This window comes from Saccoglossus kowalevskii, chromosome 20, assembly GCF_978046115.1.
Source record: "Saccoglossus kowalevskii chromosome 20, keSacKowa6.1, whole genome shotgun sequence".
Lineage (NCBI taxonomy): Eukaryota > Metazoa > Hemichordata > Enteropneusta > Harrimaniidae > Saccoglossus > Saccoglossus kowalevskii.
Genome location: NC_140660.1, coordinates 9480689 through 9552777, shown reverse-complemented (window position 1 = coordinate 9552777; position 72089 = coordinate 9480689). Strand labels below are relative to the sequence as shown.

General features: G+C 36.9%; 1 protein-coding gene across 1 annotated transcript; it reads right to left on the bottom strand.

Annotated features, from left to right (window-relative positions):
* Positions 1-39607: 39607 nt before the first annotated feature.
* LOC144358034 (uncharacterized) lies at positions 39608-62119 on the bottom strand. The gene is made up of 8 exons (XM_085494356.1): positions 62110-62119; positions 60907-60984; positions 59049-59290; positions 53178-53336; positions 42953-43114; positions 42277-42435; positions 39929-40087; positions 39608-39787 (listed from the first exon to the last, which is right to left on the bottom strand). The coding sequence occupies exons 1-8, from the start codon at positions 62117-62119 to the stop codon at positions 39608-39610; spliced, it is 1149 nt and encodes a 382-aa protein (XP_085350482.1).
* Positions 62120-72089: the final 9970 nt, after the last annotated feature.

Below are 72089 nucleotides of genomic sequence, written 5' to 3'. Positions count from 1 at the left end.
TTGTCTGTGTTGCGGTGTGCGACCTTCTAAAAATATTTCAGAGACAGTAGGACGGACTGCAACTCCAATCAATAGACGTAGCGGCCCGCATATGTGGTTGGCCACGTCATTTGGACTAGAAGGACCATCAGATGGCTGCCCACCTCTGGGAGCGACGCATCCTTAATGAAGTCAGCGAGGGAGTTGTCGGATCGAAATGCATACCCAGAAAAAACTAGGTTGCTGGATGGTATGGGGTTGGACTTGATAATATTATTTAAAAAAAAAAAAACTTGTGGAGAAGCAGTGGCGTTAATCACACGTGCTCCGCTAACACCTCTCAGTTGTGCCTTAAGCTGTCCCTGAGGTATGGGTTCAGATAAACCGACGACTGGAGGAGCAGCTGGGTCACCTGTCTAAACACACCCTGATGAAGACGTACGGTGCCGTGCACAAACCAAAAGGGCAGGCAGTATACTCTTAAACTTGCCCACTAAGGGGAATCAGATATACCGACTGCATAAGTGACGAATGGGGATGTGGAAATGCATCGCTCAACTCCCCCGAAGCTAGCCAATCGCCCAAGTGCAGAGACACAACAGAGATACGGAAATAGGTGTTTCCATCTGGAAGCGATTGAGCTCCACACCCGTTCAGTCGCCTGAGGACTAGGAAAGGATGCTAACCCCCCAACTTTTGGAAACGAGGAGGATGTGGGTATAGAACCCTTTAAATGGGGTTCTCCACTAGGTGTACTGCCCTTCTCTCCAGAAGGCCTGGCTACTTCCTGCCGGGTCGTCTCCACCTTGACCTCGTCCCTCAGTAGAAGACCGGAGGGGAATGAGGCGTCAGAAGAGAAGGAGACCAAAGAGGGCCCTGAGACCCCCAAGACTCTACTGCGAGCGTCCAGAGGTCAGAAACTCTCCTGCACCAAGCTGGTGTGTGCTGCTGAGGTGCAATCCAAAGGAAAGGAATGGTTTGCATAGCTCTGATGGGGTATCATCCACCCAATGGGAGGCATGGGACAAGACCCATCCAATCCAGAATTAGTCTTTTCATCCTTCTTTCTCAATGGGTACCAGTCACCCCTCCATCTCCCTCTGAGCCAACTTCAAAACCTGGGTCACACAAGGTGCTCAGGGGAGTTGGGCAACATGCATGGACTCCACATCAGCAGTGGGAGGGTGTGCCAATGAAAGCAAAAAAGTCCAAAGGTAACTCCTCCAGCCGGGGAGGTGGGATTACCATTAGCCCTGCACGGAAACAAAGTCTTGCGCCAAACACTGCCCGGTTCACAAGCTAATGGTATAATGGTAAGGGTCAGCGAGGCTACGGTTGGTAATCTGTGCTTGTCCCAACAAGGAAGGGGCGAGAGACGAGGCACTCGCCCCTCTCCCTTGCTGAGGAAGGGGTAGTTGCACCCCGAGGTGGGGTGCGTACCACCCTGCACAGGAGTATCAACACTGAAGGCCACCCTCGAAGAGTAACAAATAGGGGCTTGGTAAAGTCCTTGGGTAAAGAGGCCTGCTTAAGAGAGGTATAGGGAAAAAATGATGGAGGGCGCCCTCGTCCAGAGAGGGGTTCCCCCTCTTAGGAGAAGTGGATGCTCCCTTTCCCTTTTATCAGTCCGCGATAGGAGACAAGCCTCGTCTTGCTTGCTACCAAGAGAAAAGTGAGAGACTGTTATCACTCATGACACATCGCTAGCTTCGGCTGGGGATTCCCCTCTATCATACCAGCGTTTTTGGAGATCGCTTGCCCTCAGCTTCAACCCCACCTCAAAGTCGAGGCAAAATCCCGAGACCCGTTTGCAAATATAACAAAAATGACAACACATATGTTTGGGTCCCTAACTGGCAGCTCTAAGAGGCAAGATGAACGTATCTAATGTGCTGAATTTAGTCGGCACGATCTTAGTCTTTTTAATGATTAAAGCATTATGCAATCGCAGAAAAGACATGAAAAGTGATTATGAAAAAACAAGAAAATTCACCGTGCCAAAAATAGGTAGTTGATTGTCTGAGTCAATCGCCACTAGATTTCTAGAGATTCTCAGTCAGAAAAGTGCAATCTGTATCTTTTTGTACGGATAAATACCGCAGCTGAAAAATTGGCCAATGGAACAAAAAGACAATTGGAACTGACAGGCCTTGGGTGATTGACCCCTTAGGTGAAGCTTTTTTTAAAAAAAAATGCTATCCTAGGGTGTTCCTTTTAGACCTGGGTATATTCTCTTGTAGTTCCGTTTGGTGCTGTAATATGTAATTAAAGTGTAACTGAATTGGGACAATTGACTTTTTTATGTGCAAAATTTATTTATAAACAATATTATGAAAAAAAATCAAGTGAAAAATTTACATAAATCAAATAAACGATCAATAATAATGTTCTGGATAAGGAAACATCCACGTTCAACTTCTTGGCCGAGGCTTCAGCTAGAGAACCTAATTAGCATACAAGGGTGATTTGTGACGTCACGGGGAACTTCTCACCGTTTCACAATGGCCGCTATACGCATACAGTGTTCGGAAAATGACACTGAATCTATCCTATCATCGTCTGACGAGAGTTATGAGATCGAAGAATATGATGACAACGAGAGATGTCACGATTTTGTTTTAGAGTGCAAGGGACAAAGTGGCCCATACAGGTTTGAACCTGCGTGAAAAGTACGTGATGTGGGTGACCGTGTACCTCTCCAAAATGACCATGACGATTCAGGCACCCGGTTAAGGCACAGGCACAGAGTTTTAACATCGTGACCAAAATCTTAAAGGGGAACCGCTCAATCCCACAAAACAACATCTGATAAAAACATCCTAAGAACGGATTACAATTTGCTTGTTTAAATATAACATAGCAATTGAATTTCAAACAAATACAAAGCAGTCTTCATGTGCCATGATTTGAAACATCGCGTGCTCGGTAATTTATACATCGTCGGAAAAATATGACGCAGAACTAGTTCAAGTTGATGATGGCCAACAAGGAAAGTCGGCAGACCACCGGATACACACGGCCAGAGTGTTGCTAAACGGTCGCGAAGAAAATACGCCAACTCAAGTTTATTTACCTGTTTCCGTTGCATCGGTCTATTGACGGTACTCATCTCGTATACAGTAAACCTGAGAACGAAACTTCCTATGCACATTCTGTATACATACTACTCCTCCAGACTGCTAATATAACAAGTCAATGACTTCGGTTTTCATATTTCCGTCACAAATTGACAAACAGTTCTGTATTTACTATTGCCCTCAAATTTCCATATAATATTGACTAATTGGTAGAGGCGACAATGAAAAGGTCTACTATATATTATAAGTACAGGTTATTACACGGAAATTCTCGCGATAAAATATCAAAATCATTAGTAAAAAAAGTCGCCGCGATATCACGGGCTTATCTTGTAACCTTTTTACGACGGACACTCGTGTGGAAAATCAAAATGTACAGCCTTGTCTTCCGTGAAGCCTAGCCCGTGTGTACACGGTTGTCGAAGTATTTCGCGAAAAATAAAACAAAGGGTAACACCATACGAAGCAGTCAGGCCAATGTCTTGTTGATATCCGAAACTTGGAACCTCTAACATAACGGTTATTTCCTGCACGCCTACCAGTATTACACAACTACCATTTGCAGCTCATTGCAGTCTGACACTCATTCACTGTACCCCTTCCTTTTTCCAGACTGTCTAGAAAGTTATGCAAAAAGTTTCATCCCTTAGGAAACACAAGTCTTTGCCGTACGATCAAAGCAAAAATGTTCACATAGTAGTAACCAACATCGTTCTGGCGTTCCTAAAAAACACTGCATTGCTTAGTAGCAAATAATCACGGTAGCGCAATCCGACCATGCTACGTTTCACAATTATTATTATTACTTGGTAGTGATTATTAATAAAGTACAAAAAGTAAACTCGTTGAACTGTTCTGAAATGCAAGTAAATTTCAATTTAGTTTCATCGATTCCGGTCGCATGCAAATGCTCGACACCTTATAGGTCAAATCGCTAATCAGCCAGTCAAAATACTCGGTGATGCCAACGTGTTCAAATTACCAAAACGGAGGAGATTTGCCGATGTTCCAGCTCGATATTTTACCTCTGGTTTTGATGGGAAGACGGCACGTTTTTTTTTTTGAAATCAAAACATTAGTTGTTTTCGATGATAGACTGGCCATTTGAAGACTATTTTTACGATGATAACAGCTCATTGTCGAATCGAAGCTTTACCCATTCACGCTAACCACAATAAACGTCATACTCTTGAATAGGCGTCAATGACTACGGTAAAATTTGTAAGATTGTGGGTCAGGAGTGAGTGTTGTTTTGACTTGGTTTTACATTCCAACAGGAAATTCTTGCGTGGTTTTATTTTCGCGCTTTTGGACTCACCGCGAAATTCAAACCACGCGAATGATTTCTACTTCTACATTTAATTTATTGCAATGGATATCCGAAAGCCTGTAACCTAATGTTATTGACATTGCTTACTGTCTTACATCGTCATGTCCCAGTGTTACCGATTGTTAGACCATGGAGGTGGTTAGACATAGACAAACTACTTAACGATAGTGCTGTTTGTAAACCAACAAGCTTTGTAGATTGAATAAACATCTAGGGGATTTACATTTTCGTTTACTCAAACTGTGATTGACAAAAAATTTGCATACATTAGCCACCATTTTAAACTCGTGATTTTCACTGGTCGCGGCACGTTTCGACCGAAAATAACAACATTTATACATCAAAAGCCCAACCAGACGAGTGTAATCGCTAGCGTACATATTCATGTCTCCGTGGATATGTATTTGGAACTACAGCTTGATCTCCAAACATCGTAAATGGCATATTTCACGGAGCTCCCGCCACGATGTTAGCTGCTTGGTTCGGATGAGCATACTAATACGGTGGACATCTTGACCTTTATTTATAGTATCGGTTCCCCTTTAACGTTGTTATTTTTATTAAACTCCACCTGAACAATGTATCGGTAATGTTAGAAAATCTGCACTCTGAAATGTAAATTTGTGTGCGTCCGATAGAACGCGTGTTCTATTTCCAGTAGGACGAATACCTACAACTGCAAGTTCGAAACAAATGAAATTGTACTGATAAATGATTCGGGCGTAAAATCGGCACTGCAGATAACGTTATAAGGAGAAGGTTCGTTCCAATATTTCCTGGTGTTCTTGACGGCTTTGGTAAATTGGGCTTTGGTAAATTCGAATTATTTTTGTTTCCCCCCAAGGAGAAGACAAGCCGAAGGAACATGAAGCTAAATAGAAGTCTCACGCATGGACTGAGTGAAAGAAAATATTAAATAAACGCTAAAATAAAACCTAATATTACACCTCTTTGTGTATTTCTCATTTTTGCCTATATTTGGTATATATTTGTTCGTAAATATCTAGAATATCTTTCGTTAATAATTTCATTTGTTTGATAGGTCCACCGACCATGTCCCAATAATTTGTTTGGAATATCGATCCCCGTTGGTTCTACAAACGGTCCCGACGTCCGTCATTCAACATAATCAGCATTTATTTGTAGCAATTCACCAGGATCATGTCCCTTAATTTGCGGGCTGTAAAACCAAATAATAAAACAAGTACTATTTATTATATATTGTTTTACCTCGTGAAATCACAACAGTGCGTAGAGTTATCGCAGTGGAACAGTCGCCTTGAAATCGATGGAATTTCAACTATCCATTTCTCACCTTGAAATAAAAAAAATTCGAAGAGCATCGGGGGATATATTATTAACCAGTCATACTAGTCGCTAGCTTTATTTTATTTGAATTCATAAAATTCACGAGTTTTTCGACATTTGTTGGCTACTTCCGCGCTAAAAATGGATGAAAATCTGGATGTAGTTCTCTCGCAAAGTTCTGTTGATAATACGGACAAATATGGTTCTGTGGCCCAGGTCGTGCCCCAATCAGGTGACTCTCAAGCAATCAATGATGTTGTAACAATGCATATTTGATGCAAATTGAAGGGTCGTCGTACCATTCAATCTCCGGCATTGATTCACTTAGTTTTTTGTACTGTGACAGGCATCACAATTATTGACTGAAAAACATCGGCATAATTTGACAAACGGATTTTACCTCAGTTCAAAAAAAAAGACAGGGCTGAGATACAAATCAGTTTTGCAAGTTGGGAAATAAGGTAAACCAGAACAGTTTCATTTTGTATATATTTTGTTGTATCCGAACGACGATTGAATCGTGTGATTTAAATTTATTACAATTTCTCTTGCAGACAATACGACACTCGTCACCTTGCCGATTGTAATGTACTTCACAAAGTTTTTGGTGCCCAATACTCGCAACACTAAAAAAAAATCAACAAGAAATCTTTTTAAAATGTCATTTTACTCATATTATTTTATTCCCCTTACCGCCTTGAATTTCAAATGGATTATATATTGAAATTATGTACATGTGTTTTCCTCTACTGTGTGCAAATAATGAGGTCATACTCATGTCACAATACTTTGAAGCTGATGCCATGAGACTACAAAGCTAAGACCACGATGGTGCCACAAAATAAGCGAGGCGAGCACAGGTTCAATTTTCAATGACGTGAAGCTGATGCCACAATGATGCGATGCTGGGGCGACAATGATGCCACAAAAGCCAAAGTTTTCGCAAGAACTGTACTGTATGCTGGTTTACTAAACGCTTGCGTATGGAAAATGGTAAACAATCTTGTCTGCTAGCAATCTCCTGCTTTATGGACCCGTTGGTGGCGCCATTTCGGCAACACTCGTAATGCCGAAAAAACTCGAAGGTGACGGGAGAGGGGGGGGTGGCCCGGTTTTGGAATATCATTGACTGTTTACCCAATTTATATACCCTTTTCACTTGATTTTTTTTCATAATGTTGTTTATAAATAAATTTTGCACACAAAAAAGTCAATTGGCCCAATCCAGTTACACTTTAAGCCCAAGTAATAAATGAAATTTATTATTTCCATGGATTTTCTGGTAGGTGATGTAATAAACTAATTATAAGTATGCATTAGTGTTGATTAATAACAAAGGGCGTTGTATATATATATACGCTTAAGTTATGGCTTTGTCGAAAACAGTGAGCCATTACAAAATACATATATGACACCTCATAAATAAACACATCAAAAATGTTATTATCACCTTTGACATTTATTTGGCGAAAACAAAGTATAATGAAACAATAAGTAAAATGAACAATGATTTATATAGTAAAGATAGAAAAGGGTACAATGCCGCACATTTGTTGATTCTAAGAATGATGACAGCTTTGATTTTGTTCCCCATTTGGAATAATTTTTAAACATAATATTTTATTCAGTTCATTCAGATCTGGCTAATGATGAATTACAATGTAGAGAATGTCAAGGGCATAGTGAAAAGTATCACCCTTAGATTCAAACAAGTAGCGACATTGTGGCCTAATAATATATTTAAATAATGTAAATATATTACATGAAGACATTTAAATTACATTTCATTCTAAGATACAATATATATAATGACAATAGCTAACGTCTTGGTGATGTCCCAGTGGATCAGTTTGTATATCCGCCTCATATATACAAATGATTATTTCATGGTGTCCGAAAAGTGAGTCAAGTTTTATTCTATATATGCCCAAATAACACTTGTTGGAGAAATATTGTCACAAGTTGACGGGAAGTTGACAGTCAGAGGTGATGTCATGGATAACGTCATCACCAGTCTCAAAACGGTGACCACACAAGTGGGACTTCAGTTTAGAAAACAGGTAGAAGTCTGACGGAAAGAGTTCAAAGCCACATATGGTTGCTGCTGCCACTGCCACCTGTGCTGCGTGAACAGGTCCTGGAGCAACAGCAAACTAGATCGAAGCTTTCCTCTCCTTTGATTGCTGCTCTTAATTGTCGCAGTCCTGAAGCATAGTACTCACCATTGACTGTTTGACATTTTTGCAAGTAGTCAATCATGATGACTCCCTAGCTGTCCAAGAACACAGAAGCCATCACATTGCCGACTGGTGCCACTTGCTTGAACTTCTTGGGCGGCTGAGAACCCTTGTGTATCCTTTGATAATAGATTGAAAAAGGTAGTTGAGAGGGAAATATAGTCATAGAAGAAATATGTCACTAGTTATAATTGATAAAGTTGATAGAAAAACAACAGATGAAACTGATGGGGAACAACTATCACTAGTTATTGGTAGGTTAACACTAGTTTACAGAGGAAGTTGTCACTGATTGGTGGTAGAAATCTGCCGATGAGTGGTGGTGGTGGTAGGCAACGTCTGTTTGCTTCTTGTATATTTTGATGATTAGCCAGGGATTTGCAACTGCCAGTCCAAAACAATTCAACTTCATGAAAATGTAGATGGTTTTTAATATATTTTGGTAAAATTATCAAAGAACAATAGGAAAAAACAAAAACAAAATGAGAAAAAGTTGCCAGTCTATAATCAAAATTGCCAGTCTGTTTGGTGGGTGGACTGGTGGTTTGCTAACACCCTGGTCACATGGTGCATGGTTCTACTAATAATAATGTGAATAATTCACACATTGTGCCAGAAAGAACATATTCTGGAAACTGTTCAATAAATTGTGTAATGTTTTTAATAAGGATAAATATAACAATTGAATATTGATGCTATTAACTAACAAATGTTTTAAGTATTCTTATTCCAAGAATTAACCATGAAAGTAAGATGTACCATATGGATGTGCACATTGTGCAATGCATGACAAATATTGATTTGATTTAGATTACGTAAATTATTATCTATAATGTCAATAATTATTCTGAATCAGCAGAAACAATGAAGTGTTTAAATAGGATAGACAATTAATCCTTATATGACAAGGGTGCAGATATTATTGATCACGAAACCTAATTATCTGCTGAGTAGACATAGTCCTGCATCTTTTGAAAAAAAAGCAAAACGTTACTCAAAATAATCTTTATCAACTTTTCCTTGTGGTTATACTCCAAGCTGTTTAAACATATCGTGTATTGCTTCAGGTACATCTAATCTGTCTCCAAGATACTTCTTGCTGATGAGTAACAGGTTTTTTATGCTGCTCTCATTGTAGTATATGTCATGATTAGGTGGTCCGTAATTTCCAGTCTTCTCTGCATTTGGCCCATCTCTATGTGTTTTCTCTGCCCATCTTGAAGACCATTTCTCAAAAAGCTGCTCTGTAACCTTTTGTTCAGGATTCTCCGCCATAGCTAGTAGTTCATCTTTAGGTATACCCATGTAGCGTGACATCATTCTGTGGTCATGCAAGTCTTCACGTTTAATTTCAAGCATATTGATTAACTCCTCCTTGGTGTCATGGAGTAACCATTTGATGTCACTCTGGTACTGCAACTCTTTCAGGAATAGAGGATCAAACCCAGGACATAACAAATCGTCAACCCTTTCTACTCTTCCAACCTGCTCATCATAGACAACAGTGTTTGTACTTTCTGCTTGGCGAATGGCATCCATTGAATATGACCTTACTTTATCAAGGTCTTTATCAAGGTCTTCATACATCTTCATTGATAGTTGACTAATTATATGTTCCTCAACATTGCATCCTGGAAAGATTTCATTACGGACATCATAAATACAATGAGTAACAATCTCCATCAGCTCGTAACACGCACCCATGCCTTTATCTGTCTCGCTTCTCACAAAGATGTTTATTGCTGTTTTGTCTGATGTTAGATGGACCAATCCCTCAACACCATGGAACACCATGATGCCATTTTTCCATATACCACTTGGCTTTTGTCCAAGATTGCTGAATTTATGATGAAGACGTATCTGTACTTGGTGAAATCGTTGTGAGAGTAACATGTCGATTTTCTCTTGACATTCAATCCTGCGTCCCCTGCGTATTCTGTATGGACCTGTACTCCATTGGTCTTGTGGCACATCGCAGGGCAAAAGGGATGGGATGACGTACACATCATTCATGAATACTCCTTTAGGATCACGTGTTAAAAGATATAGCAACTCTAGTCTTTCCAAAAGTTGCAGTAGTAACGGCATATTAGTGGATTCATCAAATACTTCTGCAATTTCAGAGACTGTGTATGTCTCCTTGTTTGGTAATCTCTTGCTGAACTGGATAGACTCCTCAGATGCCAGCAGTGGAACAATTATTCTATAGTATAACCAACGCGGAATCCATACAATGATATCATCGTACTGTACTACATCTTTGAAATACACAATCTAAAATGAAAATAAATGTATTAACTTTAATAAAAATGCACTTAAATGAAATAGATAATAGATTGGTCTTCTCTTGCATTATCCTGTAACAATTTCGAAAAATTATTTTTCGACTGAATGCATAATTTCTAATGCAGTCAGTAATTGAGGCTGAATAGACGAATCTGTTATCATCAAACATTTGATTTATTAAATGATTCTCATATTTATGCAATGTTAGATTTCAAACTCAATTAAAATGCATGTCTCCAGTATTGTTTGTTATGGTGCTACCCAATGACACTCTTTCTTACATTATTTTATGGTGCAAAATTAGGGCTTAATTCAATGAGAATGAAGCATAAGTCAAACGTGAATTTGAAGTGACTAACATGGAGAATATACAACTTAATAATATACGTCTCATGGGGAAGTCTTGCAATTCATGAATTAAAATTGCAACCGGATTCACTCATGTTATCCTCACTGATCTATGTACATTATTTTTTTATATTAATTTTGTATTTTGATTTGATTATTCACCATGAACATTTAATGCAACCCTTGTAAGATATTCCTGCAAATGAACAAATGTGTGTATTATGACATAAGTGACACAAATATAATATACAATACAAAAATAATATATTTTGAAGAAAAACGATGGCTGCCAATCATGCCAATCGGCCATGTTGATCTGACTGCATGGACATCATCACAATATTTGAATATTTGCCTTTTTGGAAAGAATCACTAAACTATTCATGTGCATATGTCCTACATAAAGTACTAGGCACATGCAAAGAATGACCAAATTTCATATTTGTTTATAAGAACAATTATAATCTATGGAACACACAGACTGTTATTCAGAATGGCTTCCCCTGATCAATGTTGATTAACAATCAACTCACCTCACCACTCTTATGAAGATAGTTGGTTGCTTTCTTTAAAAAGTCTTCTTTCACTAAGGCATCTACCTTCTTCTTTATGAATGACAGATAACTAGTCCAATCCATAACTGGGAACTCTGCATTCACTGCTACCCACTCATGTTTACACTCTAGTATTCTAGTACATATTCTTGGCATTGGTAGTTCATTCTAAAAGAAAAAACAAATATATAAACAAAAATATAATCGAGTGCTTGTGCAGCTGATTGATAGGAACTGACAATAATACAATACACATGGATATCAACCAGCTATATGAATAAGTGATAACCTTTTTTGAATTATATCATTATTATGAATTATAATAATTTAAATATTGCTAGTAGTTTTAAATATCTGCTAAAACGTTTGCATGATATACAAGAGCTCATTTCAAATAAGTTTGTTTTATCCATGTCTAGTGGCGATTGTGAAACAACCAAGCTTTGAATCGACTTGAAAATTAGTAATTATACTACCAAGGCTGTTATAATTTCTCACTAACTTCATCTACCGGTAAATGTTTTCAACAAATATGGAAACATTATGCAGGTTTTATTTCGTAAAAGGGATAAAAGGAGGCTTTGCTATCAAATGGTTGAAATAAGATTGTGTTTTTTACCATTTATCCTTCTTTTGGTTACAAACAATTTTCAGAAATATCTATATTTTTCACAAGCCTTCCAGGATATTTAAAGCCTCACAGTTATTGTACAAGCCTAAATAATCAAAAACATTCACACTGAATATGAACATCATGTGTCGAATATGAGACCCTGCCACACCAAACATGTACATTTTATCTTATGGGATACAGAAACATGTACATTGGATAACACATGGTACCTGGCCACACCAAGCATGTACATTGTATGTGACATGGGATCTGCATTCACATAAAGCATGTACATTGTATGTCACATGAGCCCCAGCCACACCAAGCATGTACATTGTATGTCACAAGGGACCCAACCGTTCCAAGAATGTACCATGGATGTTTAAAGGGACCCAGCCACAGCAAACATGTACATTGTATGTCACATGGGATCCATATTCACACCAAACATGTCTATTGTATGTCACATGAAACCCCGCCACACCAAGTATGTACATTGTATGTCACATGGGATCCGCATTCACACCAAACATGTACATTGTATGTCACATAAAACCCAGCCACACCAAGCATATCCATTGTATGTCACAAGGGATCCAGCCACATCAAGAATGTACATTGTATGTCACAAGGGACCCAGCCATACCAAGAATGTACATTGTCTGTTTACAGGGTCCCAGCCACAACAAACATGTACATTGTATGTCACATTGGACCATGCCATACCAAACATGCAAATATATTGTGTGTCACATGGGACCCAGCCACACCAATCATGTACATTGTATGTCACATGGGACCCAACAACACCAAACATGTACACTGTATGTCACATGGGACCAAGCCACACCAAACATGTACACTGTATGTCACATGAGACCATGCTATAATGAACATGTACATTGTATGTCACATGGAACCCAGCCACACCAAACATGTACACTGTATGTCACATGGGACCAAGCCACACCAAACATGTACACTGTATGTCACATGAGACCATGCTATAACGAACATGTACATTGTATGTCACATGGGACCCAACAACACCAAGCATGTACATTGTATGTCACATGGAACCCATCCACACCAAACATGTACACTGTATGTCACATGAGACCATGCTATAACGAACATGTACATTGTATGTCACATGGAACCCAGCCACACCAAACATGTACACTGTATGTCACATGGGACCAAGCCACACCAAACATGTACACTGTATGTCACATGAGACCATGCTATAACGAACATGTACATTGTATGTCACATGGGACCGAGCCAAATCAAACATGTACATTGTATGTTACATGGAACCCATTCACACCAAACATGTACATTGTATGTCACATAAAACCCAGCCACACAAAGCATATCCATTGTATGTCACATAAAACCCAGCCACACCAAGAATGTACATTGTATGTCACAAGGGACCCAGCCATAAAAGAATGTACATTGTCTATTTACAGGGTCCCAGCCACAACAAACATGTACATTGTATGTCACATTGGACCATGCCATACCAAACATGCAAATATATTTTGTGTTACATGGGACCCAGCCACACCAATCATGTACACTGTATGTCACATGGGACCCAACAACACAAAGCATGTACATTGTATGTCACATGGGACCCAGCCACACCAAACATGTACACTGTATGTCACATGGGACCAAGCCACACCAAACATGTACACTGTATGTCACATGGGACCAAGCCACACCAAACATGTACACTGTATGTCACATGAGACCATGCTATAACGAACATGTACATTGTATGTCACATGGGACCAAGCCACACCAAACATGTACACTGTATGTCACATGAGACCATGCTATAACGAACATGAATATTGTATGTCACATGGGACCGAGCCAAACCAAACATGTACACTGTATGTCACATGTGACCCGTGGTCACACCAAACCAAACCAAAAATGCACAGTGTATGTCGCATGGAACCATGCCACACCATTACAGATATGTCAATTTCTGGTGTATGTGTTGACAATGACAACGAGAATCAGCTCAGGCATGTTGAGGAGAACACTATTTTCCGCCTTGGAACAAAAGAAGCTCATGGAACAGTTTAACTCATTTGTTGAGCTTACTACCTAAGGTGCGTAACATATGTTCTATTGTGGAATCATTTAGTGATTCTATTTACGTTCTTACGTTCCTATTTTCGACCTGTACGTTTAAACATTATTTCTATGCTATCAATAAAGAGCCATTGCTCGAAATGTCTAGCTATTTTTAATAGTTACTTAGGACTACGATTACCGAATATTATCTTCTATACATGACACACCAGACATATACACTGTATGTCACATGGGTGACAGTCACATTGAACACATACATAAGTATGTCATATGGGACCTGGCTTCATGAGACATGTACATTGTATGTCACATGGGACACAGTCACATTAAACACACATAAGTATGTCATATGGGACCTGGCTTCACGAAACATATATATTGTATGTCGCATGGAACACATTCACACTAAGCACATACATGAGTATATCATATGTGACCTGGCTTCACCAAACATGGACATTGTATGTCGCATGGGACAGTCACATGAAACACATATTTAAGTATGTCATATGGGACCTGCTCACACCAAACATGTACTTTGTATGTCATATGGGACCTGCTCACACCAAACATGTACATTGTATGTCATATGGGACCTGCTCACACCAAACATGTACATTGTATGTCATATGGGACCTGCTCACACCAAACATGCACATTGTATGTCGCATCGACACAGTCACATTAAACACATACATAAGTATGTCATATGGGACCTGGCTTCATGAGACATGTACATTGTAGGTCGCATGGGATACAGTCACATTAAACACACACATAAGTATGTCATATGGGACCTGGCTTCACAGAACATGTACATTGTTTGTCGCATAGAACACAGTCACATTAAACACATAAGTATGTCATATGGGACCTTGCAGTACCAACTACATATGTACAAACGTTAAAGTGAATATGGCCATATCTTTCAGAGGAATTAGAACAGGAAAGGAACAAAAACAAAATGGTTGCCATTCGGCCATCTTGGACCGAATTTCGAAAAAAAGTGGAGTGCACCTATAACCCAATATGCATGATTACCATACAATGTTTGATTGAAATCAACGTTTAGCTCCAGAAAAGAGTTCCGAATACATTTGAATATCAGAATTTAGCAGATTTGGCTGCCAGTCAGCCATATTTAATCGAATCATAACAAACATTGGCATGCATATGTTACCTAAATGCATATGCGCATGCATATGTAGGTAATCATACATTGTCTGGATGACAAGTTTGAACAAGACTGGTCAAAGGGCGTCCGAGAAATGGCTCCGGACAGAAACACGAACGGACGGACAGAATCCAAATTAATAGTTCCTGTTTTTGGACTTTTTTCGAACAAGGACTAAATAGCTCCTTTGTCCTACAAGAATATTGTAGCAGCCAAGTTGAGTACAAATTGTAAAAAAATAATGTACACATCAAATATCAAAACAACCAGGGTGGGAGTGTTCAAGAAGAAAAAAATACTAAAAAAGTGCCAAAAATAGACAATTGATCATATATATCTAATGTCATCTAATCGACTCGTTTACAAAGCCTATAGAGTCTGAAAAAATGGCACAGATAGGAAAACCATGTTTTGCTTTAGCTATCAAGAAATTATTAATTAAACACAATATGCATACTGTTTGGGAGAATAGGTTTATCTCCCAAATTACCGATGAAACAACGTTGTTAATTGGAAAGATTTTTATTTCAAAAGTTGGAAAGATGCTTTATTTGACGATGTTCGTAGATCCCCAAACAGTAGAAATAAGTTACGAACGTTTCGCCAATTTAAAACAAATATTTTTTACGAGAATTATTTGGATATCGTTCGTGTTCCCCTGTACAGACAAGCTTTAACTAAACTCCGGTGCTCTAATCATAAGTTACACATTGAGACCGGTAGATATTATGGAACTCCAGTGGAAAATAGAACCTGCCAAATATGTGTGGATGCTGTTGAGGATGAAACTCATTTTCTGGTAGTTTGTCCAGCATATAACCATATTCAAAAACCGCTTTTTGATCGAATTAACCGCATTGAACCACAATTCGAGTTCCTTTCGCCTATCCGTAAACTTACATATATTTTTTCTCAGGATAACCATGAAATCATCCAAAGTATTGCAAGATTTGTATACACAGCTTTTCAGATATAATTTGTTAGTGTGAGTTCTCCAATAGATGAGTTGTATATGTGTGTGTATGTGTATATATATATAATACTTTATTTTATTGAGGCGATTAAAGTCACGCCTGTAACTTTTGCATTGTAACCTGTTCCCCCAGGTTAGTGGGGTATATTTCTTTAGAGAAATGGAAATAAAATAATAATAATAATATATATCAGCACAAAATACACAAACTTATCAAAGTGTGTAGTTTTCAAGAAGAAATTGTAACTATAATTTTCTACTAAAAATGACAAAAGTATCCACCAAGAAGTGTCAATACAAAATGAACAAGAGGTCCACCCAAGCTACCCACATTGAAGTAATTGAGCTGGTAGTTTTCAAGAAGAGGTCAAAAATGGAATTGTTGATAAAAGACGCACAGATGATGATGGACAATCATCTATGAATAGTTCTGGTCTGTCATCTATGACGGTTAACAGATATCCAAAAATGTTATAGCAGAATAATTAATTATCAAATATTTAACCAATGTTCCCATGCAGTAGGTCTAGATCTAGTGACTGCATCAAAGGTTGAGGAACTAGTGTAGAAGAATATTTTTTATGTAACATTTCCAATTATGTTTGAAATGCATTGAATTAAAATATATGTATAACACTATCATTACCTGGAGTACATAGGTTCGTCTTGTACACAATGCTGCCCTCAACTGTTGCACATCAGAACATAATCCATCATTATCGTTAATTAGAAAACACTGATTTAAGATCTTCAGCTCTCCTTCCATTATCTCTATACACTCTTTCAGAATCTCACTGACAACAATCTCAGCTGTACGAAACAAATACGGATAATCAATAATGGCTAATCATATTCATAAAATAATTAATAAAAGTGATCGATTCAAAATGAAAAAAAAAATGTTCATGATTGTTGTACCTTCCTTTCTATATTGGCCAAGCCAATCAGCTCTAGTGGCTACAAGAAGAACCAATGGTAGGTCAAGCTCATCAAATGTAGAATGTTTATATAACTGTCGTATAAACTTCAGCCAAAATGTCGCCTACAAGTAAGCAGTATGTACAAAATACATTATTAATGGTTTGATAAACAGAGACTTTGAAATCTTAAAAACAAATTCTTTTACATTGTATCTTGTTAAATAGTGAGCAGTTCTTCTATAATTTGATAAGCATATTGTTGAGACGCACAGTAATGTGATGATTAATCTTGATGACAATAGACGAGGTTGTGAGTGATGGCAGTACTTGAAAACTTGACAGTACTTGGTATTTGAAAACCTTGTATATGGAAAGACTGAGTAATCATAAGGTTGTAAGGTATATGTCAAAACTTTATGTTTTGTAACTATGTCTATAAATTAACCCACTAGTGACATCATAATTACTAACATGCCTCAATCAATTGATCTAAATTCACAATTCTAAATATTCCTATGTTCCAAAATATTATTTAAAAATAAAGTATTTACAATTTGTTTTGATACCATTTCGTTGGAAATTTCATAAAGTAGGTACACTGTGTCAGAAAGTCATTGAAATTAACTAGGAACAAATATTACACATGTCCTGAAGCATCAAATGTAATAAAATATAATCTAATATCATAAACATAATACTGTTAGACGACAATACGAGGAACCCGATAAGCAAGTCTTGTAATAATTTTAAATATTACGACTTATTTTGACCATTTTTGGACAAACGTAATTAATGTATAGTCGGTGCATTGCACTAGGTGTAGCAAATTCATGTTGTAGGACTCACCAGTGTAAAACATCAAACAGATAACAACTTGATGGATATTAAAAAAACAATAGGGGTATTTTGAATGGAAATCAAACCACATTCAGGTAATTACACTTTCTTGTTTGATAACAATTTTAGGGTAGGCAGTGAATGTTAAAAACGCCCAGTGAGTATTGCTGTGTGCCAAAAACAGAAATAAGGATGTGCACACGGGACATATTATTGGTAGAAAAGATGTGTTTGATTGCTTAGCCAATTACAGATCTGAGTCTCAACTGGGATTGACGGCAAAAAGTCACCAAGGAATGTTAGAGCAAAAGTTGCTATCAATCTTATATACTAGGACACAATTGTTCCATATGCATTATCATCACTTGTACTTTAAATTAGATTGCTAATCTGGAAAAAGTTATCACATGGTGGCGCTATAATCACTATGACAAAATTGTCCGGCAAATGCCGGCAAAAAGGCATAAAGTGTTCTCTTATAAAATCTGCACTAATTAAATAGGTTACTAAAATCGCTTTATTAAAAAAGAAAATTACCTGTTCCATGGCTACTTGCTTCATATCCATTGGTCGTATCAGTTTATATCCATCACTTGTTTTCTTGTAACCAACAATTTCGTACACAACAATAAATGTGGCTTTACCAGGGTAAAAGAATATGGAATACGACATGAAATATTGAGATTGACCTGCTATGTCCCAAAGGCTGCATTTGCCTATTCCTGGTAGTTCCACATTTTCAACTGATATTCCAGGAGTCGGAATATGATCATCTTTGCCAATTTCAGAAGCAGGCTGAACATTTTGAGATGCCAACTATTGATAAAACAAGACATGAATGTCACAGTCCCCGTTATTTGATTATAAAGTAGTACAAGGAACATCTGCAAACAGGTGAATGAATATTACTCTATGTTGGTACAACTCATCATGAAGTGGTTTTCCATAATCAAGTACTGACAACTAAAAACTTCCACTGACCCATGTTCAGAATCTCAGAGTACACAAGTGCAACAAAACTATATGTCATACATGTATACTTTCTCAAAAAAACTACATTCATAAATCAGAGTTAACCTTGATGTACATGACTTCTTTGTTAATTTAGGTCGTAGTATAATAATAATAATAATCTTTATTGCATAATCGTATCCTTATTTGGACTCAGAAAAGGTGAATTACCATAAAGATGAAAAACTGATGAAGTAACAAACTGGAAGCGCTAACAATTTTTTTTTTATCTAGGGGCAGCTGGTTGGTTTTTAAAATGATTTTCTCTGGTACTGAAATAGTTATAGATGTAGCTTGCTAGTTTTGTTATTTTTTGGCTGTTATTGCTTGTTAGCATTGTAATCAATTTATTGTTATTTGTGTTGTTGCAATGTATTAAATTTATTTCCTTCAACATTTCCGTTTTCTCATTTTCATATAGCTTGCACTCAAGTAAGAAATGCATTTTGTCTTCAATCTCATTTTGGTCGCAAGCAGTGCACTTTCTACCACTGCGAGGAAATGTTTAGTATCGTCCTTTCTCTATTTCTAAATTATGGGCACTAATTCTCAATTTTGTCAATGCTGCTCTGTTTTGCATTTGTTACTGTTGTTAGCTAATTTTCATATTACCAGGACCTTGGTTCGTGTCAACATCACCACTTGGCATCAGAATCATTCTCATCTTGTCAAATACAATTTGTTATGTTTTCAGAGCAAGTACATGTAATAATTAAGAAAGCCAGTAGCGATAAAGGTTGGTCTGCTCATAACCTTCAATAATTGTTTAAAGTCTTCCTAGTGCAGTGATATTACTGTATTTCAATCATTATTAATGGGTATAAAATACTGTAAACCATTTAATTTTCACTGCTAGATATATTCAGGATGTTATGGAATTTGTGTACAACATATTTCAATAAAGTCCTTGACACTTCATGTTGTAGGAACCCAGAAAAAATGCCTTGCACAATTGAAGTAGTTCACAGCAACACTGTAAACAAATAGATAGTTTAAAATGAGTATAGTCAAAGATATTTTTGAAAGAACACATGTGGTTTCATAAGACATGTGCACCAATCTGAGTAGTTCTAGAGATTAGTATCATTACCGGATTCGGCTGATACCCCGCCCATCCTAAACCCCGCCCATGGGCGATGTTTCAAATAGTGGGCGATGTTTTGGTCCACACATTGCCTGACTGAACCAACAAACATTTTTACAGACCCCAATTTTCCCGGCCAACATCTTGTATCGAGTGCGCTATTTCAAATATGACGCTAAAATAATTCACTGTGAAGTCGAAAAGCATTAAAACTTCAATAAAAACAATGCTGTATACGAATTGTTATCGCGTATTATGACTCGTTAAAATACATTTCACTTACGTTTATTACACTCGAATAAAGTCTACGCTTGAAAAGAATGTTATTTACGAAGTTTAAAATATCCAAGCTTTCCTGATTCGAGCCTCTTGATTGTTATCAGCAATGTTTAATCTTTGTCTGTATCGCATTCCAGACAAAAAGTCGGTAAACAAGAAATGGGCGAACAAAAATGTCTCCTGCGTTTCACATGCGACATGATTATTAAAACAGCGAGTTAAGCGGTCATGTACGTTCTATAAATCTAACCTTGTACACATAATCTTGTACTGATGTGTTTTTTCTCCAAAAAAGACGTTCTCTTTCAGTTAACCCCCAGTTAGCTCTTCGCGTTCATGGTATTTGTGAGAGTTTAAAGATTTTTTGAACACATGACAAGTAACTATATTGATTTGCGTCAAACTGGATGGCCCGAATTTAAAAATCAGTGCGTGAACTTACGAGGTCTTTGCCCAATACCGCACGTAATTCAAACGCGTGGTTATTAGAGTTCAGTCGAAATGTTCGTGAATATTGCGATCGAAGTGCGCTGTCCAGAGTTTATTATATTATAGTAAAATTTAACTTGACACATGGTATGGTCTATATTACATGTTCACTTCATTTCAAATAAAAAAATAACCATTGGAACATCGATGAAGTATTTAAAATATTTTCTCGACCCGACTACGATAATTTTTAATGATTTAAATGCGCCCATGTTTATGTTTGCGTAATTATTGCGAATGCAACGCATTATCAAGTCGGTAATATTGAAATATTCACAGACCCAATACCCCGGGTCAGCATCCTAACAATAGTAAAAATTAACTTGAGTTTGCGTAATTATCATGAAAGCAATACATTACAAAGTTGAAATATTAAGAGCTGGTACAATATTGTAAACAAATTTGCGTAATTAGAAAAGCAATGCACTAAGTAAACGACGTTGATATATTCAAAGCCAGTACAGAGTTGCATACAAGTTGCGTAATTACAGTACCGTCAGATATAATAACAATTTTACTAGATCGACGCGCGGACCACAAAAGAAATCAAAGAAAGCTTAGAAAGAACTCCCATGTGCTGAGAGTATTGGAGACACATTAAATATAATTCGAAATTACTTAGCTGAAAACTAATTATGCAAATCAGAAAATTAATATGACCAGATTTGAGTGTAAAACTAATGAGGTCTGCGCAATGTAACAGAAAATCTATGTCTCCAAGTTTAATTGAAATGTGATTAGAACCAAACAATTATGAATTATTATGCTTATTAGGGAATTAATATGAACAGATTTTTACCCCAAACTAATTAGGTTTGTACATTGTCCTAGAGCATCTTTGTACTAAGTTTCATTGAAATGGAATAATTAGTACCGTGAAAACTCCAAAATTTCGACCCCTCTAAAAATTCGATTGGCTATTTATTTGCCGGGTTTCGGTGTTTTATTTACCTCCAAATTTTCGACTCCACTAAAAATTGCCGACTCATTCTTATTCGAAAATTGCGACCAGTTTTAGTTTTCCCCCAAACGAAAAAAAAAACCGATGTGAGCGTTCAAACGGGACCTTCCTCGAAGGCATGAATCCGGGTTTCTGATTGACTGAGAGATTTTTATTTTATTGGTAACGAAAATATATTCTAAATAAACGAAGTTTCAAATAAAAACGAACACAAAAATCTCGGCATGCTGCGTTTCTGAATTGTTGATTATTACTGTACTCAGTAGTGATTATAATAATGTACACAAAATAAATTTGTTGAATGGTTATGAAATACAAATAAAAGTCAACTAAGTTTCATCGTAAGCGAATGATTCCGGTCTCGTATAAACGTTTGATGCTGTAGGATATCCGCCATGTTCTCTTAGGTCAAATAGGTCAAATCGCTAATTAACCAATCAAAAAGCTGGATGATGCCAACGTGTTCAAATTACCATAGCTTATTTAAATATGTTAGTGTTATTGAACGCAATGCGAAGAGATTGATGTTGTAGTACGATATTTTGGCTTGGATTTTGATGCGAAAACGGCATGATTTTTTTTTAAATAAAAAAATTAGTTGTTTTTAAAAAATAAACTGGTCATCTGAAGAATAATTTAACATTGTTCACAGTGATAACAGCTCATTCTCGAAAGGAAGCTTACCCGCTCACGCTAGTCACGATAAAAATCATACACGTGTACTCTTGAATAGACAGACGTCAATGACTACGGTAAAACTTAGACTCTATTTTAGCCGGCAGGATTGATTGAAATGTCCGAAAAATGACGCCAAAATACACCTTAAAAGTCCCATTTTATTTTCTTAAATCCCATTTTATTTTTTAATCCAAGGGCGAATTTACGGCAGAATTTGGTCCCTCAAATAAGGGACACGTGAGCTTTGATTCTAACCGGATACATTGCACTGGGTCGGGGAGATAGTTTGCTAAACTTCCATGTATCTTTTGTCCAATGGGTACCTGTACTTCGAACATTCGAAAGTTTTCCTAGGTAGTGCGAGACAGCTTTGTCTTTTGACCTATTAGTTTTGTGCTGACCTCTTCTGCGCGTCTTGATGTTTTGTTTTGCTTGTCATAATACTCACTGATTGATGACTTTGTTTAGATTTTGAGTTACAACTCGGCCACGACTCTAAAAACATGTCACATTTCTAACGCCAATTATTTAAAACCGGTCGAAATTTTGGAGTTTTTACGGTACTTTAGATATCAGTGTGAAAGCTTAAAATTGGTTAATTATGCAAATTAGGTAATTAATATGTACAGATTGTAACCCACAATTATTCAGGTCTGTCTATTGTCCTACAGCATCCATGTACATTCATTGATATGTGATGTATAGTACCTGAGATATCAGTGTGAAAGTTGGTTAATTATGCAAATTAGGTGATTAATATGCACAAATATTTACCGGAAACTAATTGGGTCTGCATAATTCTAGATTCATTGAAATGTAAATGATTAGTACTTTAGATATCAGTAGAAAAGCTGAAAATTAATTATGCAAATTAGGTAATTAATATGCACAATTATTTACCCTAAAACTAATCAGGTCTCTGCATAGTCCTAAAGGATCTATGTACCAAGTTTCATTGAAATGCGATGATTAGTACTTGAGATACCCATGGAAAAGCTGAAAATTAACTAATTATGCAAATTAGGTGATTAATATGCACAAATATTTATCGAAAACAATCAATCTCTGCATAGGACTTGAGTATGTAAGTACCAAGTTTCATTGAAATGTAATGCTAACTACTTATATCAAATGCTGAAAATTAATTAATTATGCAAATTAGGTAATTAATATGTACTGATATTACCATAAAAACTATCAGGTCTGTGCAGTGTCGTATGACATCTATGTACCAAGTTTCATTTGAAATGTGATGATTAGTACTTGAGATATCAGTGGAAAAACCGAAAATTGACTAATCATTATGCAAATTAGGTAATTAGTATCCACGGATTATTACCAAAAACTAATCAAAACCTAGCATTAGTTCAGAGCATCTATGTACCAAGTTTCATCAAAATCCAATGAGTGGTTGTTTAGATATCAGTGGAACAGTCATGGAACCACTTAAAAATAGCTAATTATCATGTAAATTAGGTAATTAATATGCACGGATTTTTACCAAAAATTAATCAAATCTGCGCATATGTTCAGAGCATCTATGTACCAAGTTTCATCAAAATCCAATGAGTGGTTCTTTAGATATCAGTGGAACAGTCATAGAACAGCTAAAAATTAGCTAATTATCATGCAAATTAGGTAATTAACGAGCATGGATTTTTACCAAAACCTAATCAAATCTGCGCATTGGCCCAGAGCATCTATGCACCAAGTTTCATCAAAAACCGATGTATGGTTCTTGAGATAGCAGTGGAACAGTCGGACACACATACACACACACATACACACATACACACATACGCACATACACACATACACACATACAGACACACTAACTGCAAAGACTCCCATTTTGTGCTTCGCACATGGGAGTCAAAAAGGTTGCTAAGGTAACGCGCCAGTTCAGTGCGTGACTTGGGGTCAAACTTCGGTCAACACACACTTGATGCTAGCATCGCCGCGCAGCAAGTTTCGCAAAGTACTTGAAGTTCAATTGCGTCCCAAAATGATGTCGCTGATCACCCAGTTGTCGCAGCGTGTGTTGTGTCCATGATGCACCCCGTTTCGACTTTGACTTGCTTTTCCTTCTTAGTGCATGTTCTTGTTCACGTAAAATGCGACCTCTCATCAATGTATTAAAATACTTTGAATTTATACTTTGCATGATTATATTTGGTCAACGCGAAACATTATTTTTTCTAGACCATTTTTATCAACGCAGGGTTATTTTTTCCAGGCAAGATGGGCCTCGTAATATCTGCCAAAAGATCGCCCGGGCGATCTTTTGGTCCACATTTTTCTAAAAAAAAATCGAATCCTCCATGAGATCGCCCAGGGCGGGGTATCAGCCGAATCCGGTAGTATGTCCGTGATTCAATATCAGCGTTATGTATAACGCTGTGTTGATCAGGCGAACTAATGGACGATGGCCCTACATGTATCGCTATGCAATCACAGTAGTTTTGTATTCTTCTAGCATTCAACCATGTAAAAATAATTGTTTTGGGGGTGGCCGAATTATTAGAAGAAAAAACAGAATTTGTTTTCAGTGGACAAACTATCAGAGGCTATTCTAGTTACTGATTGAAAAAGAACAAGACAATAAGCTAGATTGATAAACCTTCAGAGAGCACTCCTGAAATTTCAGATCACTGGTACCATGTTTTTGGATACATTCAATGACCTGATACATAAAACCACATATTTTATTGGTCAATCGCTTGACCATGTATGGCAAGAGATTGCAAGATTCTATCACAAAATTGGGTTTTTCATTTGATGCAACGAAACATGCATTCACAGCAGACAGAAATTCGTTTGAGATGTTACTGGATTTTTGTATTCAGTTTTCGATTTCAACCACCATCACCACTGAGATCATGTTAGTAATCGTGCATTGGGATATTGACTGTACATAAATGCACAGTGTAGTGCCACCAGAAGACCAATTGCTTGAGGATATTTTGCAACATTACACCATTTCAAATGTTATATTAATTAAATAAAGATTAAAAACAAGTTTTCCACAGTTGATGGTTGTATGGCACTTACATGGCTTCGCCAGTTTTACTTTAAAAAAGTTGGAAACAAATGACAGGACATGGCTACATCTTTTTTTCCAATTTTAATCAAGCATGCTTTTTTAATTTTTTTTTTTACAAATGTCTATTTTAGGGCAACAGAAACAAAAACAATAATTGTGTAGGTAGGCATTTTAACAATTGCACAATTAATATTGGATGAAAACATTACCGATATAAATCATAATTCTGTTCGAACAATTAAAAAATGAGATCACATTTAATTTAGTCAGTTTTTATAATGAATTACATAATAACATATACTTATAAAATCTCTGGTTTAGGTGTCACACTCAGAGAAGAGTGAAAGGCCTTAATTTGGTTCTAAAATAGGCATCACGAAATGTTGGAATTGTAAAAAATGTAATATACATTATTTTTTTTTCTAATTTTGTTGATAACAGAAAGTGTGTTCTAAAAGAAGTTTTGAATAAATACCAACACGAATACATTGCTTAGTGGTTAGTACCGGTAGCAAATGATCACGGTAGCACAATCCTGTCATTCTGTGTTTCGCAAGTGAACTTACTTGTTTTCAAAGTATTGCAATTGTTGATTATTATTCATTAATGATTATAATAACGTACAAAAAATAAATTTGTTGAATCTTTATGAATTGAAAGTAAAATTCAACTTAGTTTCATCACAAACGAATGATTTCGGTCAAATGTAAATGCTCGATGCAATACAATATCCGCCATGTTTTTCATTACACGTGGCTCATTTAAATATGTTAATGACGGTTCAGTGACCTCGTGGTGAACGCAACACGATGTTGTAGCAAGATCTTTATGCTTTGATTTTGAAGGGGAAAATAGCATGATATTTTTAAATAAAAAAAATTTGTTGTTTTCAAAAAAATAAACTGAGCATTTGATGAATAATTTAACGGCTCATTGTCAAAACGAAGCTTACCCATTCACGCTAGACACAAGAAACATAACACTCTTGAATAGGTTTCAACATGGACGTACTAGAGATGGACGCTGCACGGTGATTCACACCTAATAAGACGCATTGTCTTTCTATTGTACTTATCTTAAATGTATGAATAGGCAGACGTACTGAGATGCCGCCCGATCTTAGTTTTGATTTTTCACGACAAGATTCGAATCTTAAATTTTATATTATATTGGGTAAAACAAAATACAGACCTTGCCCGTGAGCTGGTGCAATGTTAAGTTGTAAATCAAGGGTTTAACGCAGATCCGTATGTTCTAGGCAAGTTTACGAGCATGTTTGTACCGATCTTCTGCGTTTGTTAACAATTTTAATTTAATATTGCCAGTAAACCCGGTGTGAGCGGATGACGATTTTTTTATCCGATGTTCAATTCGAGTGAAATTTCCAGATGGCACAAAGCTCAAAATATTCGAAAAAGTTTGGCCGCCGTAATTCGATGTTAAAAATGGACTTCTTTAACATTAGCTTTCACGTTCATGGTGGGGTCTCGCGAGAAACAATACTGCTGTTCGTCCTCTTCAGGGACGGCTGAGTCAACAGTTTCAATGTCTTCAATATCAAAATCATTATCGCCTAGTTCAAAAATGTCGGGATCAACAAAATCCGAACCGAAACCAAACTTTCTTTGTTGCCTATTCGTTGCCATTTTGTTTTCTCTTGACGATCGTAAACAGATCGTCGGGGGCGTTCGGAACAAAACGATGAAGATGAACCGAGCTAAAATCGGGCGTGTTCGTGATCGTTTCCCGTGGACAGGAAATTATGCAGACACGATCTGGATTAACAGTAATCTGGTGGCGGCAACGCACATACATCAAAGCGAGTAAACACCGTGCAGCGTCCATCTCTAGTACGTCTATGTAAGTCCATGTGTCAATGACTACGGTAAAATATATTTTAGGTGTCAGGGATGAATGAAATATTCAAAATAAACTGCCGACAAAAACGCTGGGCGATTTCATGATCCGTTGCAGACTGTACTCTACAAACTGTCCATACACGTGTTGTCACTGTACATCCGCCATGTTGAATCGCACGAGATCGGCAAAATCTTCATTACAGCTAACAGTTTAATGCTCACAACATAAAAAATACGAATATAATCATAGGCAACCTGCTATCATATAATGAATAAATTGATCGACACAGGGACATTCTTTTCTCCCCAAGTTGTGGATATTTTGGAAATCGCAACACAAGCAAAAGACCGGAAAACGATTCACTTGAAAACTATGTCCTCATGAATTAATCGTTCATGTGCAATAATTGGACAGGGTATACAATTTACAAACTCGTTTTGTAGATTGGAGACAATTGTTTGCTTTTTTGGTTTTTCACACGCTGGCAATCGTCATAATATTCACATCCGTACGTCACGGATTGTACACCAATCGTACCCCAATACATTCAATTTTACTGAAACTGGAGAACTAACCTTTGCAAACACGTCTCATATGCCGACTTCTTGAAATCAAATAAGGTTACTAGTTCTTCTAGTAACTAGTAAATGAGACCACTGAGCCGAACAGATTACATGTATATACAGTACTATAATAAATTGCATGCAATGGGGAAATCATGTGCCGTAAAACAGCAGCATTACTCACAGATCTAATCTACTGTAAAATACTTTATTTCAGCTGGAATTATCATTCGCTGAAAAGACTTTTTCTGGGTGTTTTGTAGTGAATTTATTGTCATTGATTTTTGACAAGTTGAATGTAAATATAGGAAAAAGGGTATATTCGCTGGCTTTTATTTTAACTGAAACATTCCTTCAGCGAAAATAGCGAAAAAAGTTGCAAGCGAAAATAAAGTATTTTACAGTAAATAATTTATTCTGAGCATGCGCAGTCGTTCTGTCAATGTTGCCGGGAGAGGTAATTTTTGATGAAAATCATGAAAAAGACCCACTTTTCAGATCTAGAAAGACAAAGACTAGTTATCAAATTTAAGATATACAGTTTTGTTTATAGTAATATAGCTGGAATATAAACATGTCAAGAATATGATTGTTTAACATTTAAATGATTGACATTTGTATCTGATTGTCAAACGAGTATTGAGAGATATTGCTCTGGAACAGCATTAATTAAAACAAAATCAGCCATTTTGAGTATGTGTATAATGAAAATATAAAATTTGAACATAGTCAGTCAAAGCATGTCAGAAATATAAATCTAGAAGCCCATTCATTGAAACAAAATGGCCACTAGTCAGCCATTCTGAATCCGATCTAAAAAATCTATCCATAAATGCCAGAAATGCTTGATATTTGATGATTTTTAGCACAAAAATGGCCGCCATTCGGCCATCTTGAATCAGATCGTGAAACAAATTGACGTACATATGTATAATATCATGTATGATGCATGTGTAAAGTTTGATTATGATTGGTCCAGGCATTTCTAAGATACAGGTCCGGACGCATGGACGGACGGACGCACGGACACACGGAAGTCAAAACATAAGTCCCCGTTTTCGGACATCGTTTTCTGAACGGGGACTAAAAATTACGTACATAATTGTTCATCAACCTGCCAAGTTTCACTGATATCCACTGTACTATTTCTGAAAGAATGTTGGAGACGGAAAGCAGGAAATGGAATATAGAAAATGGACATTTGACAAAACCTGAATTATAAAGTCCCCTTTTCAGGCTGCGCCTGAACAGGGACTTATAACACATAGTGTTAGGTGTAGCATAAACATACATAGTGTCTAGTAGTGAATCCATGAATATGTTACAATAGCAAAGCATACTTCCAAACTGCCAATAAACTGGAGACATATAAACTGTTGTCAATTGTCGTTTTCCAATTGCCATAAATTTAGTGCATGTAAATCGTGTTAATTATTTCATCCATCAATAATAAGTTATTAATTGTTGTTGTTGTTGTTGTTGTTGTAACGATGACTCATAGTCAACTCTCTTCAAAACATTTCATCTCGATCAGACAGGGCCATCTAATGCGAATTTCCCCATGTAGGAGATTACCAAAATGTGGACATTGAAACATGTCCTGTTTATGTTTCTATGAGCAGACATGTTTTAGACATCATGTCTGAGACACTGTGCACTCCTGCTGAGATAATGTTTGAAACACTACTTTCCTGTTAAAATCATTATTAAAGATATGTTTGGCAGTGAATTTTCAAACCTTGCTGTTCATGGTATAGTATTTAAACACCATAATTGGATATGGACACTTCAAGCATATCCCCAAAGAAAAAATATTTTTCATAAAATCTCACAATATCTCACTGACAAACCATGGCGATAAAGGATGACGTCATATCGGCATTAAAACCTTTCCTTCTTTCATGACATAAACCATGGTGAGGACTAATGATGTAAGGGATTACAATATCACCTTCTTCCAGGACACAAACCATGGTGATAACTGATGATGTCATGTCAGGAATTACAACCTTACCTTCTTCCATGACACAAACCATGGTGATAACTGATGATGTCATGTCACGATTACAACCTTACTTTCTTCCATGAAAAATAATCATGGTGATGACTGATGGTGTCATGTCAGGGATTACAACCTTACCTTCTTCCATGACATAAACCATGGTAATGACATGTCAGGGATTACAACCTTACCTTCATCCATGACATAAACCATGGTGATGACTGATGATGTCATGTCAGGGATTACAACCTTACCTTCTTCCATGACACAAACCATGGTGATAACTGATGATGTCATGTCAGCAATTACAACCTTACCTTCTTCCATGACACAAACCATGGTGATAACTGATGATGTCATGTCAGGAATTACAACCTTACCTTCTTCCATGACACAAACCATGGTGATAACTGATGATGTCATGTCAAAAATTACAACCTTACCTTCTTCAATGACATAAACCATGGTGATGACGGACGATGTCATGTCAAGATTACAACCTTACTTTCTTCCATGACAAATAATCATGGTAATGACTGATGATGTCATGTCAGGGATTGCAGCCTTACCTTCTTCCATGACATAAACCATGGTGTGGACTGATGTCATGTCAGGGATTACAACCTTACCTTCTTCCATGACATAAACCATGATGATGACGGACGATGTCATGTCAAAACTACAACCTTACTTTCTTCCATGACAAATAATCATGGTAATGACTGATGATGTCATGTCAGGGATTGCAGCCTTACCTTCTTCCATGACATAAACCTTGGTAGTGACTGATGACATCATGTCTGGGATTACGACCTTACTTTCTATGACATAAATCATGGTAATGACTGATGACATCATGTCAGGGATTACAACCTTACTTTCTTCCATGACAAATAATCATGGTAATGACTGATGATGTCATGTCAGGGATTGCAGCCTTACCTTCTTCCATGACATAAACCATGGTAATGACTGATGACATCATGTCTGGGATTACAACCTTACTTTCTATGACATAAATCATGGTAATAAATGAGGACATCATGTCTGGGATTACAACCTTACTTTCTATGACATAAATCATGGTAATGACTGAGGACATCATGTTTGGGATTACAACCTTACTTTCTATGACATAAATCATGGTAATGAATGAGGACATCGTGTCTGGGATTACAACCTTACTTTCTATGACATAAATCATGGTAATGACTGAGGACATCATGTCTGGGATTACAACCTTACTTTCTATGACATAAATCATGGTAATGACTGAGGACATCATGTCTGGGATTACAACCTTACTTTCTTCCATGACAAATAATCATGGCAATGACTGATGATGTCATGTCAGGGATTGCAGCCTTACTTTCTATGACATAAATCATGGTAATGACTGATGACATCATGTCAGGAATTACAACCTTACTTTCTTCCATGACAAATAATCATGGTAATGACTGATGATGTCATGTCAGGGATTGCAGCCTTACCTTCTTCCATGACATAAACCTTGGTAGTGACTGATGACATCATGTCTGGGATTACGACCTTACTTTCTATGACATAAATCATGGTAATGACTGATGACATCATGTCAGGGATTACAACCTTACTTTCTTCCATGACAAATAATCATGGTAATGACTGATGATGTCATGTCAGGGATTGCAGCCTTACCTTCTTCCATGACATAAACCATGGTAATGACTGATGACATCATGTCTGGGATTACAACCTTACTTTCTATGACATAAATCATGGTAATAAATGAGGACATCATGTCTGGGATTACAACCTTACTTTCTATGACATAAATCATGGTAATGACTGAGGACATCATGTCTGGGATTACAACCTTACTTTCTATGACATAAATCATGGTAATGAATGAGGACATCATGTCTGGGATTACAACCTTACTTTCTATGACATAAATCATGGTAATGACTGAGGACATCATGTCTGGGATTACAACCTTACTTTCTATGACATAAATCATGGTAATGACTGAGGACATCATGTCTGGGATTACAACCTTACTTTCTATGACATAAATCATGGTAATGACTGATGACATCATGTCAGGGTTTACAACCTTACTTTTTTCCATGACAAATAATCATGGTAATGACTGATGATGTCATGTCAGGGATTGCAGCCTTACTTTCTATGACATAAATCATGGTAATGACTGATGACATCATGTCAGGGATTACAACCTTACTTTCTTCCATGACAAATAATCATGGTAATGACTGATGATGTCATGTCAGGGATTGCAGCCTTACCTTCTTCCATGACATAAACCATGGTATGAACTGATGATGTCATGTCAGGGATTACAACCTTACCTTCTTCCATGACATTAACTATGGTGATGACTGATGATGCCATGTCAGGATTACAACCTTGCCTTCTTCAATGACATAAACCATGGTGTGGACTGATGATGTCATGTCAAGAATTACAACCTTACCTTCTTCTATGACATAAATCATGGTAATGACTGAGGACATCATGTCAAGAATTACAACCTTACTTTCTTCTATGACATAAATCATGGTAATGAGTGAGGACATCATGTCTGGGATTACAACCTTACTTTCTATGACATAAATCATGGTAATGACTGATGACATCATGTCAGGGATTACAATCTCACCTTCTTCTATGATTTAAACCATGGTGATGACTGATCACGTCATGTCAGAGAATGCAACTTTACCTTCTTTAGTGTTTCCTTGAGTGTTGTCTTTCCAACACCACCATGACCACAAAAAAACAATTTCATGGTATCAACTTTATCTTCATCCTGTGTCATCCATTCACTGTTTTCTCGTTCCTATAAGAAATACGAATATAGTTAAGTAATGCATTCTAGCAGAGAGTGTGTCTCATCAGACCTAGAACTTTTGCGCCTTCAGACAACATAGACTCTCACATTTTTCTTCTGCATGGTGAAGTGGAGTCTCGTTGTCCTGAAATAATATGGTGTTAAATGGCATAAATAAAGTGTAGAGTAAACTGTCAGAATATACAACTTATCTAACATCAACATTACTAAACTACAGCACTAATTTTGCCCAACCTTTCCCTTTTTTTCGCTCGCTTTTGCGGCCACATGTTGTTTTCGACTGGATAATTTCCGTCCTGGCAGAAAATGTATGGGTTTAAATCAAATAGTGCACACACACACACACATTTTCACTTGCCGGAAAAATTGTCAAAGAGTAGCATTTCTCCAAGGCAGATATTTATACTGTTATGTAACAAAGCTATTGGACAAGAGAAGTGACAAAGTTATCAAATGTGACCTCACGGTGAAGTGGAATTTCGGTGTCCTGTAACAAATATAATATGGAGTTAAATGGCACAAATACAGCGACGAGTAAATTTTCAGACCATACAAGCAGGCCTAACATAATGCATATTGTTGATTCATTTTAACAATATGCAATTGGATATCGTTGTCCTGAAACAAATATAATAATACCATGTTTAATGCCATAAATACAGTGTAGTGTAAACTTTGAGACTACATAATGTACAGTGCAGCACATTTATCGTCCAGACTGAGGTACAATATATTATGTCAACCAACCAGTAAGTAAAAGCAAAAATCTGCTAAATTAAATGCACATACATATGCAAAATCAAAGAAAGCTTGGAAAGGTATGGGAGAGATGAATAGTGATCATAAATGATGACTTGATATTTTGGCCTATATCTTGTCAGACAAAATTATAGCACAAGTTGCATGACATTGTCCCTATCAGCAACAGTACTTATATCACATTTATTTCAACCTTAAACAAATCAGGTTTGCACATTATCCCAGGGCATCTATGTACCATTTTTCACCAAAATCTGTTGGATGGTATTTGAGAAACAAATGAAAATGCCTAAAATGTGCTAATCAATATGTAAATTAGATTCTTAATGTGCATAGATTTTTAACCCAAAATTAATTTGAAAATGAAATGTTAAGATTAGTACGTGAAATATCAGAAAAGCTGAAAATTTACTAATTATACAAATTAATTAATATGCACGAGTATTAATCCTATCCTTATCAGAGCTGTGTATTTTGTCCTATGACATCTACATGTATGTACCAAGTTTCATTGTCATTTGATGATTAGTACTTTTACTAATCATTATGCAAATGAAGTACTTATTTTGTACAGATTTTTAATCTCAACTAATCAGGTCTGTGAATAGTCATAGAGCATCTATGTACCAAGTTTTACTGAAATGTAATGATTAGTACTCCAAAACAAGCAAAACTACCATTTCGTCCACTCATGTGCCAGTGATCAGTTGGAAACAAACAGCCTGTCGGCTGAGATAGCTCCGCTGTTAGCAATGCACATTTCAAATAAAGATATCATTAGAAAATGAACAATATGTATAGTATCAGAGCAATGGGACTTCAACAAGAATTCAAAAATATCACTTTTCACCAAAAATTACAAAAACAATCATCAAAAATAGATAATTGAAGATATCACCACAAAATTAACAAATCTGAAAGAGGTCCACATATATACCTATATATGTAATATAAAAGCAATCGGACTTGTGGTTTTCTGCAAGAAGTCAAAAATATCACTTTTTACTAAAAATGACAAAAATATTCACCAAAATTAGAGAACTGAATATATCATTACAAAATTAACAAATCTGAGAGAGGTCCACATGTAGTACCTATATATGTAATATAGAAGCAATTGGACTCGCGGTTTTTAACAAGAAGTCGAAAATATCACTTTTACAAAAAATGACAAAAATATTCACAAAAATTAGAGGAATGAATATATCATCATGAAATGAACAAACCTACGAGAGGTCTGCCCAAGGTACATATACGCCAAGTATCAAAGCATTCAGGCTTGTAGTTTTCAAGAAGAAGTCGAAAAAGTAAAACATTGACACGGACGATGACAACGGCGAACAATATCAGCAATGTTTAATCTTTGTCTGTATCGCATTCCAGACAAAAAGTCGGTAAACAAGAAATGGGCGAACAAAAATGTCTCCTGCGTTTCACATGCGACATGATTATTAAAACAGCGAGTTAAGCGGTCATGTACGTTCTATAAATCTAACCTTGTACACATAATCTTGTACTGATGTGTTTTTTCTCCAAAAAAGACGTTCTCTTTCAGTTAACCCCCAGTTAGCTCTTCGCGTTCATGGTATTTGTGAGAGTTTAAAGATTTTTTGAACACATGACAAGTAACTATATTGATTTGCGTCAAACTGGATGGCCCGAATTTAAAAATCAGTGCGTGAACTTACGAGGTCTTTGCCCAATACCGCACGTAATTCAAACGCGTGGTTATTAGAGTTCAGTCGAAATGTTTGTGAATATTGCGATCGAAGTGCGCTGTCCAGAGTTTATTATATTATAGTAAAATTTAACTTGACACATGGTATGGTCTATATTACATGTTCACTTCATTTCAAATAAAAAAATAACCATTGGAACATCGATGAAGTATTTAAAATATTTTCTCGACCCGACTACGATAATTTTTAATGATTTAAATGCGCCCATGTTTATGTTTGCGTAATTATTGCGAATGCAACGCATTATCAAGTCGGTAATATTGAAATATTCACAGACCCAATACCCCGGGTCAGCATCCTAACAATAGTAAAAATTAACTTGAGTTTGCGTAATTATCATGAAAGCAATACATTACAAAGTTGAAATATTAAGAGCTGGTACAATATTGTAAACAAATTTGCGTAATTAGAAAAGCAATGCACTAAGTAAACGACGTTGATATATTCAAAGCCAGTACAGAGTTGCATACAAGTTGCGTAATTACAGTACCGTCAGATATAATAACAATTTTACTAGATCGACGCGCGGACCACAAAAGAAATCAAAGAAAGCTTAGAAAGAACTCCCATGTGCTGAGAGTATTGGAGACACATTAAATATAATTCGAAATTACTTAGCTGAAAACTAATTATGCAAATCAGAAAATTAATATGACCAGATTTGAGTGTAAAACTAATGAGGTCTGCGCAATGTAACAGAAAATCTATGTCTCCAAGTTTAATTGAAATGTGATTAGAACCAAAAAATTATGAATTATTATGCTTATTAGGGAATTAATATGAACAGATTTTTACCCCAAACTAATTAGGTTTGTACATTGTCCTAGAGCATCTTTGTACTAAGTTTCATTGAAATGGAATAATTAGTACTTTAGATATCAGTGTAAAAGCTTAAATTTGGTTAATTATGCAAATTAGGTAATTACTATGTACAGATTTTTGCACACAATTATCCAGGTCTGTCTATTGTCCTACAGCATCCATGTACATTCATTGATATGTGATGTTTAGTACCTGAGATATCAGTGTGAAAGTTGGTTAATAATGCAAATCAGGTGATTAATATGCACAAATATTTACCGGAAACTAATTGGGTCTGCATAATTCTAGATTCATTGAAATGTGATGATTAGTACTTTAGATATCAGTAGAAAAGCTTAAAATTAATTATGCAAATTAGTTAATTAATATGCACAATTATTTGCCCTAAAACTAATCAGGTCTCTGCATAGTCCTAAAGGATCTATGTACCAAGTGTCATTGAAATGCGATGATTAGTACTTGAGATACCCGTGGAAAAGCTGAAAATTAACTAATTATGCAAATTAGGTCATTAATATGCACAAATATTTATTGGAAACAATCAATCTCTGCACAGTCCTTGAGTATGTAAGTACCAAGTTTCATTGAAATGTAATGCTCATTACTTATATCAAATGCTGAAAATTAATTAATTATGCAAATTAGGTAATTAATATGTACTGATATTACCATAAAAACTATCAGGTCTGTACAGTGTCATATGACATCTATATACCAGGTTTCAATGAAATGTGATGATTAGTACTTATATCAAATGCTGAAAATTAATTAATTATGCAAATTAGGTAATTAATATGTACTGATATTACCATAAAAACTATCAGGTCTGTGCAGTGTCATATGACATCTATGTACCAAGTTTCATTGAAATGTGATGATTAGTACTTGAGATATCAGTGGAAAAACTGAAAATTGACTAATCATTATGCAAATTAGGTAATTAATATGCACAAATATTTATCAGAAACAATCAATCTCTGCATAGTCCTTGAGTATGTAAGTACCAAGTTTCATTGAAATGTAATGCTCACTACTTATATCAAATGCTGAAAATTAATTAATTATGCAAATTAGGTAATAAATATGTACTGATATTACCATAAAAACTATCAGGTCTGTGCAGTGTCATATGACATCTATGTACCAAGTTTCATTGAAATGTGATGATTAGTACTTGAGATATCAGTGGAAAAACCGAAAATTGACTAATCATTATGCAAATTAGGTAATTAGTATCCAAGTATTATTACCAAAAACTAATCAAAACCTAGCATTAGTTCAGAGCATGTATGTACAAAGTTTCATCAAAATCCAATGAGTGGTTGTTTAGATATCAGTGGAACAATCATGGAACAGCTAAAAATCAGCTAATTATCATGCAAATTAGGTAATTAATATGCACGCATTTTTACCAAAAACTAATCAAATCTGCGCATATGTTCAGAGCATCTATGTACCAAGTTTCATCAAAATCCAATGAGTGGTTCTTTAGATATCAGTGGAACAGTCATAGAACAGCTAAAAATCAGCTAATTATCATGCAAATTAGGTAATTAACGAGCATGGATTTTTACCAAAACCTAATCAAATCTGCGCATTGGCCCAGAGCATCTATGCACCAAGTTTCATCAAAAACCGATGTATGGTTCTTGAGATAGCAGTGGAACAGTCGGACACACATACACACATACACACACACAGACACACTAACTGCAAAGACTCCCATTATGTGCTTAGCACATGGGAGTCAAAAACTATCATCAAAATTAGATAATTGAAGATACCACCACGAAATTAACAAATCTGAAAGAGGTCCACATGTAGTACCTATACATGTAATATAAAAGCAATCGGACTTGCAGTTTACAACAAGAAGTAGAAAATATCACTTTTTACCAAAAATTACAAAAATATTCACTAAAATTAGATAATTATAGATATCATCACGAAATGAACAAATCTGGGAAAGGTCCACATGTAGTACCTATATGTGTAATATCAAAGCTATTCAACTTGTGGTTTTCTACAAGAAGTCAAAAATATCACTTTTTACCAAAAATGACAAAAATATTCATAAAAATTAGAGAATTTAAGATATCATCATGAAATGAACAAATCTGAGAGAGAACCACATTTAGTACTATATATGTAATATCAAAGCAATTGGACTTGCGGTTTTTAACAAGAAGTCGAAAATATCACTTTTTACTAAAAATGACAAAAATATTCACCAAAATTAGAGAATTGAAGATATCATTACAAAATGAACAAATCTGAGAGAGGTCCACATGTAGTACTTATATATGTAATACCAAAGCAATTCGACTTGCGGTTTTCTACAAGAAGTAAAAAATATCACTTTTTACCAAAAATGACAAAAATATTCATAAAAATTAGAGAATTGAAGATATCATCATGAAATGAACAAATCTGAGAGGGGATCACATGTAGTACCTATATATGTAATATCAAAGCAATTTGGTCTTGCGTTTTTTAACAAGAAGTCGAAAATATCACTTTTTACTAAAAATGACAAAAATATTCACCAAAATTAGAGAACTGAATATATCATTAGAAAATTAACAAATCTGAGAGAGGTCCACATGTAGTACCCAAATATGTAATATAGAAGCAATTGGACTTGCGGTTTTTAACAAGAAGTCGAAAATATCACTTTTTACAAAAAATGACAAAAATATTCACAAAAATTAGAAAAATGAAGATATCATCATGGAATGAACAAACCTAAGAGAGGTACATATACACCAAGTATCAAAGCATTCAGGCTTGTAGTTTTCAAGAAGAAGTCGAAAAAGTAAAACATTGACACGGACGACGGCCGATGATGACGGCGGACAATCACTCATATGATAAGCTCCGCTCAACAAATTCGACAGCGGAGCTAAAAATCACTAATTATTTGAATTTTGAAATTAATATGCATGGATATTTACTCAAAGCTAATCAGATCTCTGCATTGTCTTATGACATCTGTGTATTAAGTTTCATTGTAATGTGATGATTCGTACTTGAGATATCAGTAGAAAAGTTGAAACTTGACAAATCATTTAGCAAATTAGGTTTTTAATATGCATGGGATTTGTACCAAAACTAATTAGGTCTGCACATTGTCTCTGAGCATTTGTGTATTAAGTTTCATCAAAATGCTACTGCAAAGACTCCCATTGTGTGCTTAATACACACATGGAAGATATGCAAATATAACAATATAACTCACTGTTGCCCTTACAATTTTTGTGAATTTTGAGTCGCACAAAGTTCTTCAAAATATCAAACTAGTGCAAATAATCATTACTTAACCTAAATGAAACAGAACTGAACAGTACATTGAGAAAACTAAAACCTTTGATCGACTAGCAGCTAGGTGGAGGTCAATGGCTTACTTTAAGGGTCGATACTGTCGGAAAGGAGACACATGTGTGGTGTTCATGTGTGGTGTCATATGTGTAAGATTGTATGGTTTTCATTCTTGTTTCCATTTAGGTAAATAATTGTATTGAACTACATTAGTGCCCACTACTTTCAATTATCCTTGTATTACACGGATTGTGTAAGTTTACAAAGTTAAGAAGCTGCACATGAGGTGGTAAAAATATTGCATGTTATTTGGTGTTTTGGGTTGATATTTGACCTTATTACCATGTGACATCAAAATTGGAAACAAGATAAATAGAGACGGTGAATTTCACATAGTAGCATTGTTTACCTTTTCTTCCAGATGTCGCAGACTTGACATTTGTGGTTTAACATCTTGTTCTTCCTCTTCATGATTCTTTTTTGCGTCAAGTTTATCTTCCTGATCCTCACAATTCTTCTGTTCATGCTTCAGTTCATCAGTGATGTTTTGTATTTCTATTTGCTTTAACTATGTTTGGAAAAAAATACAATTGTAAAAACAATCTTTTGATTTTTGGTTAATGTTCGACCTGACCCTGTGACCTTGTGACAATGTAATTGGGGAAGACATAAACAGACAGAGGACATTTTACATTGTAGCACTGTTTACCTTTTCATCCAATGTATGTTGCAGGTTTGATATTTGTTGCTTAAGGTCTTGTACTTTCTTCTCAAGATTTCTTTTTTCTGCAGCTAGTACTGTTGTCTGACCATACAATTGTTGCTGTTTAAGCTTCAGTTCTTTAGTGGTATTTTGTATTTTGGTTTCCTTTAATTATGTTTGGAAAAAAAATACAATTGGAAAAAAAAATGTTTGTAAAATAAAGTCACATATGTATCATATAGAGATTCTAGAAAATATATATACCGGTACCATAGATGCTTACTGAAGCACACATGCTGTATTATCAAAAATATGACTTGAAAGACAAACATACCATTTAAAAGTGCATTGCACTACTAATAGAGCAAATGCAGTACTGTCCTTTTTGTATTTCACACTTGGTTAACATGGGTGTTTTGAACATTCACAATTATTATTAATTTTTAGACTGGTGTGTTTTTATGTAACAAGACCAAAAAATATGTAAAAACTTGCAAATGATCCAATAAATACTGAACTAGGTATGACTTTTACTAAATGGAGAGCAAGAAATCAAAAGGGTGAGGTATGTGTAGAACTCAAGATCGGTACTCTGCGTCGCCAGAATGAGCCATCGAATTATCCCAAAATGAGCATTGTGCGCCCACTAGATGCGCCATCATTTTGCGCCGTATTCTGCATGCACTAGATGTGCCATCATTCTGCGCCGTATTCTGCGCGCCTCATTTTGCCCCATCGAGGAAGAAATTCATACTGTGCCCTATTCTGGGTTCAAAATGAAGTTACGGCAATGATTTTCAAACCTGTTTATCAACGCAATTAATCAGGATATTTTTATGTCAAATACTGTTATAATATTTGTAGAGACATCGAAAAGTAGAAAACTATTGGAAACGAAAAATTATTCTGCAATCTTTATTCGCATACGAACCAGTTTTGTTTTCAAGGACGCAATCTAGGTCAATTGTTACAAAGTTTAAAAAACATTTCCATTCTTGATCTATTGAGTTTACAGCTCTTTTTTTATCGAAATTGCCCACTAGTTGGGCTATCATTCTGCGCCATCGAAAAGCATTGCAATGTTGTTTTATATGATGCAATATAGGTCTCCTGTTACATAATCAAAAAATGTTTCAATTCATTGTACTAATTCTCCCGGCCACTTTTGTATTTTATCATGCGATTTTCATGCGAAAAATCCAACTTCACACTTGCATGTTTTTGCAGTCTAGTAGTTAAACAAGCAGCCTGTCGGCTGAGATAGCTCCGCTGTTAGCAATGCACATTGCAATTAAAAAACATTAGAAAATGAACAATATGTATAATATCAAAAGAACAGGTTTTCAACAAAAAGTCACTTTTTACTAAAAATTAAAAAAATATTCACTAAAATTAGAGAATTAAAGATATCATCATGAAATGAACAAATCTAAGAGAGGACCACATGTAGTACCTATATATGTAACATCAAAGCAACTGAACTTGCGGTTTTTAACAAGAAGTCGAAAATATCACTTTTTACCAAAAATGACAAAATTATTCACCAAAATTAGAGTATTAAAGAAATGATCATGAAATGAACAAATCTGAGAGAGGTCTACCCAAAGTACATATACACCAAGTATCAAAGCATTCAGGCTTGTAGTTTGTAGTCGAAAAAGTAAAACATTGACACGGACGGCGACGGACAATCACTCATATGATAAGCTCCACTCGACAAAGTTGGCAGGGGAGCTAAAAAAACAGACGTGCTTATGGCTTTACACACAACTGTAATTCGAACAGCTTCATACATCTTACTTACTTTTGTTTTTATTAATATTATCACACAGTATCGAATTATTTTTGTTTTACTTCTAATGTTGCATATTGTTAATTTATTTTTGTTGCATGTTTTCATTTGCCGTTCTATTCCCTGCCACAGTTTCATCTGCATGAATTTTCTTTTTTTTTAAGAGATGTCCACCCCAATTTTTTGGCAACTCTATGTTCAGAATCCTGGGCTCCGGATGAATATGATAATATATGGTATGTATGGAATATGGCAATACGTTAAATACCTCACCACTGCTGCGGCGTGAATTATGATTTTTGAGTGGCCAAATGTATTTTGACAATCTGGAAACATTGATTTTTAGTACCACGAATTTGACAATGCTCAAACTGCGAAATAAACACAGAATTCTATCACGACCACCAAATCCTAAATAAGATAAACCGTACCACAAGAGAATGATTGGGCAAGTGTGTATTTTTCAGACAGGCAGTCTGAACCTGTGACCTTGTGACATTGTAATTGGGGACGACATACACGTAAACAGTCAATGATAATTTCACATCATAGAACTGTTTACCTTTTCTTCCAGTGTATGTTGCAGGCTTGAAATTTGTTGTTTATATCCTTGTACTTTCTTCTCATGATTCATCATTTCTGTAGCCAATACTGTTGCCTGATATTCACATTTCTTTTTTTCACAGTTCAGTTCATCAGTTATTATTTGTATTCCAGTTGCCTGTTATGTTGCCAAAAAAATAGAATTAGAAAAAAAAAGTAAAGCCACAGATGTACTGTATAGAGAATCTATAAAATATGCACACCATATTATGCTCCATTAGACAGAGTCACACACACTGGATTATCAACAATATGACTTGTTGGTAATCCTTTTTTTAAACTGTCTTCCCTCATAATAAAGCACTGGTAAATAAATTTACTTAACTCTTTTAATATTTGTTTATCTTTTAGTTTTAGTATGCTTATACAATTTTCATTGTCAGAGTAATTGTCCTGGAGTATGTTGTGTTTGTTGAAGAGGTCATCGCTATCTGTTTTGTAGTAATTGCATTGTATAAGGAAGTGTGTAATTTTAAACTGGTTGAGAGCCCACATACTAAGTAATAAGAAATTAATATTAATAGGTGATCTTTGGTTAATATTTGACCTAACTCTGCCTGTTTTTGCCCTTATGACAATGTAATTGGGAACGACATAAACAGACACAGGAAATTTTACATTGTACAATTGTTTACCTTTTCATCCAGCGTACACTGCAAACTTGACATTTGTTGCCTAAGGTCTTGTATTTCATTTTCATGACTCCTCTTTTCTGCAGCCAGTACTTTTGTCAGATCATCATCACATTCCTTTTGTACGCGCTTCAGTTCGTCAGTAATACTTTGTATTTCAGTTTCCTTTAATTATGTTTAGAAAAAATACAATTGGAAAAACAATTGATTTGTAAAGTAATGTCACAGATGTACCACATATTACATGTATGCTCTATTAGACACACAAGGTATATTATCAGAAATATGACTTGATAGATGCACGTCATTTACAATGTGCATTGCACTAGTAATAACTAACATTGACCTTTTGAACATTCATTTTTAGACTAGTGTAATATAATACAGGAAAATATTTTTTAAAAACAATCTAATAAAAGATAATACTGAACTAGCTATTACTCTTCCTAATAACCAGGTATGCGTTGCATGGTGAGTGGTTAATACCAAATTTAATGCAATACCTCTGTAGAAGAGAACCATACTAAGCATAATTTAGTTATGTGTGTATGATATGTATAAAGATTGATCGATGTGTATTCTTGTCTATTTACATATGCATATAAAAGTGCTAAAACTATTGAATATTAATTAGAGGGTTTTCAACTCGCCTATTCTACAGTTCATACCCACCATAGACTCCGGTCAGTCAAAATGACTAAATTAATTAATCTGCGATTCAGCCAATGAGAGAGAAATCTAAGTCAGGGTAAGCCACATGACCTCATAGATTTTCTTTCACATCATAAAACCATGTGACCGAGGCAAGACTGGAGACACCATCTTGCCTTATGATCACTTCTGCTTTATTTTTCATAAACGAGGACAAAGCCAATCGCTACAGAAAAGTGGGGTGGTCAGGAGGGACCTGGAGTCTATGGTGGAATGAACTATGTGAATAGCCAAGTTGAAAAGCCTCTGCCTAAATTCACTACCCACTATATACTCCGGTCAGTCAAAATGACTATTTTGAACTGTAGGCAGAAAGGTGGCGGGTTTTCCGAGCAAAAACAGAAACAATAAAGGGTGTCCCAGCCTGGGACGATATTCCCTACTTATGACTACCACCTAGTTAAGATCAGTGATTTACAGAGTCTTACCTTGCCAGTGTCATCCCCATAACAAAGCAGTTGCTGATAGGGTGACATGCCCGAGGACGCTAGACCCAGAGCCCAATTCGTGGGTGGCTAGCATTCCAAAGAAAAAGAGGCCAAAACAGTTCCTCATGAGGGCATAGATCGAAAGCGAGACCTGGGCACGTCCAATGAGTGCTGATGAGAGAAACTTTTCTGTACAAATTTGTAGCGGAGACTACTCTAACGCCTATGCGTAGGGATCCCTGCAGTCGTCTGGGCGGGTCTACAATGGGGGCCACCCCAAAATGACCCTCTTCAACTGTTTTAGTGTATCTTAGGTAGTAACTGGTAAAGACGTTTGCGTTCTCCAAAAGCCCATCATCAGTATATGCTCGAGGGAGGCACTTGATGCAAAAGCCAAGAGTTAGCGATCACACAAACTTCATGCACTCGTACTTGGTATCTCTGTAGACCCTGTGTCGAGGATGCCAGATGGTCATAAACCTCACACACTGTCATTGTCATCCACCTGAAAATGGAAGTCAGGGAGGCTGGTCTGTCCTGCTAACCATGGCTATAACACATAAACATGTGCTTGCTGCATTGCCTCAACACCCTAGTACCGTTCTCATAGTAACTCAATACTCGAACTGGACAAAGAAGCAACTCCTCTTGATCCTTCAAGTTGACAGTATTGGCCAGACAGGAAATGATGATCGGCTAAAGATTGTGTCCTTGGATTTGGATCTTGGCAAGAAACCTGATTCGTGTCTTCAGCAGGGCTTGATTGTTCATAAAGACTGCACAAATGTTCGAGAAGGACTAGGCCCCTACCTCAAAAACACGCCTACCCGAGAAAGACTGTTTTTGACGTCAAATATTTTAGTGGTGCTGAACCCAGAGGCTGCAAGGGTGGTCTGCTTAAAGCTGAAAAAACAACCGACAAGTCCCAATTGGGTGATTCCCTCGTTCAGGGTCTAGGTCTCTGATGGAAAGCAGGAAACCGTCTCTTAATAATAGGACAATCGGCTAGTCTTGTTCCCAAAGAATTTATGAAATGGTCGAAACGATCAGCTACCTGGCCAACAGAGGAATGGCATGGATCAAACTCCCTTCCACTACTTCCATCAACGTACATCCACCATTTTGGGATGTAGGCTTCGTTGGTGGAATCCCTATTCACCCTGGCCAGGTCATTTGATAAACCTGAGCAAGTCAACTGTAAGCCTTGATGTGTGTAAGTGGTACAATGCTGGGCACATCGGCAGTGCGTAGTTCGGTTGGAACAGCAGATACGGTAAGGAAGCACCACTGGTGTTTCGATTAACATTTCCAACAGCAGTGGAAACTAGGCCTTGCTTGGCCAGCTGGCCGCCACCAGCGTCAAAGTGCAGGTGCGCGATAGTGAAAAAGGAGGAAAGGCGTACATGTCCATTTTGGTCCACAGGATTGACAAAGTGTCCCTGGTCCGGGATCCTGGATGTACGTTGGGAGCTTGGCATTCTGGGGTGTGGTGAATAGGTCTAACTTCGGACGGTCCCACAGCCGAAACAGTCTGGAGGCTACCCCTTGGAGTATCTGCCACTCTGTGTTTTGGAAATGGAATCGCCATGAGAGAGCGTCCACTTGACTGTTTTGCACCTCTGGAAGGTGATGTGCAGCTAGCTCCACAATGAATTCCAGGTACCAAATTTGCTATGCCAGAACTGATGGTGATGGGAATCTGGTCCCCTCTCCTTGTTGATATAGGAGACCACAGTTGTGTTGTCCGTGCGAGCAAGGCTCTAAAAGTGTATCAGTGCTAAGTGCACTGCTTTCAGTTCGAGCCAATTGAAATGGTGGCCCTGAACCCAATGCAGGGGCCATATTACTTGGGCTTGTTCATCCAATAGATGCGCTCCCCAACCTGTGAGGAAGGCATCTGTTATCAGAGTCATAACCCTGCATGAGGTTGGCAATTGTCGTCTACCAGGGCATCCCTCACTTGGTTCGAGAAAGTTATTCGCTTCTCCAGTTCCTGTAGGTGCGCCTGGTGCTGTAACAAAGTGTGCTGTACTGGGTGGCTGCGTAGGCAGCTTGGGGAACTACCCTGCAAAATGAGGTCATCATTCCAAATATACACATCAGCTCTTGGAGAGACACAAGGGGAATGTTGACTAATCGTTCGGCTAGGCTGCTTAGTGCTAGGCAACAAGACTGCAATGGTCGTACCAAGCCCACCTCTGTGTTGACTCCATGTCCAGAAACCCAAACGCTGTGCTGGGTGTGGATGGGACTTTTTTTTAATTAACTAGGAAGCCCAACTGATGTAGTAAATCCTGTGTTAGCCTTACTTGTTCAGCCAACAACCCCTTGTTTTGGTTGTGTAGCAACCAGTCGTCTAGGTGCAGGTTGATGTGTATTGACACCCAGTGCAGCAGCAGCACCATCTGTTTCAATAGTCTGGTGAACACGTATGGAGCCGTGCATAACCCGAAGGAGAGCACCCTGAACTTGACTACTTGGCCCAAATAGGCGAATCGAAGGAGTACAGTACAGTTCTCGCGGAAGCTTTGGCTTCACTTCAGCTTCACCTTCGCTTCAGCATCGCATCATTATGGCATTGTTATGGCTTCAGCATGGCTTCAATGTCGCGACATTAAAAAGTTAGGCGGTTATCGCTTCGCTTCATTGTGGCCTCATTATGGCGACAATGTGGCATCAGCATCGCTTCATCAAACAAAGAAGTACTCTACTCATTTCCCCCAAACCTCTTGACCACTTCCGCTTTTGACCGGTCAATTTCCGTTTTATTTTCGACCGTGCAACAATTCGGACTACTAAAAATTTTCTGGTTTTCATAGATCACGGTTACTAGTTTAGTAACCGTGCATAGATGTTGAACAACCGTCAAAAGTTCAAATACTTTTTGTTTTAACTATCTATAATTATATGCACGCAATCTGACCCTTTGACCTAGATTAGGCTGGGATTGAATATTTTATTTTAGACAATATTCCGACGTGACGCACTGCTACAAAATGTATTCAACAGAAGTACAACATGGTTGTCTGGGTTTCTTTTCCTGATTGTGTTGAGTTTACGATTTGTATAATTATTGTTGTTTCCCCCCAAGCAGAAGACAAGCCGAAGGACCATGAAGCTAAATAGAATTCCCACGCATGGACGTGGACTGAGTGAAAGAAAATATTTCTAAGGCTAAAATAAAAATGACCTACTATTACATCTCTTTGTGTATTTGTCAATTTTGTATATATTTGGTATGATCGTAAATACCTAGAAAAATCTCGTCTTTCGTTAATAATTTCATTTGTTTGAAATGTCTACCGACCGTAATTTGTTTCTCCAAACGGTCCCGACGTCCGTCATTCAACACAATCAGCATTTATTTATCGCAATTCATGGGGATCATGTCCCGTAATTTGCGGGCTGTAAAACCAAATAATTAAACAAGTACTATTTATTGTATTTTTGTTTTACCTCGCGAAACTACAACAGAGCGTAGAGTTGTCGCGGTTAAATAGTCGCCTTGAAATCGATGGAACTTCAACTACTAGTATCCATTTCTCACCTTGATATAAAAAAATCGAAGAGCATCGGGGGATATATTATTAACCAGTCTTACGAATCGCTAGCTTTATTTTATTCGAATTTATAAAATTCATGAGTTTTCGACATTTGTTGGCAACTTCCGCGCTAAAATGGTTGAAAATGTGGGTGTGTTTCCTCGCAAAGTCCTGTTGATAATACGGACTAATATGGTTCTGTGACCCAGGTCGTGCTCCGATCAGGTGACTATCAGCCAATCAATGATGTTGTAACAAAACATATTTAACGCAAATTGAAGGGTCGTCGTACCATTTTTTTTTTGTGCTGTGACAGGCTTCGCAATTATTCACTGGAAAACATCGGTTTATTTTGACAAATGGATGGGATTTTACCTCAGTTCAAAAAAAAGAAAAAAAAACAGGGCTGAGATACAAATCAGTTTTGCAAGTTGGGAAATAAGGTAAACCAGACTGGGGTCGATGATTTTCAGTATCGAAGGACTTCCGTGTGAATCATGATTTTCAAATTGTTCATCGGCTGGGGACCAAATATTTACGCCACACGAAATGAACACGTTTTTTTTTTTTTTCTGAAGCCCAATAAATTATTTCTGCATGTCAAGTGCTATTCGATTTTTTACAGGGCATGTGGCTCGTTTTCATTCGAAAATATGTTTGTGAGAATACTTTTAAAGTACGTATAGATCGAGCTCAGATCACTGATCGTGACTCAATTTTGAGAATTGGTTGTCAAGTTTTACCAGACTGACGCCACCACAACCATCCAATCATATGTTGGAAATGTACGCACTTGTTTTGGAACTTTGTATCAAGATGACTGGCGACGACGCCGACGCACCAGGCGGCGTACGTGTGTGTTGCATGTTTTAGTAGTTGGGGCATGGGGTAGGACTCGGCTAAAACTAAACGAAACACAGAAAAATACCACCGAAATGAGGAATCTGAATCTGCTCTTCTAGCAGCAAATAAAATGAGCGAAAAACGGTAAATTTTATAACAAGAACAGTTTCACTTCGTATACAGCAAATTGTGTTGTATCAGAACGACGATTGCATCGTGTGATTTGAATTTATCACGATTTTCCTTCCAGTCAATATGAAACTCGTCACCTTGCCGATTGTAATGTACTTCGCAAAGTTTTTGGTGCCCAATACTCGCAACACTAAAATAATTAAACAAGATATCATTTTAAAATGTCATAAATACTCTTGATCATATTATTTTATTCGCCTTGAATTTCAAATCGATTACATATCGAACTTCTGTACATGTTTTTGTCTACTGCCCTTCTGCGTGCAAATAATGAGGTCCAACTCATGTCACAATAAGTTGAAGCTGATGCCATGTTGATGCCATGAGACTGCGAAGCTGAGGCCACGATGATGCCACAAAATAGCGAGGCGAACACAGCTTCAATTTTCAATGACGCAAAGCTGATGCCACAATGATGTGATGCTGAGGCGACAATGAAGCCATGCGTAGGCGACAATGATGCCACAAAAGCCAAAGCTTCCGCGAGAACTGTACTGTAGCTGACTCGCTGGATGCATCAGTATGTACAGGAAAGTACTGCTCAAGCCTAACGAGGCTAACCAGCAGAAACAGAGCTAGAGAGTGAAACAGTGCTTGGTGTTTCCAAAAAGCACATACTGATTTAGTCTGCATCCACCAGTAGTCTTTGGAACCACCAACACTAGCAAGCAGAAGCGTGCTGGGCCCTCTATACTGTGTATAGTGCCCTTTGTAAGCAAACTGTCTAACTCATGTCGGATTGCTTCTGATGACTTCAACGGGGGCTGTTGACAGGGGAGGTGGAGATTGCAGCGGGATCTTGTAACCGTGCATCTTCCACCCGGAGAGTCCAGGGATCTGTTACGCAGTGTCTCCAAGCCAGATCACACCATAATCTATGTGGGTTTGGCGGTGATCTCTCCTCCGTGGGAAAAGCCGAGACTCTTGTATCCTGGTTACTCCTGGTCAGTGGGTGCCAACTTTAGTCTTTACATTTTCTCAGCTTGGGGTCCTTTCAACTTGCTCTTCACAGAAGCCAAACTGGCCTGAGGGTCTCACCTGTTCCAACTGGTCAGTGGGATTTCAAAGTATCGAGACTGCTCTTTCCATCCTCAAATGAAAGCGTATGAGGCAGGTCCACTCTGCGTAAGTGAGGCGGTAATGCACCCTGTGATTCAGTTCGTCTACGAAAACAACCAAAACAGCATCCCACTCTACAGAGGCAGCCTCTGGCGCGTGAGCTAGATGACACTGCAGGATATCCTGCATAGTCGTCATAGATGAGTATGCTGGTCTATGAGGCTGGTGTGTTCCGCCTTTGAGACTTCAGAGTGCTTGAGGCGCAAAACAATGAGTTCCAGTGGGCCGGTCGAAAACTCGAAAATTGAGGGTCGCAACTCTACTCTCAGGGCGGGGATTGACTTAACTGCCGAAATATTCCATGAACGCAGCCATCCCCCTTTGCTTATTCTACTGAACCAAAATATTGTGGTACCAGGTTCAGGGGAAGGAACTTGGGGATCCGGTCGTGCATGAGATTTGGCTCCAGACTCTGCTGGCTCTGGAATCAAACACTGCCTTGATTGGGTAGCACTTGGTCCAGCGGAAAGGGTTAAGAATGAGATTGTTTCACCCTTGGGACTTAGGGCTCTATTCCACAGGGTTCGCCCATCAACACCATCTGTGTGTTTCCACCAGGACATGGTCGGACCAGGAGTCATGCAGTTTGTTTTGTTTTGAATCCCACCGTCTGGATCCCTGAAGTGACAGCACTACCGAGTGACTGCTTCAGGATGGAGGATGGGAATAGGATCACTAAGATTGATGTTACATACATCACCCCCACAGCGTGGCTCACATAGTCGTTATGAAGAACAGTCTCTGAAGGACCACCCGAGGTTGCACACGCCAAATCAGATATCGCCTAATCAAGGGCATGCCTGAGACACATCTGATGGCCAGGCCAGTCCCCTCATGGATCGTCAGCGGGTCTGAGTGACAGTAATGGTGGCAGGACTCAGGAAAATCAAAGAAATCTCAGAAAGGACTCCTGTGTGCTAAAAGTATTGAAGACACATTTTTTAACAATTAATTCAAAATTACTTGTATTTGAGATATTAATGGAAAAGCTGAAAACTAATTATGTAAATCAGGTAACTAATATGAACAGATTTGAGTGTAAAACTAATAAGGTCTGCGTAATGTAATATCTATGTACCAAGTTTCATTGAAATGTGATTAGAACAAAAAAACTATGAATTATTATTAGAGAATTAATATGAACAAATTTCAACCAAAAATTAATCAGGCCTGTCTATTGTCCTAGAGCATTTATGTACCAAATTTTATTCAAATGTGATGATCATTAATTGAGATATCAGCGTTAATTAATTATGTTAATTAGGTGATTAATAAGCATATATATTTACCAAAAACTAATTAGGTCTCTGCATAGTCCTAGGATCATTGAAATGTGATGATGAGTACTCTTTAAAAGTTTCATTAAAAATCCAATTGGTGGTTCTTTATATATCAGTGGAACATTCATGGACAAAATTAACTAATTATGCAAATTAGGTAATTAATATCCACATTTACCCTAAAACTAATCAGGTCTCTGTATAGTCCTAGAAGATCTATGTAGCAAGTCTCATTGAAATATAATGATTAGTACTTGAGATATCAGGCGAAAAGCTGAAAATTAACTAATTATGCTAATAAGTTAATTAATATGCACAAATATTTACCCCAAGACTAATCAGATCTCTGCAGTCCTTGAGTAACTATGTACCAAGTTTCATTGAAATGTGAGGATTACTTCTTGAAATATCAAAAGCTGAAAATTAATTAATCATGCAAATTAGATAATTAATACGTAATGATATTACCCTAAAAACTATCAGGTCTGTGAAGTGCCTTATGACACCTATGTACCAAGTTTTATTAAAATGTGATGATTACTACTTGAAATATCAACAGTTGAAAATTAATTAATTATGAAAATTAGGTAATTAATATGTCCTGATATTACCCTAAAAACTATCAGGTCTGTGCAGTGTCCTATGACATCTATGTACCAAGTTCTATTAAAATGTGATGATTACTACTTGAAATATCAAAACCTGAAAATTAATTAATTATGCAAATTAGGTAATTAATATGTACTGATATTACCCTAAAAACTATCAGGTCTGTGCAGTGTCCTATGACATCTCTGTACCAAGTTTTATTGAATTGTGATGATTAGTACTTCAGATATCAGTGGAAAAGCCAAAAATCGATTAATCATTATGCAAATTAGGTAATTAATATTGCACAGATTTTTACCTAAAACTGATCAAATCTGTGCATTAGATAAGAGCATCTATGTGCCAAGTTTTATTAAAATCCAATGAGTGGTTCTTTAGATATCAGTGGAACAGTCATGTAACAGCTAAAAATCAGTTAATTATCATGCAAATTAGGTAAAAATCGGAGGCTGCGAGCAGGAATCGACAAAAGGACTTGCAACAGGTCCCATAGGAGCAGACTGCGCGGATGTCCTCTGATTTGCAGTGGGGCAGGGAAACCTTGAATCCACTGCTGTAACACCTACCACTCGAAGCAGTATGAAGGTACCGATAGACAAACAGGAGTACTTTCACTCATTCTAGCACTCACTTACGCCCACAGGGCCCCCTGAATGTGTGATCAACGTGATCAGTCTCTGCAACAATCACACGGCCCTGAAAACAAATCTCAGACCTCAGAACCCCAGTTGGCATATATGATCTTGTGGTAAAACTTTGCTATGGGGGTTACCAACCCAGGAGCTCCAGAGGCAATTGCCGCAAGACCGAATCGGTTCTGGGTGAGCAACCTAGGAGGCAAGAAGATCAACGGACTGCTCTCTTTTTTCCTGTTCATTTTGAAAACTCACAGAATGATGTTTGAAGCCTGTATCACTTGATTCACAATATCGCAGTAGCTACACAGAGGCATGCATGAGTAAAACAAACTTACAGTTTTTTAAAAGCTGGCACAAATATACCCGAAAACGTGGCCGAATGCGTCATCTGAGTTTTTTGCATACAAAAAAAAAGACAGAGGCTCCAAAATAAGGAAAACTTATCCAACTAGCCACTACATCTACTGTTACCAATGGTTCACAGCTTCTTCAGAAAACTCAGTCGAAAAACTGGAGACAGAATTGCACTGTTTTTGCTACAATGCATACTCGATGCTGAGAAAAAACAGAAGTGATCACAAGGCAAGATGGCGTCGCTCGCCTTGCCTCTGTCACATGGTTTGTGATATGGAAGAAAATGTATGAGGTCGTGGGCCTTCCCCTGACCCAGATTTCTCTCTCAGTCGTTGGCTGAATCGCAGATTAATACATACAGTTCAAAATAGTCATTTTAACTGACCAGAGTCTATGGTGGATAATTGAACGTAGTGAATTGGGTGATTTTGGGTTAAGATTTGACCTAAATCTGTGACTTTGTGGTATTGTAATTGGGGACACAGTAAATGTTACATCATAGCACTGTTTACCTTTTCTTCCAGTGTATGTTGTAGGCTTGAAATTCGTTCCTTAAGGTCTTGTACTTCCCTCTCGTGATTCCTAATTTCTGCAGCCAGTACTCTTAACTGGCCAACACATTTGTTCTTTTCACTCTTCAGTTCATCAGTGATATCTTGTATTTCGATTTCCTTTATGTTATGTTTGGAAAAAACAATAGATTTGTAAAGTTATGCTCTATTAGACAAAAGCACACACATTAAATTATCAGAAATATGACTTGATAGACATACATGTCATTTAAAAAGTGCATTGCACTATTGGTCTTTCGAACATTGGTCTTTTGAACATTAATTTTTTAGATTAGTGTGTTAGACCAGACTTTTTTTATTCCTTGTTTCTCGAGTTTTTATAAGGCAATTTTTTTGAGGGCGGAAAAAAATAAAATTAATTCTTTTTTTCCATTAGATTTGTGTGATTCTCAAAAAGTTGTAAGAGAGATCATTGATCGGAGAGAAGAATTGAAATAAAATTTTATTCCATGTATAACCTTGTTTCTCATCTGCGCGAGACTTCGGTAATTTGATAATGATACTCTCACGAAAATGCAACTTGGGTTTGTTATATGCCGGGCGAGAAAAAAATTGAAGATAAAAATAAGTTTTTTTTAGCAATTCTTTGCACTTACAAGTCGGCGGGCGCAAGAAATTACGCTGAAATAAAATTTTAACTTTATTTCATTTTCGACTCCTGTTCATTCCGCGGGTTTGCGAAACAAGGGATAATAAAAGTATGGCCTTATATAATACAGGATTTTTTTTTTATTTTTGAAAACCCGCATTTCACAGATCGTGAAGCAAATTGTAATATGTGCATATGTACTTCGACGAATATAAGCCCAGGGCCCTGAAAAATTGGGGGTGGGCTTATACTCGAGGACCATCTCAGAAAAGATAATTTTTGGGGAGGTTCAAAATTGAACCATCTTCCCAACCATGAAAAATTATCCAAATTACATTTTTTGTTCACAGCGCCGGTCTTGGAGAAAAATTACGTCTTTTTGTGGAAACAAATGTGAAACAAGTTGTCATTGATTTCCACGACAATTTTTACAATGAAGTAATAAACATGTTCATAAAAATACACACATTTTATTACAATACGGTTTACATACCATCTGAATTTATGGTGCAAAAATGGGTAGGGTCTGTGGAATGTTTTCGATCGTATGGAAACTCTCGATACAAAGCAATTCCCGCCATGGTGTTTTTCATAATGATTTGACCTGAACAACTTCTTTTGACCTAACAGGTTACGTTTTTCATTAACCAATCAAAATGCTGTATTGTACAGATGAAGTTTTCCGATCATTAATGAAGTAATTTTTTTTTTCAAGTGAAGAACCACGATGTTAAAATGCAATCTGTTAACACTGGTTTCGACAAAAGATGATGATCTTTTTCCCTAAAAGCTGTTGATTCGCAGAAGGTGGAGGAAGTATTTAAATCTTTCACAGTTGCCAACAAGTCATGTCGAAGAATAGTTTGCTCATTCACACTCCATACAAGATAGTCTCAATAGACTATAATGTTCAATGACCAGGTTTTATGATTTGATGATCATGTTTTTGGCATTTCGAAAACTACTACTCAAAAGAAATATGGATTACTTCAGTATTGCAACATCGGGGTTCATCTTGAGTGAATACCAGTATAGAAAAGGGGCCAACCATGTTCTGTACGTTCACCCGCCATGCACTTTGAAATTAATGCGAGTTGTCTGTAAAAGCAGGAAGCAAACTACCGTACCAATCACGATTATTATGCAATGAAACTCTTTTACATGCTAATTTTAATAAATGTCATCGACGCTCGAAAGAATATCCTGAGCCTATACTTGGAGATGTCCTCAGATGCAGCACCATCTCTGTAACATGGCTGACCCTACGGTCTGTTGAGCTGAAAAAAATGGCGTGCATGAGGATCTAGTGTTTTCAATGGATATTCTTGAGATTAAAGACAATATGTCCATGCACGTCCTAGATCCTGTTCCACAATGCTTCATTTTGATCAATTTTTAGCATTTATACAAATGCAAGTGCTTACGTGTGATGTATTTACACTTGTATTCTCAAGGGAGAGCAGGGGCACTTGCCTCCTGGCTGCTTCTGGCCAGGGCGTGCTGATTTCGGCTATTGCGTTTTCTCCGCTTGGGGTCCAGTCTGCTTGCCATTGGTATCAGCCAACTGGCCCGCAGATTCCACCTATACCATCTGGTTGGTGGCTTCCCAAAGCTCTGAGACTGCACCCTCCATCTCCCCATCATTAAGAGTAGAAGAGGTCCCGTGACTCACTTTGCTGGCGAAAACACAAGCTCCCAAAACGGCATCCTGCGTTTCACAGAGCTAGACCATGCCAAGCGAGCCAGATGACACTGTATGATATCACACATACATCACATCATGTGCGATGTCCCGCCAACAAATGTGTCTGCTGGTCTAGGAAGCTGATGTCATTTTGACTGACTGGTGTCTATGGTGGGTAATGGAACGTAGTGAATATATCCAAGCAGGACCAAGATCCAGTTTCAGAATGGCAGAATAGATTGAATCAACACAAGAGTTAAACGAACAGCATGCATATATTACCTAAAAATTATGTGTGAAATTGGAATGTGATCAACCTAGACACCAAGATACTGGTAGGGCCGCACAGACAAGACACTGTTTCCTCGTCTGCATCCAAACAGGGACTAATAAAAGCCCACACATAAATGGTTAAAACCATTTTGATAGTTCATGGTTTTCTGTTATTTAAATGCAAATTGACATTTTTTATTTATTTATTGCAACCCTTTTCTGATCAGGGGCTCACTATAATGAATAAAATAAATAAGAGTTGTATAAATTGCAAAATCAATTGTTGCATACATAAAAGTGAAATATCTTTTACTAACTCCGTAAAAACTCGGCCTGTAAAATTTCGGCCCCTTTAAGAATTCGTTCGCCTAGTTATTTGCCGGGTTTCAGTATTTTATTTGCCTCCAAATTTTTGACTCCACTAAAAATTGACGACTTATTCGAAAATTGCGACCAGTTTTAGTTTTCCCCCAAACGAGTTTCTGGTTGTCTGAGAGATTTTTATTTTATTGGTAACGAAAGTATATTCTAAACGAAGTTTCAATAAAAACGAACACAACTGCATTGCGTAGCAGCAAATGATCATGGTTGCGAAAACCGGTCATGCTGCGTTTCACAATTGTTGATTATTACTCAGTAGTGATTATAATAATGTACACAAAATAAATTTGTTGAATTGTTATGAAATACAGATAAAATTTAACTTAGTTTCATCGTAAGCAAATGATTCTGTTCTCATATAAACGCTCGATGCTGTAGGATATCCGCCATGTTCTCTTAGGTCAAATAGGTCAAAACAATAATTAACCATTCAAAAAGCTGCATGATGTCAATGTGTTAACATTACCTTAGCTTATTTAAATATGTTAATGTTATTGAACGCAACACAGAAGAGACTTGCTGATGTTGTAGTCTGATTTTTTGGCTTGGATTTCGATGGGAAAATGGCATGATTTTTTTTAAATCAAAAAATTAGTTATTTTCAAAAAAATAAACTGAGCATTTGAAGAATAATTTAACATTGTTTACAGTGATAACAGCTCAATGTCGAAGCTTACTCATTCACGCTAGTCACAACAAGCAGCCTGTCGGCTGAGATAGCTCCGCTGTTAGCAATGCACATGGCAATTAAAGAACAGAAGATATCATTAGAAAATGAACAAATCTGAGAGAGGTCCACATGTAGTACCTATATGTATAATATATCAAAGCAATTGGATTTGCGGTTTTCAACAAGAAGTCGAAAATATCACTTTTTACCAAAAATTACAAAAATATTCATCAAAATTAGAGAATTAAAGATATCATTATGAAATGAACAAATCTGAGAGAGGTCCACATGTAGTACCTATATATGTAATATCAAAGCAATTGGACTTGCGGTTTTCAACAAGAAGTCGAAAATATCACTTTTTACCAAAAATTACAAAAATATTCACCGAAATTAGAGAATTAAAGATATCATTACAAAATGAACAAATCTGAGAGAGGTCCACATGTAGTACCTATATATGTAATATCAAAGCAATTGGACTTGCGGTTTTCAACAAGAAGTCGAAAATATCACTTTTTACCAAAAATTACAAAAATATTCACCAAAATTAGAGAATTAAAGATATCATTACAAAATGAAGAAATCTGAGAGAGGTCGACATGTAGTACCTATATATACGTAATATCAAAGCAATTGGACTTGCGGTTTTCAACAAGAAGTCGAAAATATCACTTTTTACCAAAAATTACAAAAATATTCACCAAAATTAGAGAATTAAAGATATCATTACAAAATGAACAAATCTGAGAGAGGTCCACATGTAGTACCTATATATGTAATATCAAAGCAATTGGACTTGCGGTTTTCAACAAGAAGTCGAAAATATCACTTTTTACCAAAAATTACAAAAATATTCACCAAAATTAGAGAATTGAAGATATCATTACAAAATGAACAAATCTGAGAGAGGTCGACATGTAGTACCTATATATATAATATCAAAGCAATTGGACTTGCGGTTTTCAACAAGAAGTCGAAAATATCACTTTTTACCAAAAATGACAAAAATATTCACCAAAATTAGAGAATTAAAGATATCATTACAAAATGAACAAATCTGAGAGAGGTCCACATGTAGTACCTATATATGTAATATCAAAGCAATTGCACTTGCGGTTTTCAACAAGAAGTCGAAAATATCACTTTTTACTAAAAATGACAAAAATATTCACCAAAATTAGAGAATTGAAGATATCATCATGAAATGAACAAATCTGAGAGAGGTCTACCCAAGGTACATATACACCAAGTATCAAAGCATTCAGGCTTGTAGTTTTCAAGAAGAAGTCGAAAAAGTAAAACATTGACACGGACGACGACGACGGAGACGGACAATCACTCATATGATAAGCTCCGCTCGACAAAGTCGACAGCGGAGCTAATAAACATCATACTCTTGAATAGGTGTCAATGACTATGGTAAAACATAGACTCTATTTTAGGCGTCGGGAATGATTTAAAAATCCGAAAAATTACGCCAAAATACACCTTAAAAGTCCCATTTTATTTTTTGAAATCCCATTTTATTTGTTTAATCCAAACTGCCTTTCAACGGCTCAGGGCGAATTTGCGGCAGAATCTGGTTCCTCAAATATGGGACACGTGAGCTTTGATTCTAACCGGATATATTGCACTGGGTTGGTGAGATACAAACTGTCCCAGTTGCTAAACTTCCATGTATCTTTTGTCCAAAGGGTACCTGTACTTCATTCGTAAGTTTTCCTAGGTAGTGCGAGACAGCTTTGTCTTTTGACCTATAATTTTTGTTCTGACCTGCGTCTTGATGTTTTGTTTTTCTTGTCATAGTAATCACTGATTGGTGACTTTTTTTTTGATTTTGAGTTGTTTAGGCTACAACTCGGCCACGACCTTTGCTTTTACCGTGAAACATGGGGAAGTTCATGTCAATTTGACGCTCACTGTCTATCATCCTCATTGTTTTCATTTGCTGATTTCTATTCTGAAAGATTCGACCGTCCAAAAATGCACCTTAACTTTGTCTGTAAAAACACGTCAGATTACCAACATAGATTATTTAAAAACCGGTCGAAATTTTAGAGTTTTTTTCGGTTCTTTACCATGGAACACACACACACTCACCAATACACACATATCTACTCTCTATACCCAATCTCTTCAACACAAAATATGGAACTAACAATGAGCAATTCAGTTTTCTGACATGATATTGTTTTAAAACTTAAGTATTACCTTTTTCTTAATGGAACTTATCATATCATTGAAAAGATCTCTTTCAGTCGGCGAAGGGCATCTACCAATCGGCATAAGATTAAGATATTCAATATGTCTTGGGCTTTCTGTTGTAATGGAGGACTTTGAAGGCAATCCAATCATGGGGTTAAGATATTCAATGGCATGATGGGTTGTGCTTCCAGTTCTAATAAATGCCTTGGTAACATTGACAGCTCTTACAACATCAAATATCCCAGAGTCTGTATCAGGTTAAATAACAAAAAAATAATCCCTAATGAGTTCCATGCTCACTAAACAAAATACACCCCAACGTAATAGAAGATTATGTATAAAAAAATATGTGTGAATATTCAATTATTGAAGTCATGATCAAAATATGATTTTTGATACTTGTGTATATCTAAATAGTTCATTACTCTGTTTTGTCATTCCAAATTAAGACTAGAGTGTTCACAACCATGGGGCTATTTGCTCGGTCAGACCTTTAGCTGGGGAACGTAGACCCAAGATAAAAAAGCTAAACATTTTTCAATAATTTGTACAAGCTCTTCATAGTTTTGATGAAGAATAACAGGTTTTCATCTAAATTAATTATTAAAGCCTTAAAGGTTGGACCTCATGGATAAATATGGTTTAGCAATTTATTTTCCAATCATTTCATCATCAGCCCTCAAATATGATTTTGGGGACCTAAATTTGCTTAATTTGTATCTTTCAATTCATCACTGTGAATCTAGACTATACGATAAAAATGTACCAATAATTGCAACGATATATATATACCGGGTATTATTTTCAAAGCACCAAGCCATACCTGAAGCAACACAGATGTCACTTCATTGCATCAAAAATCAAACAAATTAAATATAGATGGGTATCATGTTTGATACTATTGTTTGTGGAAACTACACACAAATTTGACAGTCGAAATAGCTCCACTGTTTTAGCAAAACCTTTAATAAAGGGCATGCATAGCTAACATAATAAGTGGTCAAAACCTTAATCCGTGCTAAGGAAACCTGCATCAATTTACGGATTAAATCTTGCACATATTGTAATACCCAGTCCATGTCATTAGCATGTGCTAACAAAGTGAGTGTGATTGCTCAGCATTAAAGATTGAATAATACATTCACAACTATTCATTTCGGTATGCTATTCCTGACATGACAATCAAAACGAGCACATCTAGAGAATATTGTTGTCCAGCTACTTCCTATTATTCTTCACTTTATTATACATCCATACATTCCGAGTTACTGTACTGAGTAATCTTAGTGAATATAAGTGAATATTCTCAACAAGAGAAATGGCTTTGTTTATATTTCATTATGAGTGTCCTCACACAAATGATTAATTTATTAGAACTCAAGTAGTGGATTCATTGGTTAAAGGATATGTCTGTGTAACCCTAATTTCACAAAAAGAACTCATTTAATAAAAGTAAATCCAAGGTGCACATGTATCAAATAACAAAACAATTGTAACAGTTTTCCAGAAGAAGTGAAAAATGGCATTTTCCCCCAAAATGAGAGAAATATTTGATAATATTAGAGAAATGAACATTCACCTAGGGTATATATATATGTATATCAAGGCAATCAGGTTGATAGTTTTCAAGTGGAAGTCGTAAATATAATTTTGTTACCATACATGTTTGCTAAAACGAGAGAATCGAACAAATTGATTGAGGTCCACCCAAGCTACCTACTATCAAAGCAATTAAGTTGGTAGTTTTGAAGAATTTGTTTTTTTTACTAAAAATGACAAAATATTTTGCCAAAAATAGAAATTTGAAGAGCTTGTTACGAAATTAACAAATCTGACAGAAGAAATAATAATAATTTTAATTTACCATGCTGTAAGAAACTATTCCTACTGCTATGACAAGGTTTTGTCAGGCGCCACCAAATAAAATACGATATACCAATACCTAAAAAAATAAAATTAGAAATTTTTAAAATTATGAATTATTAGGGTTGTACAAACCTGTTTGTTTACCTAATCATACCTACCAGAAAATCCATGGAAATAATAAATTCCATTTATTACTTGTTAGGCTTAATTACAGATGACAGCCCCAAAAGGAAACTATTAGAGAATATACCAGGGTCCAAAGATAACACCCTAGGGTAGAATTCTCGAAGAAAAAGGCCCTGATCAAAGGGGTAACTCCAGGGCAATCATGCGCCTGAGGCCTGCCAGTTTCCTTAATTCTCATAAATGCTTCTGATGCGCCACAACGGGACGCTCTGGGAGGTGGGCTGGTTCCACAGATTTTCTGGTAGGTATGATTAGGTAAACAAACGGGTTTGTACAACCCTAATAGTTTACTACATCAGAAAATCCATGGAAATAATAAATATTATTTATTACTTGTTAGGCGGAGTAGCAAGCTCACCGGGGGTGGGGAAGGTCTGATGGCTGAAATGTACATTTTTCGACATAAAAGGCTGGAATGGTCAAAAACTGAGAGAAATCTAAAACTACTCACCAACAAGAAGTCTTCTCCTGAGATACAACCAATCAGGTGACTCTTTAGGGACTGGGTGCCGAGAGTAGACCCCCCCCCCCTGAATTTAGTGAGGCTTACTGAAGCCGGCCACCTGAACAATACAATAGGGCCCTAACAATTTTAATGCATTAAAACATTGTATTGGTTGGATTCGATAGCGCAGAACAAAGCCAGCAGCGTCAAGCAAAAGGAGGCTGGTTTCGGCTGAAGGCGCCATTGTGCTAACACTTTCACGCATGGGGCCCCTTGGTGGTGTGGGCTGGATCAATGAACACTGTCTGACCCGTCACCAATGGTCCCAACCTGTGGAGACCCTCCTCCAACACTTAGAGGTCCCTCAGGTAATAGTTAATAAAGACATTCTGACATCTCCAGAATCCTGCTCGAGCGAAGCACTAGACATCAATGCTTAGTTCAGGGTTATGCACTGGGATTTGACTCCTGGCAAGAAAGCCCATTCGAGTCTTCAAAATAACTTGCAAGTTCATAAAAGAAGCACATCCGTCACTGAAGGACAGTGCCCTATCTCTGAACGCCGCTTACCTGACGCCATAGTCAACAGAAAAACTGTTTTCATAGTGACATACTTCATGTGTTGTAACGTCACTAGGTCCAACAACAAGTCCCAGTATGGAGGATTCGTTAGCCCCTTGGTGCGCGGCCTCTTCGAGCGGAAAGACTTAAGCAATTATTGCTTAACTATATTCGAGGCCAGTTTCAGTCGAGCAGATTCTGATAAAACTTGGAACAAAACTGACCAATATCTTGATCGAATAAATACAAGAACAAATTGTCTACCTCACTAGTAGAGGGATTGAGATCAATCTCCCTTCTGTTACACCAATCAATGTAAAGTCTCCATCAGAACTCATAGTAATGTTTGGTGGCGTTCGATTGTGCCGAAGCAAGGAACTTGGACAACTCTGCAGAAAAGCCTTGCACTTGCACAAGTTTATTGACAGCCTCCACACGTGAAGATGGAATAGCACGGGCTCATTGGTAGAGTGCCGTCCGACTAGGACAACAGATCCGGAAGATCCGACACTCCATTGGGGACTAAACTGGAAGGCCCAGCAACATTGGGCAGGTGGGCTCCGCTCCGCCGGAGTAGGATAGGCACACTGATTCAGAACTGCCTCCTGATCGACCGAAACCGTTCCTGCCAAGAGGGCAGTAGGGACTTACCTCCTCACATACCTCCTCTGCGCAGCCAGAAACTGGCCCATCTGCCCGAGGATCGTGGTTCGATGCCTCTGTAACCTCACCAGTGAAGGGTTGTGAAGATCTCTATCATCGATCCCACTACATTGAACAGGGAGTTGGACCTTGGCAACTCTCGATCACCCTCAGTTTGCGATAGGAGTCAAGCCTCATCTCAGTCCCTAGGGGGAGGGAAACATTTTTCACTCATAGGATTAGACACATCGCTAGCCATGGCTGGGGATTTACACTTTTTAGCATGACGCATACCAGCCTTTCACGATCACTTTCCTTCACCTTTCCACCTACCCTTACCAAATAAAAAACTGTTCTGGTATACCTTACGCATACCAAAGGTACACTATAAGTATACCAAAACAGGCAAAACTGGAGCCTTAATAATAGAAAGGCCTTACAGTGATGTCGGAAGTCAGAGTTGTTCGCCCAAACACTAGATTTCTAGAAAAGCCCAGTGAAGAAACTGTAATCTGCCTCTTTTGTCCAGTACAGCTTGCAGAGGAAAAATAATCTGTTTTCACACAGCGAAAACAAAAATAATTAAGAAAACTGGTAGACCTGGGGCACACGATTGCCCTGGGGATGATCCCTTAAACAAGGCCTTTATTCTTAGAGAATGCTACCCTAGGATGTTTTCTTTTGGACCCGTGTATATTCTCTAGTAGTTTCCAATTGGGGCTACAATCTGTAATTAAGCCTAAATGAGTAATAAATGAAATTTATTATGTCCACGGATTTTCTGTTAGATGATGTAGTAAACAATAGGACATACCAGTAACATACAGAAATTATATTTATTTTGCCTTAGTTTACTCATTTTTTTTATTTTAGCAGTTTATTATTAACTCTGTTACATTTTAAATGTCAATTTAGTAATTGTAAATTTTTAACAAGGTTGAAATAAGGTGTGTAGGAGAAGACTTTTACAATAATTTGTCTCAACTTACATATTGAACTCACAAGCACTATCGGTACAACTATGAATAAACATTGACTATATGATGATTCTTGCTGCAATTCACTGTATCGTTCTGCCAATTAAATAAAAAAGGTATAACAAACATAAAATTTATCAAGTAGAAATGAAATTGTTCAGTTAAACCTGTGTATAATGAAAGGTGGTCTTGATATAAAGGTGGTCACTAATGTTTGACTGTACATAATCAAACATGACTGTCAGTCAATCATTAATATTGCACTACAACATTAGTATCTCATGATATAATGTTGGAATACTGAACAAGTGTAGGTAACTTGCATTGATGGAAAAATATTGCACAGCTTGCAGTACAATAAACATATCAAGTTGGTAGTCAAGATTGACTTAGTGCCAACTCCTTCCAAATCGCCCTGAATTTGACAAGAATCTAAACTAGAAACCTGGTCATTGAACATTGTTTTATTTATTGTTTAAAGTGTCCATTGTGGATAGGTAAAACAATGACAATGACCTGTTGATGACCGTGAAAGATGTTGAACTTTTATTCAGTAGTCTATTTTACATTTCAAAAATAGCAAATACCAGATTTTTAAAAAAATTAAATTATTTTTTCTGACAAAATCAGATTGTTATTAAACATAGATAATTAACTTTTGCATTGTAGTCATCGTTAATATTCATAAACTCCTGGAGAATTATGCAGAACACAGCATCTGACGAGTTAATAACAAACTTGACCTGCAGGTAAAATCGTGCAGGAAAATATCACGACATTGCTTTTCATTGAGCTAACTTTTAGCTTTTAAATTCCGATTTTAGTATTAGAATTGCTGCCATTTGTATGTATATTTAAATTGTAAACATGATAGGGCCAGGAATGTTCGAGAAACTCTCTGCACCTGAATCTCCTAAAAAATTGGCCACCATACAGCCATTTTAAATTTGATGTAAAATAAAAACAAGTCCTTACACAATGTCTGATGTTTGTTTGAACAAAATTCGTCCATGCACGAGTGAGATCTGTTTCGAAAGGGTAGAAATGTTTCTTCCTATGAATTTTTAGCACAAAAATTGCCATCTTGAATTGTATTGCTAAACCTAATGACTTGGACATCCCAAGATGAATGATGCTTAATTTGCTTAACTCTTGTCTGACATACATATTTCATGCACACACAAAGTCTCTGTTTTCATGAAGACGTCGTTTGAACAGGGAAGATGAAAATGAAACTTATTTAAAGTCAATGCGGTTCCATGGCTAGGAATAAATGGCACTAAATGTACATGACTCCGCACACTACGGACACACCAAAAATGAACACAGATTAGAATTTAAAGATACAACTAACAAAAGTAAACCATGGAACAATTACTTTCCTTGTAGTCCAGCATTACAAGTCTACTGATGATACAATACAACAGGGCTGCTTGCATAAGGTGTATAATGCTAGCAAACAGAAGAACTCTGCTACAGTTTAATGTAAGCCACTTGGCTTCTCCGTTCACTACTGAAAGTAGTCCCCGAAAACTAGACTTGTAAAGGACTCAAGCCAACATGCTTGTCTGCACGGGAACTTGATTGGCAATAAAAGTTGCATTGGGTTTATCCATGGTTCTATGCAATTCAATGTCATGTGGTATCAACCCTTTTTAATTCAAAATCTCAGTGTAAAAGCAAGCAGCGAATTTTACCCATATTTGACTATTAGTCAATAAATTTACTATATTCAAATAGTCGTAGCTATTGACAGGGTTCAATAAGTTTAATTTCACTTAATCACAACTTGTCTGTGTGGTGATTAAACAAAGCGTCTTAATGATACTAGTAAGTTTTTACTCATTCATTTCAACCTGAAATATTAAAAGAATGGAATTAACTGACCTTTACGTACATCTTTTACATCAGTACACAGCCTGTCATTTTCTGTTATGGTATGAGATGCCTTGCAAATAAAAATAAATCATGTTAAACAAGCATTGATAATGCATAGTCCCAGTTAAGTATTAGCTGTAGTCGATGTAAATGTTCAGTACAAGTGACATGTAGAAATGAAAGATCAATGTTTTTTTAACACTAACACATTTTATAGATATACCGTAGTACCTACGTGGAAACTTTTAACTGAATTGGACTAACAAAAAAACTTGATTAATTTTCAGTAGTAAAAATAATTATTTTTTCAAGTGCACGAATTAATAACGTAAAAATGGAAATTATTGGTTTTTGATGCACGAATTAAAAGTGTACTTTTAGATTGTTTTATTAGTGATTTGTTTTGTTTTCCAATGAACACGATTACAGGACGTTGTTTTAGTGCCTCTGAGACTCGTGGCTAGCGACATTCATGGCGTATAGTCGGGCAGAGTACACACACTGCGTCAAGGACCACGCACTATGTTACATTTGAAATGGAACAGTGAAATGACAAAGGTCACTCTGTACACAAACAACAAATGAACAAGTGGCTATAAAGTAGCACTGCCTTATTTTTATTTTTCACAAAATAAATATTTCACACACACACATCATTTTGTACGGTAAATCCCTTTTTGGAGGATGTGGGTGGCCCTGAAAAGGCCGTTTGGTTTGTGTTGTAAAAACAACATCATTATTATTAATTTATCGACAGGTTGTCGTCAGTGAAGCCGTCAAACCAATCGTAATCTTCGTCGTGGCCAAAAAAGCAGATCGGCATTGATTTCTGCTATTTCAGTGTTCCTTCGAAGAAGGTGGTCTTCTGCCCCGTTGATTGCATTTCTTATGCCACAGACTTTGAAATCATTGACGGCCGATCCACCAATTTCTGCCATGCGTTCACAATTCAGTCCAGTATGGTTTGTTTATTATCCGCTGACAGGCGCGATTCCGAATCGAATTCTGCAGGTTTATGAGCAGCATCACTGATGTATGCAGACCACGACTTTCTCAATTTGCACTTGAACGGCTTGTTGATGCAGACGTGTTGAGGCTGCAATTTCGACGTGCAGCCACCGGGTATTACTGCTGGCAAGGTGTTGACGCAATGACACTTCGACTTCACTGCTTCGGTTATATGGACACGGAAAGAATCGAGCACGAATTGAATAGCGTCTCTCTGTGTATGGTACCCATATCTCTTCCACCCTGCACAGCATGAAAGCTTCATCCATCCACCCCTTTTCTTGGACTGCTACGATGAAACCTAGCGGGGATTTCAGTTTTAGTTCACGTTTGCCTTTTAATGTTACCATAGGCGGAAGAACGTCGCCATTGGACATGACAGTCAACACAACAGTCAGATGACGCTTTTCGTTTCCTGTGGTTCGGACTTTTATGGTTTTCTCCCCATACGTTTAGACTGTCTTATTCGGGACCAGGTCGAATTAGAGTTTCATCCATATTTTTAATGTAATCGAAATCGTCTTTACTCCGTTTATTTCGAACGAATGATGAAAAACTGTTAAGATTTTATTCTAAGTTGGCTGGCAATCGCTGTGTTACGGAAGTTTTCATACGAAGTGCTAAATTGTTGCGTTTCATGAAGCACTGACACCAACTGCGGGATCCTTTGAAGTGTGGAAAATTTGGTGTAATGACAAACACTGCGTGACAACAGATTGCGTCTATCGTGACTGGAATCTGCAAATCCCGTTCACGTAGCACCCATGCAAGTACTTCTTCATCTAGTTCATCGTTATCTTGCGACCACTACCATGTCGTATGCCACCTTTTGTAAATTGTTTGCGGTCGAAATCATATGTCTTCCATCCTCTGATAGTTGACAGCGTGACTTTGAAGCAGCATTAAAACCAATGATCTTTGCCTCTTCAAAAATTCCCTGCGTTTTTTTTACATTAAATGACTTATACACGATTCTTTGCATATGGCGGTGTCGATGGCGAGTCGGGACGTTGTGGTGATGATGTAGCAAAGTCAAGTAGAGGAGTTGGTGGCAGTGATTCGATGTTATCAGATTAAAAGTGCAACACTGTGGGTTGCACTATGGCATCACTGGTGTTCAGTAGAGATTTTTTCGATGGTCTATCAACAGGACGTTTTTTCTGAACGACACTTGGTGAAGTATGAAACATTGAAAACGGGATAGTGGTACGTCAGCGGTAGCTTTGAAAAAAAAACGAATCAGTTCAGCGAGATATTTCGAGAGAGTACTATTAGCTCGTTACAAGACTAAAAGCAAGTGAATTTTAGTTTTGGAACATGTCGTCACAGAACCCGAAATGTTCACACATATTTGAACACGTTTCTCCCAAACAAAAATTTAGATGTTAACTTTCTGGCACATATCCTGTTTTTAAACAAAGCTGGTACGTGTCCATGTAATTGCAATAAAAAACTACGCAAATAGACTCATAACGTCTTCAAAGACAATATGATTGACAGGACCAGTGCAGGAAATCATAAGTGCTGTGAACACATCCTGTTAAAATCGCTCCATGTTTAAAATAACATTATGATTCGCCCTCTGACCACACCGACCTTGACCCCAGGGTCACTTAAAACAGAGTTGGTAGACATCCTTCTATATAAAACCGCAAACAAACGGCTATTTTTAAACTGTTCAACGTGTGTACACACGTAACGCATCATAGGGGTTGCATATTTCTGGAAATCAAAAACGGGCATGTTTCTTGGCAAAGTGAATACGTGAAGAAAGGAAATTTTGAATAATTTCTCAGTGCATATCAACCTTTGGGATATTTTACTATATTAGGGTGTGTCTACATCGCGCGTTAAAATTTGCATATAATATTAGCTCGTAACAAAGATTGTGATAAAGGGAAGAGTGGTATAAACAAATATCAGTGATTACTTGAAATCGATACCAGGAGGGGGGGGGGGGGTAAAATAAAAGTTATATAATATTTTATTATTTAATAATTTATTTATAGTTTGTCCAACTCCCTGTGCCTGTACTAAGCTTTTCATCACGGAAATTTGTAGTCGATGTGCTGACCGATGGATACTTATTTATATTTAAAAAATAGTGTACGAAAATAAAATGGGTGCGCAAATTAATAGAAACCGCAATTAATTGAGTTATTAGGGTATATCTTACAGAGGAAATAGCAGGAAAGTAAAATGCAGCCAGTCAGGTATTGTTGTTCAAGTATCTCCAAAAGAAATATGGCTTGCACCGTAACCTAATATGTAAGATCATCATACAAAGTTTGGTTGAAAATGCCCTATTCAACTTTGAACTGAATCAGGCCAAATCGCCCTGTTCAGCTCCAAGAAACAGTTTCGGACATGTTACAGAATGATATTTTACATTTTTTTGACAAAATGGCCACCATTTCGACAAATTTGATGAAATCTCAAGACAAAAAATGTTGTTGTGTTACCTTGCAGTATACTACCTATGTACAATCTTTCAAGTAAATCAGGCCATATCTTTCAGAGGAATCGGCACAAAAGGGGAAAAAAACAAAATGACTGCCAGTCGGCCATTTTGGTCTAAATTTTGGTCATTGATAATGACACAGTCCCCGTCTAAAATTTTGTGATCTGACATATCAATTTGATGCTGATGAAGTCATTGAAACCATTAATAGGAGATGAATTTGTAAAAAATTATGAATTAGTGCTTTTACACAAGAATTGAACATTGAGCAGTCATATTGAATCAAATTACAAAAATAAAGTTCATGTTGATGTATCTATCTATTCATTGCATTCATGGGAAAGTAGGCAGGGGGTATCATGAAAAACAAAATGGTCACCAGTCAGCCATATTAGTTTGAATCACAGAAAAAATATGACGTGCAAACTATAACCCAATATGTCTGATCATCATACCAACTTTGATCCAAATTGGCCTAGTCACCTCTGAGAAACAACTCCGAACATGTAAAAATTACGATTTATCACGTTTACATGAAATTTGGGCGTCAGTCAGCCATATTGAATTGAATCACAAAAATAATGATGGTGCAGATGTATCTCATGGTATACTATCTTTGTACAAAATTTAAACAGAAACGTTCATTGCATTCAAGATAAAGTAGCATGGGTACCATGAAAAACAAGATGGCAGCCAGTCGGCCATTTTTGCTCCGGTCATAAAGTAACTCAACATGCATATGTAAGACATTATGTGTTGTTTTCATGTGAAGTTTGAATAAAATCCGTCAATGGGTGTCCGAGATATAGCTCCGGATGTACGGATGTACAGACGGAACAAACCCAAATTAATAGTCCCCGTTTTCAGACTTCGTCCGAAAACAGGGACTATTAATTTGAGACTAAAAACGGGGGCTAAAAATATATGACATGCATGTGTAACCCAATATACATGATCACCATACAAAGTTTGATTGAAATAACCATGTTCAGCTCCGACAAACAGTTCCGGACACATTACAGACTGTGATTTTAAGATATTAAACAAAATGGCCGCAATTTCAACAAATTTGATCAAACTTCAAAATAAAACATGGTGTTGTGTTATCTTGAAAAGTAGTACCTATGTACAAACTTCAAACTGAATCAGGCCACATCTTATAGAGGAATCAGCACGAAAACGGAAAAAAACAAAATAGCCACCAATCGGCCATCTTGGACCGAATCTTCAAACAAGCAGCCTATCGGCTGAGATAGCTCCGCTGTTAGAAATGCACATTTCAATTAAAGAACTGAAGACATCATCAGAAAATGAACAATATGTATAGTATCAAAGCAATCGGACTTACAGTTTTTAACAAGAAGTCGAAAATATCACTTTCTACCAAAAATGACTAAAATATTCACCAAAATTAGAGAATTGAAGATATCATCACGAAATGAACAAATCTGAGAAAGGTCTACATGTAGTATCTATATATGTAATATCAAAGCAATTGAACTGTTGGTTTTTAACAAGAAGTCGAAAATATCACTTTTTACCAAATATGACAAAAATATTCACCAAAATTATAGAATCCAAGATATCATCACGAAATGAACAAATCTGAGAAAGGTCTACATGTAGTATCTAAATATGTAATATCAAAGCAATTGAACAATTGGTTTTTAACAAGAAGTCGAAATTATCACTTTTTACCAAAAATTACAAAAATATTCACGAAAATTAGAGAATTGAAGACATCATCACAAAATGAACAAATCTGAGAGAGGTCCACATGTAGTACCTATATATGTAATATCAAAGCAATCGGACTTGTGGTTTTTAACAAGAAGTCGAAAATATCACTTTTTACCAAAAATTACAAAAATATTCACCAAAATTAGAGAATTGAAGATATCATCACAAAATGAACAAATCTGAGAGAGGTCCACATGTAGTACCTATATATGTAGTATCAAAGCAATTGGACTTGCGGTTTTCAACAAGAAGTCGAAAATATCACTTTTTACCAAAAATTATAAAAATATTCACCAAAATTAGAGAATTAAAGATATCATTACAAAATGAACAATTCTGAGAGAGGTCCACATGTAGTACCTATATATGTAATATCAAAGCAATTGCACTTGTGGTTTTTAACAAGAAGTCGAAAATATCACTTTTTATCAAAAATGACAAAAATATTCACCAAAATTAGAGAATTAAAGATATCATTACAAAATGAACAATTCTGAGAGAGGTCCACATGTAGTACCTATATATGTAATATCAAAGCAATTGCACTTGCGGTTTTTAACAAGAAGTCGAAAATATCACTTTTTACCAAAAATGCCAAAAATATTCACCAAAATTAGAGAATTAAAGATATCATTACAAAATGAACAAATCTGAGAGAGGTCCACATGTAGTACCTATATATGTAATATCAAAGCAATTGCACTTGCGGTTTTTAACAAGAAGTCGAAAATATCACTTTTTACCAAAAATGACAAAAATAATCACCAAAATTAGAGAATTGAAGATATCAACATGAAATGAACAAACCTAAGAGAGGTCTACCCAAGGTACATATACACCAAGTATCAAAGCATTCAGGCTTGTAGTTTTCAAGAAGAAGTCGAAAAAGTAAAACATTGACACGGACGACGACGGACAATCACTCATATGATAAGCTCCGCTCGACAAAGTCGACAGCGGAGCTAAAAAGGGACATGCACCTATAATACAATATGCAATCACCATACAAAGTTTGATTGAAATCGCCCTTTTCAGCTCCGAGAAACAGTTCCGGACACGTTTAAATATAAGAATTTAGCAAATTTGAGGGACAAAATGGCTGCCAGTCAGCCATATTTGATCGAATTATAAGGAAAATTGGTGTGCATATGTAGGTCATCATCATACATTGTCTGTATACTAAGTTTGAACAAGATCAGTCAAAAGGTGTCCGAGAAATGGCTCCGGACGGACACACAGACACACGGAACCCAAATTAACAGCCCTCGTTTTCCGACACACAC

What these genes read in the sequence shown, in the direction of transcription:
- LOC144358034 (XM_085494356.1), bottom strand. An exon ending in AACATACACTGGAAGAAAAG is followed by an intron (nt 43,115 to 53,177) that starts GTAAACAGTGCT and finishes ACATAATTAAAG; the next exon opens with GAAACTGAAATACAAAGTAT. An exon ending in AACATACACTGGAAGAAAAG is followed by an intron (nt 40,088 to 42,276) that starts GTAAACAGTTCT and finishes ACATAATTAAAG; the next exon opens with GAAACCAAAATACAAAATAC.